We start from the raw sequence: 67,520 nt of genomic DNA, 5'->3' as shown, positions 1-67,520 counted from the left end.
TAATGAGGTAGTTGGGTAATTAATGTAGTAGTTGGGAATAATCCTATAAATACCTTTGAGGTATACCTTTGTAAAGCACCAAGTATTTTATCAATATATTTATTTTCTCTCTCTAAAAGTTCTTGTGTTTATTCAAGTGTTACTTTGAGAAAGACTGACTAGTTATTGATCTTACGAAGATAATAACTAGTGTAGCACGGTTCGTTGGTGAAAAGACCAAGCCCATGACAATTGGTATCATTGCTGAAATGACGAAGAGATCGGATGAAAGTTCAAATGTCGTGGATAAAGTAGAGAATCTTCCCCACGGGACCGGAGAAGATGGTAGGATCTCTCGCAAAGTTCAAACAGGAGGATCCAAAGCTACCAAAGAAAGAGAGAAATCAAGGGACGCTATCGTTGACATTATCGCTAGGCTGGAGAAGGTAGAACTCACAATGGCGTACGGACATGATAATGTTGGGGACCTAGAGGAACGTATTTTCGAGCTTAAGAAGGAGAGAAACGAGCTTCGGGAAGGAATGCAAGGTGCCTTAAACGAGGGCTTGTCAAAATGTCAAGAGCAAGCTCAGATCGTGGAGCAAACTCTCATTGGTGAAATCAATACCTTGACCGAGAAACTCGAGGTAATGTCATCTAAACTACAAGCCACCGAAGAGGATGTGGTGTTACTCAAGAAGGCGATTACGCAAGAGTGCGGACGTGCGCCTGTTGGAGTCCCCAATCCGACAAGGATAGATGTTCCAAGGCCTAAAGCGTATTTAGGCGAGAGGAATGCGAAGTAGATTGATAATTTCTTATAGGGTCTGGACCAGTACTTCAAAGCACTCGGCCTGATAGAAGAGGTGAGGAAGATAGATACTGTCACGACATACTTGGAAGACACCGCAATGTTGTGGTGGAGGCGAAGGAGTAGCGACATAGAAAGAGGTACATGTTCTATTAACACTTGGATCGAATTCAAGGAAGAACTCAAGAGGCAGTTTTATCCTGAAAATGCTATTCGAGAAGCAAGAGCCAAGTTGCGGCGGCTCTCACATAGGGGGAGTATCAAGGAGTACATTAAGGAATTCATTGCCGCTCTCCTTGAGATCCCCAACTACTCGGACGAAGAAGCTTTGTTTGCCTTCACCGATGGTCTACAAATGTGGTCTAAACTAGAGTTAGAACGACGTGGCGTCCAAGATCTAAACACCGCCATTGTCGTGGCTGAATCTCTAGTTGAAATGCGAAGACAGGACAATACAAAATCGACCCATGATAGGAGTGACAAGGGGAAGAACGGTAAAGACCGTTTTCACAACAAGGAAGCTCCATCTAAGTTCACCAAACCCAGTAGTGGAGATCATGATGAGAAAAGTGGGGAGAGACCCCGAATAAAATGCTTCTTTTGCGAGGGACCACATTAAGCAAGAGAATGCCCCACGGAAAACAAACTATCTGCATTATTGGAGGAGCAGGAACGCCTTCATGAAGAGGCGCGATTGGGGTCGCTACATCTCCTCAGTTCTATTAAAGCCAAGTTCGAAGAACCAAAGTCCGCGAAGAAAGGACGATTGTTCTTAGAAACGAAAGTGGGAAACCACACGGTTAAAGCTTTATTGGACACGGGAGCCAACAATAACTTCCTAGAGGCAAAAGAGGCGGGAAGATTGAGGATCGATTACACTAAAGAGAAGGGGTGGCTGAAAGCGGTCAATTCGGCACCAAGTGCGACATATGGTATTGCTTGTGATGTAAGGGTCAACTTGGGAGAATGGACTGGAGTCTTAGATTTTTCCATTGTTGACATGGACAATCACAAAATGGTCCTCGACATAGAGTTTCTAGACAAGGTAAATGCTTTCCCACTCCCTTTTGCAAATACTATGTGTATTCTAGAGCAAGGCAATACTTGCATGATTCCTTTAACAAGGGAAGGCAAGATAGAAGCTAGACAACTTTCTGTCATGCAACTCTCAAAAGGCATGAAGAAAGCTTGTTCAACATTCCTTGTTAGCCTGAAGGAAGATGAGAAAAGCGTGTCCTAAGAGAAGACACCTCTAGAAGTCACAAAGGTTCTAAAGAGGTTTCAAGATGTAATGCCCGCTGAGTTGCCAAAGAAACTCCCTCCGAAGAGAGGTGGATCACAAAATAGAGTTAGCTGAAGGTACTAAACCACCAGCAGCGGTCCCATATCGCATGGCACCTCCCGAATTGGAGGAGCTGAGGAAGCAATTAAAGGAGTTGTTGAACGCGGGCTATATCAAGCCGTCCAAAGCACCTTACGGAGCACCAGTACTTTTCCAAAAGAAGCAGGATGGGTCGCTTCGAATGTGTATTGATTACCGAGCTCTCAACAAGTTGACGATAAAGAACAAGTACCCTATCCCGTTGATTGCTGACTTGTTCGACCAACTTGGTGATGCGAAGTGGTTCACAAAGTTGGATCTACGGTCGGGAAACTACCAAGTAAGAATAGCGGAGGGAGATGAGCCCAAAACCGCATGTGTTACGAGGTATGGTTCTTTCGAGTTCTTAGTTATGACTTTTGGTTTGACGAATGCTCCTGCTACATTCTGTACCTTGATGAATCGAGTCTTCCAACCCTTCCTGGACAAGTTCGTTGTGGTGTACTTAGATGATATTGTTATATATAGCAGAACATTGGAGGATCATCTACAACACCTACAACAAGTCTTCCAGGTACTAAGGGAAAATGAGTTGTTCGTCAAGAAAGAGAAGTGTGAATTCGCAAGGCCAGAAGTGATGTTCTTGGGGCATATCGTGGGAAGGGCCAACTCTGGATGGACAAGGCCAAGGTGCAAGCCATTGAAGAGTGGAAACCACCGAGGAAGGTTACTGAGCTGCGATCTTTCCTCAGCCTTATCAATTACTATCGGAAGTTTATAAAGGGGTACTCAGCGATCACATCCCCATTAACGGACCTATTAAAAAAGAATAAGTCGTGGAATTGGGATACGAGATGCAACGAGGCATTTGAGAAGCTGAAACAGGCAGGAGGAACCCGTGTTGGTACTACCAAACCACACCATGGCTTACGAAATCCACACAGATGCCTCAGATTTCGCCCTTGGTGGAGTGTTGATGCAAGAGGGACACCCCGTCGCCTATGAGAGTCGCAAGCTCAATGATGCGGAACGTCGGTACACCGTCCAAGAAAAGGAGATGATTGCGGTTGTCCATTGCTTGCGAACATGGAGACACTACTTGTTGGGGGCTAAGTTCGTCGTGAAGACCGATAATGTGGCAACAAGCTATTTCCTCACTCAAAAGAAGTTGACTCCAAAACAAGCAAGGTGACAAGCTTTCCTCGCAGAGTTTGACTTCATTATGGAGTATAAACCGGGAAAAGCCAACTTGGTAGCAGACGCCCTGAGTAGGAAGGCAGATTTATCCGCCATCACAAGTGCTAATTTTCTTTTGGTAGATCAAATCAAGGAAGGAATTGAGCACGACCCACAAGCCAAAAGTTTGAAAGAATTGGCAGAGAAAGGGAAGACTCGCCAATTTTGGATAAGAGATGGAATACTCATTACAAAAGGAGATAGAATCTATGTACCAAGGTGGGAAGGATTAAGGAAAGCCATTCTAAAGGAGTGTCACGACTCAAGATGGGATGGACATCCAGGAACACATCGTACATTGACGCTAGTAGAACGTGGGTATTATTGGCCTCAGATGAGAGACGACATTGAAGTCTATGTTAAAACGTGTTTTGTGTGTCAACAAGATAAGGTGGATCAACACAAGACTGCGGGATTGCTAGAGCCATTGCCAACCCCGGAGAGACCTTGGGAAAGCATTTCCATGGACTTCATCACTTGCCTACCCAAGTCTGATGGGTGTAGCAACATAATGGTTGTGGTGGATCGATTTAGCAAATACGGAGTGTTCATCCCCATGATGACAAAGTTCACAACTGAAGATGCAGCTCGATCATTTTTCAAGTATGTGATGAAATATTGGGGCATTCCAAAATCCATTGTGAGCGACCGAGATACTCGCTTCACTGGAAGGTTTTGGATGGAGTTGTTCAAGCTTATGGGATCCGAACTCAACTTATCAACTAGCTTTCACCCGCAAACCGATGGACAAACAGAAAGGGTGAACGCCTTACTTGAGTTTTTCTTAAGCCACTACGTGAGCGCCAACCAAAAAGACTGGACAAAGTTGCTTGCCATAGCCCAATTTTCATACAATCTGTAAAAAAGTGAATCAACAGGGGGAAATCCCTTTAAGATAGCTACAGGTCAACAACCCTTAACTCCACACACTTTGGCGATGGGATACAAAGGCCCAAGTCCTACGGCCTTTAAGTTCGCCAAAGGATGGCATGAGGAAGCTGACATGGTACGAGCCCACCTCGCCAAGGCCGCCAAAAGAATGAAGAAATTGGCGGACAAGAAGAGAAGGCACTTGGAGTTCGAAGAAGGAGACCAAGTGATGGTAAAACTCCTCCTCCATCAAGGGAGACGCTTTTCCCAAGTTCACAAGGGACTGGTGAGGCGGTATGAAGGCCCTTTCATCGTGGAGAAACGGATTGGAAAGTTGGCATATCGCTTAAAATTGCCGATACATTTAAAGATGCACCCCGTATTCCACGTAAGTTTACTAAAACCTCATCATGAAGATAAAGAAGATCCAAGTAGAGGTGAGTCAAAACGAGCTCCCACGGCAATCACTACCGTACCCAAGAAACAAGTCGAAGAGATATTGGCACATCGGGTAATACCGAGGAGGGGTACCCACCCAAGTTATGTCGAATACTTTGTGAAGTGGAAGGGACTACCGGAAAGTGAAGCCAGTTGGGAACACGAATTAGTACTATGGAACTTCAAAGACGTCATTCGTAGCTATAAGGAGGACGCGACAAGGACGTCGCCAGATTGAGTGGGGGAGAATGTCATGGCTCCCTTGACCAGCTAACCCAAAAGACTTAATCATCCATGAAGGCCCAACCCAAAGAACATTCTAGAAAGACTTGTGAGTCATTTAATGTAGTGGTTGGTTAGTAAGCTATTAAGGTGGTAGTTGGATAGTAACTCATTATTGTGGTGGTTGGCTAGCACACCATTAATGAGGTAGTTAGGTAATTAATATAGTAGTTAGGAATAACCCTATAAATACCTTTGAGGTATACCTTTGTAAATCTCCAAGTATTTTATCAATATATTACTTTCTCTCTCTAAAAGTTCTTGTGTTTATTCAAATGTTATTTTGAGAAAGGCTGACTAGTTATTGATCTTACGAAGATAATAACTAGTGCCGCACGGTTCGTTGGTGAAAAGACCAAGCCCGTGACAAATATGATTGAAACACTCTATAATTTCATAAAATTTTACAAAAAGTGAGGGATGAGATTCAAATGAATATAATTTTTCATACAAAGTAGACAATGGTGGACTTATATTTTACTAAGGCACTCCGAATTATTAAAAAAATAGTATATTATTACTTTATATATCGGTTGAGACTTATATGCGCCAAAAATATATATTACTTAATAAACTTATCGAAATTATTACTTTAGCTATTCAGCCCGAGACGGTAAAAATTTATTACTTTGTGAATGATATAATTTTATCGAATGTAATTCTATTAAGAGTTTATTGTATTTGATGCCATAAAATGAACTATATATAAATAATTAGAAGATAAGTTATATATTTATGTGTTTAACTATGATCAGTTAATAAATAGATTTATAAATAATACAAAAATTATAATACAAAATAACAATAATAAAGAGAATAGGTATATATAATTTATGATGTTATTTTATATAAAAATAAAAAACTAGAAAAAAGAATATTATATATATATATATATATTAAATTAGAGAAAAAAAATTTATTTTTTCTATTTTTTTTAATTATAAAAAATATGAAAAAAATATAAAATAATTTATAAAAGTCTATATATATAAAGAAACAAAAACAATATGGAAAAAATATATTTATATATAAATATATTTTTATTATACATATATTGTGATATATATTTAACTATGAGAAAATAAAATATTTGTATAAATATTATATATTAAGAGATAAATAAAGAGAGGATAGATATTTTTTTAATATATTAAATGTTATAAATATTTATTTATATATATATATATATATTTATATTATATTTGTATAATATTATACCTGATGGATTGGGAATTTCGGGTAAGAGTTAGAGGTAAATTGATAAAATCTGTTAAATATATATATATATATATATATATATATATATATATATATATATTATTTTCATAGTTAATTAATATTCATTATTTAATTATCTCTCATATTTATATATTATTATGAATGTAAATAAGAAAACAAATTTAATTTAATATATATGGTCTAATTTTTTATAAGTGTGTTTGAATATTTAGATTACACATACGCATATCTATAATATATTTGATATTTTAACATTATGATTTTATTTATTTTTTTTGAATTTTTTAAATAAATATTTAATGATAATATATAATATATATAATGATTAAAAATAAGTTATAATTTAGAATAAAATATTTTCGAATGATTTTATTTTTATTTTAATATTTAAGGATATATATATATATATATATATATATATATATATATATATATATATATATATATATATATATAATTCTATTTATAATATATTCTTAAAATATATAATATTTTTTAATATTATGAATTTATTGTAATAAATAAGAAAACAATGATTATATATTTTAAATATATGATTCTTGTAGTTTATAAATAGCTGTTAAGTTACCTCTATATTTATTCAATATGAAGTAATATTTTACAAGAAATTTAGAAGAGGATCTAATTAGTCATTCTGTTCTTCTGCTTTAAATTTATTTTCACGGAATGTATGCATGGAGATTAATGTGTAGAGAAAAAATTAGCAACTTATTCTTTCATTTGAGGTCAAGTGGCAGCAACGGTTGGACACATAGTAGTTTGATTAGTTTCTTACGGCTATTCAGCAATGAATGTGGCGGTGGGATGAATACGAGTCAGTTGGATGAGCGTGTTCGACTAGGGAAGCAAGATCAGAATGATTGGTTGTTGGCTATTAAAAGTCAAAGAGATCAAGAATCTCCAAATTTAACAAATCGTCAAATATTCGCAAAGGAGTTTAGAAGAAGGATTATTCCATGGGACAAATTAACAGTTTCATGGGCAAATTTTCCTTACTATATTTGGTAAATGTTTGTTTTTTTGATTATTCCTTATGTTTCTGATAAGTTAATGTTGTTCATATTTTTGTTTCAGCAAGTACTCAAAAGAAGTTCTAGTAGAATGTGTTATTTCTTATATGAAGCATGATAAATTTGCTACAGCTTCAAAGAGGAGAATACTTCTGCAGAGTGTTTCAGGTTTAACCATGTTTTGAGAATGATAATCTCTCAATACAAGTTGCAAGTTATTGGCTGACATTGTGGCTTATTAATTAAATGTATCAGGTACGGATCTTTACAAAGAAAGATTAGTTAAAGCATTGGCACATGATCTAAAAGTTCCATTATTGGTTCTTGATAGCAATGTTTTGGCTCCTTATGTGAGTTTCTCATATTCATTTCTTAAACTATATTTTAGTTATTCTGTATATATTTTCTTCTTCTCATAAAAAACTCAATGATGTTGGCTATTGTCATTTACAAGACTTTGGTGGGGATGGATGAATCAAGTGATCTTGATGATGACAGTGAAAAAGAATCTTTTTCAGAATCTGACACTGATGATGAAAATGATAAAATTGATGTGCATATATCTTTTTCTAAATTTTAACTGCTTAATTTGAATTCCAGATTTGTTGCTGACATCCTGACAGTAAATATCATAGTTCATGTTGTTGTTTTTCCTTCCAACAACGCTGATTCTTGTTCATATTTGTATTGCAAACAGAGAATCTCTTCCTGTAAACCATCGAAATCAAAGGTTGTTGAGTCATCTGAATCCAAGAGACCTATGAAGAAAGGTATGTGTGAACACCAAAAGTTCTTGCTAGTTGTTGAGGTCAACTTTTATGCATGTGACATCTCATCTTTAATATTGTTAAGAAGATAAAATCACTTGTCCTTTATGAAAGTGTGCCTTGTTTTACAAATTCTCTCAGCCTTCCATTCTTTAAAAAAAAGGTCTAGTTAAGGAAAACTGCTGAATAAAGAGGTTTTGAAGGGTAACAGTTATTTTTTTTTTATTGTGATAGTTTACCAGATAATGTAGGCAATACATAGCTTTGGTTTTTTACAAGAGTGCTTTATTCTTGTTTTGTTAATTAACTTTGGATCTTTATCGAGTCTTTACTTTCATGTTAAATGACTTCTATTATTAGGTGACCGAGTAAAATACATCATTGATCCATCCTCCGTTGGTACTAAAAAAAGGTGATTACATCTGCTTCCTTTTAAATTTTTATCCAACAGTATTTCATGCCTAACTAATTGATTCTATGGCATTGAATTTTGATGACAACATTTATGTGGTTGCTATTAATGAAACAACGTGTATACTAGTTTTCATACATAAAGAAAAAAGAAAAGGAATTCTCAAAGATCTCGTCTTGATTGCAGTGATTTGGCTAGTGGTCAACGTGGGGAGGTCTTTGAGGTGAATCAGGATAATGTTGCAGTTGTTTTTGATAGTGATGATGCAACCAAGAAAATTTTTTTACTGCATTGGCTAGATGGTATAAAAATTGATTTCATTGATATTCTTCATTTCACCTTTGAGAGCTCAATATTGCAGTCACTAATTTCATCTACATACATAACATGACTCTGTTTCCAAACTCTATTATGACCCCAGAATCCAAAAATGAATAATTTATTCAATTCCTGACAAAAAGAATAAAGTCTATCAATAATGATATCCTAGTCTGTAGACCAGGAAGTGAAATTTGATGTTCTCCTTTCTAATTAATATTCTCAGTTAAGGTAATTGAGCATGATGAAGAAAGTCAGGCTCAAGACGCCATTGAAGCTTTGAATGAGGTATATATCTTTGAAAGTTCAATACATTTATTTGGCAAACCATGGAAATGTGCACAAATGACATCATCAAAATCTTTTCATTTCATTAATCTGCAGGTCCTGCATTCTATACAGCCTCTTATTGTTTATTTCCCAGATCCATCTGTGTGGTTTTCAAGGACTGTTACCGAGGCAAGACGTGAAGTGTTCCTTAACAAGCTGCAGAAGATGCTCGATGATCTATCGGGTCCTGTTGTCTTGATATGTGGTGAAAACGAAGAAGAAACAGATTCTTCTTCAGATGAGAAATCTGTGAGATTCCACATTCTTATTATATTTATTGGGTATTTTTTTTCAGGCATTTCTTCTATCTGTATATAGTATAACCTCTTTTCCATTGTGTCCAACAGACCAATGTACTTTCAAAATTGGGATGTCTTTCCAAATCGGCAATTCTCCTTGCTTCTAAATTGCACTCGCATATCATGAAATTCTCATTCTTTCTCTTTGTTTCTATTCATACTAGATAATTTCTTTAGTGGATAATTCATAAATTATTAGTCATCTGCATAATAATGGAAAAGTAAAAACAAAGTTTCTGTTTCTACATCCATAAGTATGAATAAATATTCAGACATGATTGTTTCATTACAAGAGGAAGGGGAAGAGGAATGGAAAGGACAAGAGGGAAAGAAAGACAACTTGTTGAAACATCAGGTTGGTATGAAAATAAAAATTCTGATTGGGATAATTAAGATCTGATACAATTTGTAATCTCTGTTTCTTGTAGGTTTGATTGCTACTAATCAGGTTCTTTAGGGTCGTTTGATTGTCATCTTTTAATCATAGCTAAAATTTGTCTAGATTTGATTATTGACCCTCCCACTTTTGAAATTTTAATAAAATGGTTTTAACCGTTTCCTCTCCAAAAAAATATTCAGACATGATATTTGACTTATTGAGCAAACGGTTGAATTTGATGTTATGGCTAAAATTAGCACCTGGAGGATATTCCATCAATTTTGTATTTTTCAATTTGTAATATGAACAACATATATATTGTCTATACAGAATTCCACAAATAACTTAGACATGACAAATGCTTAGCTTTGATGAAAAAGATTGTCAAGTATCTGATTATCCCTTATTTTGAGGATTATAAGTAGGTATAGATACAAATTCCAGTTGCCGAAATATACATAGGCTTGCATTTGATTTTCAACAGCTTTTTGGTAATAAAGAAGCATTTCTGTTTCAGGATCTTTCCCTTCTCGAACTACTTATTAAGGGACTGAAATCCACGAAGAGTTTAGAAGGTTATGAAATTCTTCAGCTATTTGCTAATGTGATGAGCATACATCCTCCAACAGTATGTATCCAATTATTTCATCTTCCATAATTATAGACTTATAGTTGTAAAGTCTAGTGACATACTCTGCGATCTTAACTGTTTTGTGCCTTGTAGGAGAAAGATGTCTTGAGAACATTTAATGAACAACTCTTAGAGGACATGACAATTGTTTTAAATGGAAGTAACATAACTGAACTACAAAAGGTACAAACAAAAATATGCATTTTCTTGCTAAGATTGAAGATTAACTAAAGGAGGATTGTTTTTTTCAGGTCCTTGAAGAACATGATTTGACATGTATGGATCTATTGGATGTGATTGATAATGATGAGGTGATACTTAACAAGCGAAGTAAGAATACATTTCTTTTTTGATGCGGTGCGAGTCGAAGAGGCGTTTATGCGAAAGTTGCAGCATCCGAAAATATCTCGCAAGTGTCAGATTTCGACGATTGCCTAGTGTTTTTCGGGCGGAAACGTTTAGGGGCTCAAAATCGCATTTTTATTAGTTTCGGGTGTTTTTTTGCAATTTATTAAAAGTTGTTTACTTCTTTTGCAAGCTAGGGTTTGAGTATTTAAAAGAATCTTAAAACACTTTGTGAGGGGAAGATTATTAATTAGAAAACGAGGTTTCCTCAATATCTATCAACTTTCGGTATTCGTAAGAATCAACGAATCTTGATAAAGGTTCATCCTAGCCACGCACGCTGCATCAGTTGGTATCAGTTTCCAGTCGACCCTGAGGTATGCCGCCCCGAAGACAGCCGCGCAACCCTACCCCTGGTGCTGATGATGGTGACCTTGCTGAGTTGCGACGTGAAAACGCTGAGTTTCGCCGTGATAACGACGATTTGAGGCGGCAAGTTGAATGGTTGACGCAACGGATGGATGCATCTATGCACATGCACCACCCTGAAGATGATGTTACGATGACATATGAAAACCCTCTCGGTGGTCTTCGGAATCGATCCCCTGAACGCCCCAATCATCGCTGGGAGCAGGCTTTCAGGGTGGACATCCCTAAGTTCGATGGTAGTCTACCACCGGAAGAGTTTATTGATTGGCTTTCTCAGGTTGAAGAGATTCTGGATTTCAAGGAAGTTCCTGCAGATCGTCGTGTACCCCTTGTTACGATCCGCTTACATGGTCGTGCACAAGCATGGTGGCAGCAGTTGAAACAGACACGTGTTCGTCATGGTAAGGCAAAGCTCACGAATTGGGACAAATTCAGGAAGCATATTAGGGCTGCGTTTCTACCATATAATTACGAACGTAACCTGTACCAGCGGTTCCAGAATCTTCGTCAGGGTTCTCGTTCCGTGGATGACTATTCCACTGAGTTTTACACCTTTGTGGCTCGTGTTGACCTGTCTGAGTCCCCTCTCCAGTTGGTTTCTCGCTATATTGGTGGCCTTCGCCTCCAGTTGCAGGATATTTTGAATATGTTTGATCCCTTGACTGTTTCTGAGGCACATCAGCGTGCTTCACAGGCTGAGAAACAGCTAGCCAGGCGCGGTTCGGGTAGCTTTGGAAAACAGGTTGTCCCCACTAGTGGCATTGGTTCTTCTTCCCAGCCGGCCCATCCCACCCCAGCCCCCCCTCGCAGCACTACAGCCCCCCCGCAGGGACGTCCCGGTGGCTTGCGTTGTTTCAATTGTGGTGAAGTTGGCCATCGCCAAGCAGAGTGTCGCAACCCAAAGTCCACCAATCGTGGTCTTTTTACTGAGGTGGATGATCCTGACTCTGCTCTTCCTTCAGATTCAGCCCCAGTGTATGATGTTTATGATGATGAGGCAGCGGAGGAGTATGTTTCTGGTGATGTTGGCCCCCCTTTTGGTGATTCGTCGATCATGTTTAACCCCTCGTGCTCCTGACAACGAGTGGTTACGCAATAATCTGTTCCATTCCACTTGTACCATCGGTGGCAAAGTTTGCACCTTCATCATTGATGCTGGGAGTTGTGAGAATGTGATTTCTGAGGTTGCAGTTTCGAAGCTGGGTCTGTCCACTGAACCTCACCCCAAGCCTTATCGCCTGTCCTGGCTGAGTCAAGGTACGGATGTTACAGTTTCCAAGCGCGTACTTGTTAATTTTTCCATTGGTTCCCATTATCGTGATGCTGTATATTGTGATGTGGTTCCTATGGATGCTTGTCACCTTTTACTTGGTCGCTCTTGGCAGTTTGATCATTCTGTTATACATGATGGGCGTGCTAATACCTACACGTTCTTATTTCATGGTACCAAGATTGTGTTGATGCCAAATCAGCCCAAGAAGGGTGCTGCCCCCACTCATCATGCGTCCCCCCCTACCACCTTGTTGTCTCGGGGTCCTTTTTAGACCGCCATGGTCGAATCAGGCATGGTGTTTGCTCTATTTTGTTCGCTGATTACCTGTGGTGCTAGTTCTGAGGTGCCTATTCCAGTGCAAGCCGCTGTTACAGGAGTTTGCAGATGTTTTTCCTGAGAATCTGCCTTGTGCCTTGCATCCTTTGCGTGATATCCAGCATCACATTGACTTGGTTCCAGGTGCTGCCCTACCCAACCGTCCTCATTACCGCATGAGTCCCAAAGAACATGAAGAGTTGCGTAGACAGGTGGAGGACTTGCTGGCTAAGGGACACATTCGAGAGAGCCTTAGTCCCTGTGCTGTCCCGGCCCTTCTTACCCCAAAAAAGGATGGGTCTTGGCGTATGTGCATTGATAGTCGTGCTATCAACAAGATTACAGTGCGTTATCGGTTTCCTATTCCCCGGTTGGATGACTTGTTGGATCAGTTGGGTGGTGCTTCTGTGTTTAGCAAACTGGATCTCAAGAGTGGATACCATCAGATTCGTATTCGCATGGGTGATGAGTGGAAGACTGCCTTTAAGACTCGTGAGGGCTTATATGAGTGGCTGGTTATGCCGTTTGGTCTGTCGAATGCTCCTAGCACCTTTATGCGTGTGATGAACCAGGCTCTTCGCCCTTTCATTGGGAAGTTTGCTCACAATCATGCTGTTAATCGCTCCACTGGTTTCAGTCCTTTCCATGTGATTTACGGGCTGTCTCCGCGTGCTCCTCTTGATTTGTTAGCGCTGCCCAGCAAGGTGCGTCCTCATTCCACTGCTGCGGATTTTGTTGGTCAGTTGGCTCAGGTTCATCAGACCACTCATGACCGTTTGGTTGCTGCTACTGCCAAGTACAAGGAGAAGGCTGATTCGAGAAGGCGTGCTGTTGATTTTGAAGTTGGTGACTTTGTGTGGGCTATTCTGACTAAGGATCGTTTTCCAGCTCATGAATATAGCAAGCTTGCTGCTAAGTAGATTGGTCCTGTTGAGATTGTGGAGAAGATCAACCCCAATGCTTATCGTTTACGCCTTCCCAGCCATGTGCGTACCTCTGATGTGTTCAATGTGAAGCATCTTGTTCCTTTTGTGGGTGAGTCTTCTTCTGATGAGAATGATGCGGTTCCAGATTCGAGGACGAATCTTTTCTACCCTGGGGGGAATGATGCGGTGCGAGTCGAAGAGGCGTTTATGCGAAAGTTACAGCATCCGAAAATATCTCGCAAGTGTCAGATTTCGACGATTGCCTAGTGTTTTTCGGGCGGAAACGTTTAGGGGCTCAAAATCGCATTTTTATTAGTTTCGGGTGTTTTTTTGCAATTTATTAAAAGTTGTTTACTTCTTTTGCAAGCTAGGGTTTGAGTATTTAAAAGAATCTTAAAACACTTTGTGAGGGGAAGATTATTAATTAGAAAACGAGGTTTCCTCAATATCTATCAACTTTCGGTATTCGTAAGAATCAACGAATCTTGATAAAGGTTCATCCTAGCCACGCACGCGTGCTCCTCTTGATTTGTTAGCGCTGCCCAGCAAGGTGCGTCCTCATTCCACTGCTGCGGATTTTGTTGGTCAGTTGGCTCAGGTTCATCAGACCTCAGGAAAGTTGATTCTTACGAATACCGAAAGTTGATAGATATTGAGGAAACCTCGTTTTCTAATTAATAATCTTCCCCTCACAAAGTGTTTTAAGATTCTTTTAAATACTCAAACCCTATCTTGCAAAAGAAGTAAACAACTTTTAATAAATTGCAAAAAAACACCCGAAACTAATAAAAATGCGATTTTGAGCCCCTAAACGTTTCCGCCCGAAAAACACTAGGCAATCGTCGAAATCTGACACTTGCGAGATATTTTCGGATGCTGCAACTTTCGCATAAACGCCTCTTCGACTCGCACCGCATCATTCCCCCCAGGGTAGAAAAGATTCGTCCTCGAATCTAGAACCGCATCATCCTCATCAGAAGAAGACTCACCCACAAAAGGAACAAGATGCTTCACATTGAACACATCAGAGGTACGCACATGGCTGGGAAGGCGTAAACGATAAGCATTGGGGTTGATCTTCTCCACAATCTCAACAGGACCAATCTTCTTAGCAGCAAGCTTGCTATATTCATGAGCTGGAAAACGATCCTTAGTCAGAATAGCCCACACAAAGTCACCAACTTCAAAATCAACAGCACGCCTTCTCGAATCAGCCTTCTCCTTGTACTTGGCAGTAGCAGCAACCAAGCGGTCATGAGTGGTCTGATGAACCTGAGCCAACTGACCAACAAAATCCGCAGCAGTGGAATGAGGACGCACCTTGCTGGGCAGCGCTAACAAATCAAGAGGAGCACGTGGAGACAGCCCGTAAATCACATGGAAAGGACTGAAACCAGTGGAGCGATTAACAGCATGATTGTGAGCAAACTCGGCCTGAGGCAGCTTCAGATCCCAAGCCTTAGGATGATCCCCAATTAAACTGCGCAGAAGGTTCCCTAAAGACCTATTAACAACTTCAGTTTGGCCATCAGTTTGCGGGTGATAGGCACTGCTAAAATTCAGCTGAGTATTAACCAAACGCCAAAGACTCCTCCAAAAGTGACTCACAAAGCGAGTGTCCCGATCAGAAACTATGGAGGCAGGAAGTCCATGAAGGCGATACACATCCCTGAAATAAAGCTGTGCAACAGCCACAGCATCAGAGGTTTTCTTGCAGGGAATGAAATGAACCATCTTCGAGAATCGGTCAACCACCACAAAAATCGAATCAGAACCACGCTGGGTACGTGGCAGCCCAAGGACAAAATCCATACTGACATCAGACCATGGTTGAGTGGGAATAGGCAGAGGCAAGTATAACCCGGCATTAGTCGAAGCGCCCTTAGCCAACTGACAAACACGACAACGAGCAACAAAACGCCCCACCTCTTTGCGCATCGAAGGCCAGAAATAAGAAGCTGCAAGAAGCTGGAAGGTACGATCACGCCCAACATGGCCTTCTTTGTGGAGTTCCTGAATCATCCTCAAACGCAGGCTGCAATCTGGAATGCACAACTGCACACCGCGGAAAAGGAACCCATCCTCCAAGACAAAGTCCCTCGAATCCCCCTGTTGGATGCGAATGAGGACCTGAGAAAAGAAAGGATTATCACGATAGAGGTCCACAAACGAATCAAAGCCGGGTACATGGACACGCATCTCCGCCAACAGCCCATGACGACGACTCAAAGCATCAGCCACGCGATTAGACACACCAGCCTTGTGTTTAATCACAAAAGTAAACTGCTGTAAATAAGAGACCCACGAAGCATGACGATGAGAAATCTTGTCCTGACCACCAAGATGCTTGAGGGAATCATGATCCGTATATAAGACAAACTCCCGCTGAAATAAATAATGACGCCAGTGTTTGACTGCCTGGACAATAGCATAGAACTCAATATCATAGGTACTGAAACGAAGTTTAGCGCTAGACAGTTTCTCACTAAAATAAGCAACAGGACGCCCAGATTGGCTAAGTACAGCCCCAATACCCAATTTCGAAGCATCACAATGTAGTTCAAATGGCTGGGAAAAATCAGGAAGAACCAAAATAGGGGCTGAAGTGAGTCGGTGCTTGATCTCAACAAAGGCAGCCTCGGCATCATCCGTCCAGAAGAACTTAACCCCCTTCATACAATCAGTGATAGGAGCCGTAACACTGCTGAAGTGAGGAATAAAACGCCGATAGAAGGAAGCCAAACCATGAAAACTGCGAACTTCAGTGATCGAAGAGGGGCGGGGCCACTGATTGACAGCCAGTACCTTACTTGGGTCCACTTTCAGGCCCTCCCGAGACACCACATAACCGAGGAACTGGGTAGAATCAGTAAGAAATGTGCACTTCGAGGAAGCAGCATAGAACTTGTCACGCCGGAGAACAGATAACACCTCACGAAGATGGGAGAGGTGTGCTACCTCGCTGTCACTGTAAATCAAGATGTCGTCGAAGTAAACGACTACAAACTTCCCAATGAAAGGGCGAAGAGCCTGGTTCATCACACGCATAAAGGTGCTAGGAGCATTCGACAGACCAAACGGCATAACCAGCCACTCATATAAGCCCTCACGAGTCTTAAAGGCAGTCTTCCACTCATCACCCATGCGAATACGAATCTGATGGTATCCACTCTTGAGATCCAGTTTGCTAAACACAGAAGCACCACCCAACTGATCCAACAAGTCATCCAACCGGGGAATAGGAAACCGATAACGCACTGTAATCTTGTTGATAGCACGACTATCAATGCACATACGCCAAGACCCATCCTTTTTTGGGGTAAGAAGGGCCGGGACAGCACAGGGACTAAGGCTCTCTCGAATGTGTCCCTTAGCCAGCAAGTCCTCCACCTGTCTACGCAACTCTTCATGTTCTTTGGGACTCATGCGGTAATGAGGACGGTTGGGTAGGGCAGCACCTGGAACCAAGTCAATGTGATGCTGGATATCACGCAAAGGAGGCAAGGCACAAGGCAGATTCTCAGGAAAAACATCTGCAAACTCCTGTAACAGCGGCTGCACTGGAATAGGCACCTCAGAACTAGCACCACAGGTAATCAGCGAACAAAATAGAGCAAACACCATGCCTGATTCGACCATGGCGGTCTGAAAAGGACCCCGAGACAACAAGGTGGTAGGGGGGGACGCATGATGAGTGGGGGCAGCACCCTTCTTGGGCTGATTTGGCATCAACACAATCTTGGTACCATGAAATAAGAACGTGTAGGTATTAGCACGCCCATCATGTATAACAGAATGATCAAACTGCCAAGAGCGACCAAGTAAAAGGTGACAAGCATCCATAGGAACCACATCACAATATACAGCATCACGATAATGGGAACCAATGGAAAAATTAACAAGTACGCGCTTGGAAACTGTAACATCCGTACCTTGACTCAGCCAGGACAGGCGATAAGGCTTGGGGTGAGGTTTAGTGGACAGACCCAGCTTCGAAACTGCAACCTCAGAAATCACATTCTCACAACTCCCAGCATCAATGATGAAGGTGCAAACTTTGCCACCGATGGTACAAGTGGAATGGAACAGATTATTGCGTAACCACTCGTTGTCAGGAGCACGAGGGGTTAAACATGATCGACGAATCACCAAAAGGGGGCCAACATCACCAGAAACATACTCCTCCGCTGCCTCATCATCATAAACATCATACACTGGGGCTGAATCTGAAGGAAGAGCAGAGTCAGGATCATCCACCTCAGTAAAAAGACCACGATTGGTGGACTTTGGGTTGCGACACTCTGCTTGGCGATGGCCAACTTCACCACAATTGAAACAACGCAAGCCACCGGGACGTCCCTGCGGGGGGGCTGTAGTGCTGCGAGGGGGGGCTGGGGTGGGATGGGCCGGCTGGGAAGAAGAACCAATGTCACTAGTGGGGACAACCTGTTTTCCAAAGCTACCCGAACCGCGCCTGGCTAGCTGTTTCTCAGCCTGTGAAGCACGCTGATGTGCCTCAGAAACAGTCAAGGGATCAAACATATTCAAAATATCCTGCAACTGGAGGCGAAGGCCACCAATATAGCGAGAAACCAACTGGAGAGGGGACTCAGACAGGTCAACACGAGCCACAAAGGTGTAAAACTCAGTGGAATAGTCATCCACGGAACGAGAACCCTGACGAAGATTCTGGAACCGCTGGTACAGGTTACGTTCGTAATTATATGGTAGAAACGCAGCCCTAATATGCTTCCTGAATTTGTCCCAATTCGTGAGCTTTGCCTTACCATGACGAACACGTGTTTGTTTCAACTGCTGCCACCATGCTTGTGCACGACCATGTAAGCGGATCGTAACAAGGGGTACACGACGATCTGCAGAAACTTCCTTGAAATCCAGAATCTCTTCAACCTGAGAAAGCCAATCAATAAACTCTTCCGGTGGTAGACTACCATCGAACTTAGGGATGTCCACCCTGAAAGCCTGCTCCCAGCGATGATTGGGGCGTTCAGGGGATCGATTCCGAAGACCACCGAGAGGGTTTTCATATGTCATCGTAACATCATCTTCAGGGTGGTGCATGTGCATAGATGCATCCATCCGTTGCGTCAACCATTCAACCTGCCGCCTCAAATCGTCGTTATCACGGCGAAACTCAGCGTTTTCACGTCGCAACTCAGCAAGGTCACCATCATCAGCACCAGGGGTAGGGTTGCGCGGCTGTCTTCGGGGCGGCATACCTCAGGGTCGACTGGAAACTGATACCAACTGATGCAGCGTGCGTGGCTAGGATGAACCTTTATTAAGATTCGTTGATTCTTACGAATACCGAAAGTTGATAGATATTGAGGAAACCTCGTTTTCTAATTAATAATCTTCCCCTCACAAAGTGTTTTAAGATTCTTTTAAATACTCAAACCCTAGCTTGCAAAAGAAGTAAACAACTTTTAATAAATTGCAAAAAAACACCCGAAACTAATAAAAATGCGATTTTGAGCCCCTAAACGTTTCCGCCCGAAAAACACTAGGCAATCGTCGAAATCTGACACTTGCGAGATATTTTCGGAAGCTGCAACTTTCGCATAAACGCCTCTTCGACTCGCACCGCATCACACCTGTAATTGTTTTTGTTGACGAGGTGGGTTGTGGGTCTGTCTGACCAAATTCATTTACCATGATCACACTTTATAGACAATTTGAATGAATAATAATACAACTCATATGGTTTTATATTTCATAAGTCTTGTTTACATAGTTTATATTTAATACAGATTGACAGTTTACTTGGGTCCCGTAATTCCGGGGAACCTGAAACAACTAGAAAGGTAAAGAACGAGTTTATGGCAGCTTGGGATGGATTGAGTTCAAAAGAAAACCAAAGAATCCTAATTATTGGTGCCACCAACCGCCCTTTTGATCTTGATGATGCAGTAGTTCGTCGTCTTCCTAGAAGGTACTTTCTTTCTTTACATTTTGTAGTAGTACTGACAATGTGAATTGATCTCTTATTTCCTTCTTTCTAATGAACTGGACTGTTTTTACAGGATATATGTAGACCTCCCAGATGCTGGCAATCGTGTCAAGATACTCAAAATTCTCCTAGCTAAAGAAAATATAGAATCAGGATTTCAGTTTGAAAAACTTGCTACGGCCACCCACGGGTATTCAGGGAGTGACTTAAAGGTAAATAAATTATTATTTGCTTATATCAACTAAACTAGAGTAGTATCATGTAATTAATTACCTGTTTGTTCTTTCTCTTATTATTTGTTAAATCTGCAGAACCTTTGTGTTGCTGCTGCATATAGACCTGTGCAAGAAATAATAGATGACGAGAAGCTTAAGGTAAAAAATTATATAGACCTCTCCTCTATTCTAATTTGGACTTTACTTGTCTGATTGATTAGTAGGATTAGTGCAGAAATGAATGATCTTCATTCAGGGGTGTTTGTTATCTCTTATTTTCAGGGCCTAAGAAGTGATTCTAAGTCTGTTGTAATAATGAGGCCACTCAATTTGGCTGACTTCATTCAGTCCATGACTAAAGTATTATATTCCTTTCATAATTTCATGAAACTGATCTCGTTTAAGCTATCTATGTTTGTTTGTGTTTTGATTCTTATTTATTATGTTTGACCCTGCAAAAATAAATAGGTGGCGCCTTCGGTTGCATATGATACATCCAGCATGAACAAGCTTAAGGAATGGAATGAAAAGTTTGGTCAAGGCGGAAGCAGGAAGACATCATGTTTTGGTTTTGCTAACGACACTTGCTAGCTTCTTCGGATAAGATAATACAAGTATACAACACTCAGTCTTTCTTTTAGGGTGATTATAAACATATAACTTATTTTACCATTTTTTGTAAACCATTTTGCTAATGACTACTTAAGTGAAGATTATCATTGTGAAAAACTCTACAGAGTTATCCTTATTAATAATTTTGTCTCATTATATTACAAGTGATCTTGTACTTACAATATATCCTTCATTTTTCATGCGTTTCACATATTCTTCATGTTCTTTTTCTTAGTGGTCCAAATTAAATCTGTTTTGATGGGACCTCCTCACAAATGGTCATTTCAATTTTTTTCCAGAATAACCAAATTCAATCTCAGTGGTATGAAATAGCTAACTTGGGAGCACCTCACTTGGGATTACACGAGAGAGTGTTTAATTAGGTTAAGATTTTGGGTTGATATGATTATTGAGTAATTTGTTAATATATATAAAATTAATATGAAATAACCCATATCAAATCAGAGATGCCAAGTAGTAAAATTGTCACCAAGGTTAATTATTAACTTTATTTCACCAAAACTTTCATAAAAAGTGAAAGTTATACATGAACGAACAACTATTAATTATATTTTATGAACGAGTATAACTAATTCTTTACAAGTTCAATGTCATATTTGAGTTTATTATACAAGTTTAGTTACTTAATTCATTTAAGATTTCATAACTTACATTTAATTAAGCAGAATTCATACTTTTTCTTAACTCCAACAATTTTGCCCATCTTTTATCAACCATATTAAAACTTGGCTTCTTCTGTTCCTCCCAATCTATACACGACATACAAATTAATTAATTCAAAACCCGATAATTTTCTATTTGACTTTGTTTAATTTACTTACTTGGGATAATCATAGGTTCTATCTTATCGCACGAGTCTTTGCATGTCCCCTGCAAATTAAAGTGTGATCGAAGTCGTTAAATAATATGAAATAACTTAGAACAAGATAATATAGAAAGAAAAAAAAACTGGTATATAAACAATATTAAATAAGTTTAGTTTAAATAGGTAATGAACCAAGAAACTATATACTATTCTAACAAGAAACATCATCATGCTAGCTACCCAGAAATTGATAAATTAAGAAAGCCTGTGTTTGATTAACTAAAGTTAGATTTGTGCAATTTATAATTAATAATTAAAGGGGTTATGATTCTGTTAAAGCCTATGCAAATTATAAAGTTTGTTTTTTATAGTAATAAAATTGGTTGGTTTTGCCATCCTTGGCCCCAACAAATGATGTCATACCTAAAGCCAAGAGAGAAAAGATTGAGAACACACAATGAGAATCTCTAAATTTAAGGAGACAGAGATAAATGACCGTAAAGTGAACAATTATTTGTATCAAGTGTTGAACCAAGCGATGTTTGAACAAATATTTGACACAAGTACTTCAAAAATCAACACTTTCAAGAGTAAATATGGATGTAATGAAAATGTAAAAAGACCATTTCTGAATACTTTACGAAAAGAACTTATGTATTTGAGATGAAGAAGAATAAGATGATAACTAGTAAAAAATGGATTTGAAAACATTAGAAGCGAGGTTTATGTATGTGATGGTGGTGGGCATTTAAGAAGCCAAAATCACATTCTTCCAAATGATCTTGGATGAAATTTGTAAATAAAATTTGTTTTTTCATTCTTTGATTCCAAAACACATGAATGATCATATATGCATATAGATTTAATGATGAATACTCCTTAATTACTTTGATTGAGGCAGACAGCCGAATAGTGTCTAGTACTAGTGCATCAAGATCAACCTCACACCCAGGCTTCACATAGATGACCTGCACGAAAAAAACCCATTAATTTGTTCATTATAATTCTATGATCCGATCTAGTAAGAAATCAAAAAGAGAAATTAGAGAGTTCTTCATAGACTTAATGAAGGATCTCCTGATCCAATATCAGGTAGGCTGTGATTGCGTTTGCTTGATGGCAGAACCCACACATTCAACTCTGTATCAATCTAACATAAGCATATATTGAAACACATTAATATATTGATCGATCCAGACCCCCAATATGCCAGAAATAAAAATGAAAGAAAAAAGTTACATCTGTGATATATGAAGAACCGCAGCATATGCACTTTCTAGGTAATGAAGATGTGATCTTCCCATCCACTGAAAACCCAAACCCAGCATGCTGTCATTTCACAAGTTTTATTAATTAATGAATTAATTCGATTTCATGTTACAGAAAACCTTGGTAATTAAATTACCTTTTGAATGGAGAGATCGATGAATACTAAGGTATTTTCTTGACCCTGTTCAGCCAAATCATGTAAATGAAGCTCCTCAAGAGAGAAGATGAAGTTGCTTGTCCAATTCCCCTTCCATCTACCGTCGGATGACGTTGAGATTCTGATCCGACGACGAGAACCACTCCTAATTCCATTCATTCTTCCTTTTTTGTCTGTATTCTCCTGAAAGAAGTTAGATTTAAACTTCAATCATTCAATCATAACAGATTAATCATCAAACATATATCAGTAAATCTGTTACCGGTGGAAATGCTGAGTTGGACCGGTACTGATCATCATCATAATCATCCTCATGATCACCAATTCTTCTTGAATAATCGGAGGAAGGAAAAAGTGACGATGATTGAGGAGAAAAGACCGATATCTTCCTGGAAACTCTAGTACTTCCCCTCCTCCTCCTCCTGATCGATTCATGACTACAGAAATGTAGTTGTTTAGCATCTGATGACTTTGCGTAAGGATTTATCAGCGATTGAGGAAGCCTTGTAGCCGAGATCGAACGAGCTGCTGCTGCTGCTTCCGCCATTGTCAAATTCAGGAAAGCTCGAAATGTCTGAAGAAAAGGAACCTTATCTTCTTGAGCGCCAAACCTCCTCCATATAAATTCATCAATACAAAATCAATTTACAAATAAATCCCTTACAAAAATTTGAATATTAAATTTAAGTATTTTATATTATTTGAAAATGCTATAAGTTTATAATTATTTTTCTTACATTTTACGCGGTTAAGTTTTAATGTTATCCTAAATGTAGTGGTTGATTCTTATGGATTTTATTATATATTTATTTGACCTGTTTCTTATTTTATATTTTCTCTTTTTTATTTGTTTGATCGTAGTTTATTAGTTGAATTGTTATGAATCTCATTTTTAAGGATTCTTAAGTTTGTATTTTCTTCTTTATCTTACTATCCTTTTATGTTTTTGTCTTTTTATTTATTTTAATTGATCTGAGTTTATCTTTTTAGTTAATACCTTATTGTTATGATCTCTTTATAATCATGTTCTTAGTAAAAAATAAACATGAGATATTTGATGAGTTAGCTAAAATATTTATAGATAATTAGATGAAAGAACCCTTTTTTTTATTTAGCTTAGTATTAGTATTGGCATCTATCTAACCACAATTATTTTTATACAAATTTGAAGATTAAATAAAATTATAAGAAGGCAAACTTTTAATTCCATAAGTATATATTAAGTACATATCACAATTTTTGTAAAAAATACAATAAAGTACTTAGAAATGAATGAGGTAACAAACTAATTAACAAGTTTCATATCTAAGTTTCATATAAAAATAATCATTTTACAAAAGAATCACATTCACCAAAGAATTTTGCTGGTATTGTTGAAGTATATAATATTTTTGCATTGAGAGCATTCAAATCCATAATTGTAGGCATCCATGGGCGCGCCGCGCATGCTTAACTATTATTGATTCCATCACCACAGCCAGGTTTTATCATGGACAAAAAGTTCATATCCATGGCGAAACATTCAACGCAACCAAACATGTCACAATCCTCGCAATGATATAACCACCCTTGATCATTTGCTTTTGCATAATTCACGTCCCTCTCGCAGATTTCACAGAATGGTTGCGAACTCGGATCGATATCTTCATCTTTTACAGACTTTAAAGTCGGGTAGAGCAATACGAATGGATGACGTTCATCATACCGGTGCTTGATTGTTCGTGGCAACAAAGCGCAAGTTCCATGTATCCCGAAACCGCATTCGTCACAAGTAAACGTCGCTAATTCGGAGCTATAAACGTCGCTACAACAAGCGGCGCACTTTACGTCCTTAGATCCACTATTTAGAACAAGAGGGTGTTTGTGCGCTTCGTGTAGGATAGAGCTTGGAAGGGATGCGCATCTAATGCAGAGGCTGTAATCAGAGGAGCATTCCGTGCATTTATACCCGTACCCGTTAATAGGAAAGTTGCAGCCGTTACAGACTAAGACACCAAACTCAGACAAGTCCTTTGGTGTCGTCGACATGAAGAGGTTTAGAAGGTGGTTCGGGTGGCTGGGATGCTCTTTCAGCTCCTCCGGTAAATCGGCACACCATTTGTGTAGGTAAAAGTCACACAACGTTGATTCGTCGCTGTAGTAATAGGGTGTGGCTAATATGGGCAGCGTACACGCCTGGCAAAATTTGTTAATATTTTTGTTGTCTTCTTTTTCATTCTCATTATAATCGATTTTCCAGGGATGGCGACGACCATCTCTTACATCCGAACCGTGCCGGCAGAACTGTTGGACGAGTCGAGTCAAAATCAGATTAATCGAGTCAAAGTCAGGAACCGGCAAGCGAATCAAGTCGTCTCTACTCTGGCTCGAATCATCGTCTTTGACCTCAATAAGTTTCTTTTCTAAGACAAATCTGTAAGAAAATACTAATTAGTTAAATTTGAAATATTAATTAAAGAGCAATACAAGCGTTACATATGTACTTAATTACTTGGATCTAGTTAGGCAGTTGAGATGATGATCATGAGCATAAGAAGAGGAAGAAGATGAGCAAATGAAACATCTATGAACGTCTTTCCACCCGTAGGAAAATCCAGACAAGACGCAATTATCGCATAAACCGCATTTGAAGGTATCGGAATTATCAGAAAAGGAATAAGGGGGGCCTCGAAGGAGGATCAACGGTTTCTTAGTTAACTTGCAGGAATATGTTGGGTCTTCAATCTTCATCAATGAATGCTTTTCCACCATCTCTAACACAATTAATTATGATACCTAGTTAGGAAAGTTGGATCTTTATATATACAACAAAACCTAAATATAATTTCAACCAAAATCCAAAAATTATATTCAATAAGGAAAGGGATCTGACGTGACAATAACGTTGATGTTAATCTAGCTAGCTTAGTCATCAATATGAACCATGTTCATAACATACCATTCAATATTCAACATCTTCTTTTTAAAACCTTGTTTGGAAGTTGGTAAGAATAGAAACTTGTAAAAGAGAGTTCTAGGAGGTATTTTACATAAATTAAAAAAAACAAAAATTGATCCCAAACAACACACAATCTCCCGCGTAATTTATTGGTGTACCTATACAAGTTAGAGACATATTATTATTATTTGCAACAACAAGTTATCTAATTAATAATAATTAATATTAGTGGAAAATAATTAGTCTAATTATTTGTAATATATATTTCATTTTCCTTACTACTAAAATGACATTTTAATTTTTTTTGTTGGGTATAATTAGTTGTGAGCATGTTTTACAAATCCAAGAAATTTTCTCATTTCCATAATTATAAAATGTATTTACACAAATATTGATAATACAAACTATAAGCTAGCTATAAGCTAGTCAATAGAATGAAAGTTTCAAGTAACTTCGATTTGAAATAAAAAGTATGAAATTTCTTATTTAGACAGGATCATAATAATAGATAACGTTCACACCAAAAAACATTATGCTTACAAAAAGAAATACACATCAATATCACAGAGAAAAGGGCAACACGTACAAATTCTACCAGATAAATTAAACAATAATATTAAACACAAAGGCAACGTCAATTGAGAGTTTTAAATTGGGGGGCTAATGTAGTTAATGTAATTGTGTATTTTCCGTGTCCTTAAAATAAAACATTACTAATTGTAATTTTTAAAACAGTTCAAGCAAATAATAAAAAACATTATAGGCAAATTCCATTACTAATTTCACCTTATAAAATAAATAATTCATTACTTTCTTTAAAGGTATATGTTAGTTAGTTTGATTCAATTTATTCAAGTTTAATGAAAAAAAATCCCATATTTGCTTATTATTATTTTTTCTTAGTCTTGTTAACAAATTGTGGTGGTGAGATCAAAATTTCATGGATATTGTAATCACATTGATTTGAAAAAAAAGTGAGAATATTGAGAATACTTCAATGAATAATAAATTGAGGTGATTCGCGGAAAAAAGTTAAGAATTAAATAAAGATAAAATAATTTTCAGTTTATAGACTTTTATTGCAGTTGAGATCTTATGTTACCAAGGGTTATTGAGGAAGAGTAAAAATGTAATATTTTTTTTAGCACCATTATCCCTTCCATTAGAGGACACATATTCCATTTGGTAACATGGTTCCATTTAGCCTTCTTAATTTTCTTTTCTTAGAGGTTATGATTTTGTATAACTTGTTTATGTTTATTTTTCTTCCCTGTTTGTCACTTATTTTAATAGATTATTTATAAATGTTAAGATTTTTATAATCCAATATTTAATAAATATGTCCCATTCAAAAATATATATAAGATGAATAACTTTTTTGTATTTTGTTTTTGAAAAAGGATGTGGGTGAGAATTAGGTATGGTATAATTGACTAAAATACATATTATGGGTCAAATTAAGATGAACATAAAAGTTTAGTACTGGAATATATAAATAAATAAAAAAAAGAACAATTGAAATAAGAGATGATTTTGTTTACTAAGGAGATCAAAACATATAATTAGCTAGGAAAGGAGATTGTCCAATTTTACCTTACACTTGGTGCATGGTGATTGCTCGAGATTTTATCCTCAAAGATTTATTTGATTTGGTGTTTTGAATCGGTCTTTTATGTGACAATTTCAATTATGAATTAAAATATTAAGTACTAATTTAAAAATATTAAATGCTAATAATATTTTAATCAATTTATCCAAATCATCTACTCTTCTCCCTCAACAATTATATTTTTCTAAATAATTATGAATCTTGAAGTATTCATAGCCTGAGATGTTAAAATAGGGATCCTAAAACATTTATAGAAAGTAAGAGTTTAATTTTTTTCACATATTTTATTTGTTACCATCATAACCTCCCCTACAATTTAAGTGTTTTAAACAAAATCAAATTTATAATTTTTTTAAAATTAGTTTAAAAATAATTTTTTAATTGGTTTCATTACCATCCCAACTTTACTACCCATTCAATTAGGAGAACCCATGGCTGCATTAGTACCATATAAACTAATAAATGGGTGAAAAATGCGTTTATCATCTCTCCCTTTTCTATTTTTATTTTGAAGATTTATTTTACTACTATTTTAATCTTATTTAGTTTTGGAGAATCTCCGCAAATACCGTAAAACCATATTCTTATTAAAGAAAAAGAACAAAATTATATAAATTATTTTTTTAATATTATATATATATTATTATTATAAATTAATTAATTTTTTTTTTATAAAATAGAAATAAATAGTTATATTTATGATATTATATACACTACAAAAAAAACTGTTAATTTGCAACAGGTGCTCCGCAACTATCTTTGCATTAAAAACGACCTTTAGTATTTGTCGTAGTATTATTTCGGAATTTCACAACCACATTTGCAATTACCCGAAAACATTACAAATCGCTGGTTGCAAATTTGCATTGGTGTTTACATTAACTGTTTCAACAATATTTTCACTAAATACAGAGATATTGCAGAAAATCCACTTTTTCTAAAACGGTAACTAACCATGGTTAAAGTATATTTGCCATAAGATTTACAATATATATTTTATTAATAAATTTAATGTTTTGCAATAGAAATTCCAATAAGATAAATCTATTTAACAATAAAAATATATTAACATAAACTGCACTAACGTATAAAATTATGAACTGCAATATGTTTCGCAATAGCCAATATAACAAATATATGAAAATGAAACAATAAATTTTGCATATTTATATAAAAGTATATTCAACAAATACTGCAATATCTACACATTTTATATGAAAACGTACCTTCAATGAAAACTGCATTAGTTTATAAAATTATGTTACGCAATACTCTTTGCAATAATATATTAAATTTCTTACTGCAATAATCTTCGCAATATATATTTATAATTTTCATAATCAATTACAAATATATGTGCAATTCAATTTGCATTATTTCGTTTGAAATTCTGTTTATATTACCCAAATTATATTTTCGTATACTATAGCATTATCATTTGTATTATACATATTTACAACTTTCTTCGCATTATGATAAAACTGCAACTATTCCTGCAATTACCTTATTCACAACTTTGCATTAATATTAACAATAATTGATGCAACTTTATTTACATTATTTGTAATGCACGATTTGCATAATTCAAAATAATATATTTTCAAAATTTGCAATAAATTTGCATAATTTTTGCAACCTTCAGCGCAATATTTAAAAAACAAATATTGCAATTCAATTGAATTCAAATTCCTATATATAAATAATAACCAAAACCATCTTATATTCATCAATGATTCCTGTATCAATTCTTAGTACACCAACATAAATTCATTACAAATTTGCAAAACACATTTGCAAATGAAATTCACCAACTACTTGTACTTGTTCCATAAATATGACCAAAAACATTAACAAAAACATGCCAAATTTTACACAAAATGGCATTTCCAAATAACTCCTAATTATGCTAGCTTCAATCCATCCATCTCTATTTGTCCAAACCTATATCAATTCAACAAAATGAGAAATTATATTGACTAATTAGTTTATGAGCGTTGATATAGGGGAGGTAAAATAGTAAGGGAAAAAATAAGGGAATGATCTGGCAGTCTAGGTGGCCATACACCTCAGCAGATGACTCATCTGCTTCAGTTTAATTAAAATAATAATAAAAAATGAAAAAGGAAAGAAAGAACCGAACGAAGCAAATAAGAAACGAGCACCAATATCTTTCCTTCAAATTTCCTGTTTGTTTCTTCCTCAATGAAAACCTATATTTTAGGGAATAAAATACTGTCATTGTCGTTGTTCTTGCACCTCAGATCTAGCTCAGTATCCTGATTTATATTCTTCCGATCTAGGTCGCTTATCTTATTCTAAGGCCATCTTCCGCCCTTTCTTCGTCGCAGGTGCCGTCGTAGGTGCGTTCTATTATCATATTCCTTTCCTTTTATGTTTATGATAATACGCATTTTCGTAACAACATTCGGTCGTTTTCGATGATTAGGATATGATCCCACATCCAAACGCTAATATAGAGAACTTTATCTTCGAGGTTACAATACTCGTTCAAAACTATTCATTCTTTGTCACTCTCGCAAGAAATAACTGAAACGTGTGTTTCTTTCGTCAAACTAATAATGAAATTTCTGCATTTACTATATATAAGTAAATAGATATGGGATGTGGATAAGAGGATTCAAATAAATGCACTGTTGTACAATGAAGAAAAGTTTAGAGTATTTTAGTGAGCAGAATGGACTTTTGATTGCCATTTATTTTAGAGTATTTTAGTGAGCAGAATGGACTTTTGATTGCCATTTATTTCTAAGAGGTGAGATGAGATCAACTGTAAGTTTTAACCCAACTAGTTGGAAGCTTATTGAACAATATAGGTGAACCTGATTCAGAAATCGATTTATGTTTGCATCTATCACTTATGAGGAGTTATGAAACTGTAGTGGATGAAGATGATAGTTTCTCTATTCTTAGAAACAACGATTCTGATCTGTTTCGATTATTACGTCCTTCTCAAAGTTATAAAATGCGAAAATGAAACTTAAAAAGTAACATTATGTAAAATTTCAAATATTTTAGTAGGTAGAAATAAATTATTATGGGTTGAGCTAATCTTTGACATATTGCGTGTATTTATTAACAGGCATTATCTGGTATTGATTAGTCAGTGGCAGAATGCTATAACTGGTAAAGATGGAGCATAAAAGTTTTGTTTCAAAGAATTTAAAGATGTTATACATGAAGTGACATTTATGCTTTGAAAGCACCTAAATATAGAGCTTAAAGCTCTCATGATGATGATGCTCGTGTAGCTAATAGAATAAAACACTTTGGATGGGAAGAAGAAGAATAAACAAGAAAATGCTATGAATAAAACACTTTGGATGTTGTTATCTAAAGAATACTTTCAACAAAGTCAGTCTTTTTATTGTAATATTTATCATTCATTATATGTCTAAAATAGCACAATTAATAGCTTACTGTTTTATTATTTATGTATAGTTATGACTTGTATCTTGGTAGAGTGCTATAATACAGGTCTTGAATTGGAATTCATATATTGAAGTCTTAGATTTGAGTATGAGACCAACTATCTTCTAATAGTTAGAAATACATGTAAGATTCAGTATAATCTTGGTGAATTATTTTCATAACAAATTGACTGTTAGATAATATTTAAGAGAATAAAGAATTGACACAAAATATTGAAAAAAAAGTTACACTCCAATTCATCATAGAAATTTGTATAAAAACAACCTTGATTTGAATTGAAGCCATTCTAAATTGCAGTTTTACAAGTTAAAATAAAAATACTTCAAATATTGTATTTTACATGCATCATACCATCAATATTAAATATGTTATAACAATGGAACAATAACAAACTATTATATTTCATGCATGTAAGGTCCATAAATTATGCTTTTGTCGTCATTTTTTTTGAGTTTTGGAGATGTCAAAATTATATTTTATACAATTACGAAGTTGCAAAACTTCCCAAAATACCTCTCACACATAGACAAACAAAAGTATAGTCTTATCATACAACTACTACCCTTACACTTTCTATCAAGCATTTCCTAACTTGAATTAACAAACATAACTAGGAAATTAGGATAGATGACAACCATGTTCTTCCTTCAAATCACTTAGACTTTCATTTCTTTGAATGAAGAATTCCACACATCTTGATCCAGCAGCAACCACTATTACTATTATATACTTCTTTTAACCACAACAAACATTTATTCAAGCACCATTCATAAATAACCCTACAAATATCAGATTAAATATCATAAAACGATAGAACATTCATTAAGTTATAATCTAGAGCTTTTAAAAGTTAATTGTTAGTTTTACCTCATGGACAAGCAAAAACTGTTTTAGAAGTAACGACTTCTGAGAAAACACCACAAACATATTTCAACTACAAAAAATACCAATACATCATATTAATACAACAAAATACTCCAAAAGTCATATGAGAATCACATACTTTTCTCCAAGCGTTCAAAAGACTTAAATTTCCAACATTTGGTCGGCCAACTATTGCTATCTACAACATGAAACAAGTTAACATATCAAAATTTAATGTTATCTAAAGAATATGATCAACAAAGTCAGTCTTAAAATTACAAACATTATTTTTATGAAGCAACTATAGGTTGCATTTATACTATAAACTTTCAAACATCCATATTTGGTGTCAATCTCATCAATGAAATAATACATTAAAGTTGAAGCTTAAAAACTATGAAATACATATATATTTAAGAAAAGGTTGAACGGTAACATGGTTCTGCAAATCTAGCCACAACTTCTAGACAAACCTTAAGTGCGTAGCGTAGTCACACATCACTACTGTGACATTGCAATTAACACATCAAAACTCAAAACTAGATTGCAGAATCAATTCTAACAATCAAGACTTTGGGAAGTTTGGATGCTTCCGGGTATTGCTGTACGTTCCTATACATGTTATTCCTGAGAATATTTCCCAATAAGTTCAAGGTTTTGTTACTTGTAACAAGATCTTGGCAAATGATATTATTATCTGTTCATATATTTCTTTATTAGTATAGATGAGTGATTTTTGAAATCAATTAATTAACTTTAAAATTATCTTGTTGATTGAGGGAATAAACCTTGTTGATCTATTGCAGCAATTTCAGTTGATTGTGAATATTGCAGATAAGAACTTCCAACTTGCATTGCTTGATGTGGTGAATGATGTAGATAAAAACCTCTAGCTTGTATCGCTTGATGTGGGGATGTCATATGTCACAAAAGTAGGTAAGTTAGATATTTAAAAACATTTTATGAAGCTTAAATAGAAAATATTTATGAATATGTGCTATAAACATTTCAACTTTTGGTTGACTGTTGGGAAGGCAGTGTTGTTGACTGTTGTGGTTGACCATATACTGGATACATTATACTTCTTACCCTTTTTCGAGATTGTGTCGCCGCTTTTTTTACAATTTGCTCAACTTTTGACTGTTTCTTTTTGTTGGTGGACATCCACGAGATCTTACTTTTAATGGACTATATAATTTCTTCTTCCCAGCCATTGACTCCATATGTGCTATGTTGTAACTTTGATCATCACCCAATGATACAATAAGATTATTATCCATTAGCTTCTGTTTTAATTCTTCCAATGTTTGTGTTACAACGAAGTAACTCTCGTCATCTTTTGACCCAAGATCTGATATTTCATGTAACAATAGTTGAAGATTGTTTTTTCTTTGTCTTTCTTCCTTATTACAACACGAGTCATCATAAATATTAGTCATTCCTTGATACCTACGCTTGATGTTTTTCCTCCATCGATCTAAAATATACTTTTCAGGAACTATATGGACATCCAATTGGAACAAAACGAAAATCAAATGCCTGTACAAGATTCCTCGAAACTCAAAGAGACGACACAAGCACTTCATCTCACATTGTGACTCACTATAGTGTACCTGAAAGGTAATGTCTATTTTACTAGTTTCATCTTTCCTAAATACGTTTTCTACCACATTAAATACATAAGTGGAGCCCTTCACTAATGAAGTGTTACAATACATCAAGCCTCTCATTTCATTCTGGAACATCTTAAAGATCTTATTTGTGTACGCAACTTAAAACTGCTTCTCAATTAGATGAACACTAATGGTTGAAAAACAAGAATTAAAAGACACAAAATCTGAATTAGTTTCCTTTTCAATCTTGCTTTTCATGGCACTATCATATTGTTCAACAAATTGGTTCAATGTTATCTTCGAATGCACATAATCATCAAAAATGAATTCATACTTTCACTTCTTTGACTAGTTGACATCCCAGCCTAAAATTTATCTTTCACAAACGCAGGCAACCACTTATGACGAATCTTATACAAAGAATTCAACCAACCATTTTCCTCCAAATTAAATTCATCAATAAATCTCTTCCACTTACTATCACATTCTTCGGCTGTCAATGAATTGTACACAATATTTTTCAAGTTCTTTATGAGCTTATAATTAGCATAACTACTAAATTTGACTGGAATTTTTTTTGTGATATGCCAAAGACATAAGCGATGTTGAGAATCTGGAAATACTTCACCAATTGCAATTTCCATGGCTTTGCATTGATTAGTAATAATACCTTGTGGAGCTCGGCCTCCCATGCATGTCAACCATGTTTTAAATAACCAAATAAAAGTTTCAGAATCTTCTTTAGAAATTAAACCACAACCAAGCAGCACAGACTCACCATGATGATTTACTCCAACAAACGGAGCAAATGGCATATCATAAGAATTAGTCAAATAAGTAGTATCAAATGTAACAACATCATAAAAATACTCATACGTAGCTCTACATCTTCCATTAGCTCAAAATATATTTTTTATACGACCAATGTCATCTACATCAATCATATAAAAGAAATTTTCATTTTTACTTTGCATATGACAAAAGTAATTATTCAGAGCTTCTGCATCACCATTCCCAAGTCTTAATCGTCGTGCCTCAACCACATATTTCCGGCATTTTCTCTCATCAAATGACAAATTTTCAAAACCACTAGTTTCAACAACAAATGATTTAAAACTTTTACTCAAAGTAATTCTAGCTTGATCATTCAACTCTAATTTTCTCTTTGTTTGAGAATCTAACACTTTATAACATCTGAAATGTCGTGACTTTGTTGGACTTAATGTATGATTATGTTCAAGTCGCATACTTGTAATTTGAAAGAATCCATCGTTCTAACTATAATATTAATCTTTGCTTTGCAATTCGTTCTACTAGAAAGTCTATGATTAATAATATTATTTCATCTAGAAACAAGCTTACCTTCTTTGGCGCATCCAAAACATAAATACTTCGGCTGTCCGTCATCTCCTTTTTTGGAACTCTTCTTTTTAATACCAAAACAAAGATTTTGGACATATGATTGATAAAAAGCATGAACTTCTTCGGATGAAAAAAGCATTCCCAGTTGTGGTATATTAACGCTTTTGGAGGTTGACGAATCACACAACAATTATAACCCACTTGAATTCTCATTTGTTTCCTGTGTCATAGTTTTCAGATCTTTAATTAATCAATGTATTGTTGCTGCATAAATATGATATAATAGATATATACATATTTTACATGATTATTATACTAATATAAACTAACTCAATTTACACCCATACAAACAAATTTTCCAAAAAAATTGACCTTACATATCAATAAACATAAATAATATATAACATTATCACATAAATGCTGACATATTAGCATAAACATAAGACTAGGTATTGAAAGGAACTCACCTGTGACGGAGAAAGGGCGGGAGGTGGCTCTAGAATAAGCTTATAGGCATTAGGTTCTGGAGGTTCTAGAGCTTCTGCCTTATTCGCCTCCATTGACATCTACAATCTATATTCAGATAAAAGAATAACATCCAAAACTACCATAGACATTTGAGATAAGGACTAAATATTAAATTAAAACGCACCTACTACGGAAAAATGTGGAAGATAACCTTAGAATAAACTTATAGAAGGCAGAAGCCTATCTTCATTCAAGATTCAGAGTGAATATCAAATCGAGATACTGAGTGAACTCGACCTAGATCTGAGGTGAAAGAACAACGACAATGACGAGAATCTCATTCACTAAGATTTAGGGTTTTCATTGAATAAGAAACAAACAGTAAAATTCAGGATTTATGATTAGAAGAAAGTTTCTGGGTTTCTAGTTTCTTATTTGCTTCTATTCATTCGGTTCTTTCTTTCTTCATTTTTTTAATTAAACTAGAGAGAAAGCAGATGAGTCATTGATGTGGTGTATGCCACCTAGACAACCATATCATTCCCTCTTTTTTTCCCTCACTATTTTCCCTCCCCTAATATATATTTATAATTTTCATAATCAATTACAAATATGTGTGCAATTCAATTTGCATTATTTCGTTTAAAATTCTATTTATATTACCAAAATTATATTTTCGTATATTATAGCATTATCATTTGCATTATACATATATGCAACTTTCTTCGCATTATGATAAAACTACAACTATTCCTGCAATTACCTTATTCACAACTTTGTATTAATATTAACAATAATCGATGCAACTTTATTTGTATTATTTGTAATGCACGATTTGCATAATTCAAAATAATATATTTTCAAAATTTGCAATAAATTTACATAATTTTTGCAACCTTCAGCGCAATATTTAAAAAACAAATATTGTAATTCAATTGAATTCAAATTTCTATATATAAATAATAACCAAAACCAGCTTATATTCATTAATGATTCCTGTATCAATTCTTAGTACACCAACATAAATTCATTACAAATTTGCAAAACACATTTGCAAATGAAATTCACCAACTACTTGTACTTGTTCCATAAATATGACCAAAAATATTAACAAAAACATGCCAAATTTTTCACAAAATGGCATTTCCAAATAACTCCTAATTATGCTAGTTTCAATCCATCCATATCTATTTGTCCAAACCTGTATCAATTCAACAAAATGAGAAATTATATTGACTAATTAGTTTATATATTGAACAACATACAATTCTAATTTTCTTACAGCTTCTGAAGCCCAAGACCCATCACACCCATCATGGTACATTCTCCAATAGCATTTGACGACATTATACAACTCATATATTGGTCATAAAACTAAACCACTTGGAAACATAAGCATGAATTGAAATCACTTGACAACATTAAAAGAACTCATATATTGCACATAAAACTTAATTGCTTGAAACTTACTAAATGAATTTCATAAAACACTAACCTATTAATTAGACAACAATAAAAAACTCATATATATTGAACATAAAACTAAATCATTCGAAATCTTACTAAATAAATTAAAAAAAACACTAACCTATTAATTAGAAATATTAAACATGAAACTAAATCACTTGAAAACATTAAAAAACTCATATATTGAACATAAAACAAAATCACTTAAAAACTTACTAAATAAATTTCATAAAACACTAACCTACAATTCAACAATCTTAAATCTACCTATTAATTGTTCAAACCTATAATTCAATATACTTATATCTTTATTATTATAACTAACATTAATAGCATTATGATAATAGCATATGAATTTCATTTGAATATAAAGCATATTAATTGAATTTCATTTGAATATAAAGCATATTACCAAATTAAAAGTTGAATGACTAACCTTCTTCATCATCTGTCCTGATAGGAATGTTTGGGATCTTTTTTCTTGTCATGACTTATTCCATACTTCTAGGAAAGTGTCAAACTTTTCATTTAAAAAACTGTACTTAAGTTTGAAGAACAACTTTGTTCTGAATTAGTTCAACTTGATTGGACTCTAACAGTTTAATTCTCTCTTGTTGTTCTACATACTCTACCTTACATCTCTCAACTTCTTCTTTTTGTAGTGCAATCTCTTTCTCTTTCTCAGAATTTATAGTTTGTAAAGTAATAACGATTTCTTTAAGTGTATTTAACTCCAAAGAAAATTGTGTGTTGGATTGTCCATTTTCGAATACTTGTTTTCGGCCCATATAGCCTATTCCAAACACACGCTCGTTCTTGGAACGCCCTGCTGCCTCCATCCACAATTCCGTTTTAGATTTCTGTTCATTTAGATCCAAAGTTTCTTGAGTTTGATGGAGTTGAGTAAAAGATTGTTGCATAACAAATAAAATATAGTTAGTTGTGTATAAAAAATAAAGCTCAACCTTTTAATGAACATAAAACATTAATATTATCACAACTTCTGCTGCCATGTTTCCACTCCATGTACCATCCCTCTTTTTATGTGTCTTCTCAAATGTTTCAAGAAGGGAAGGGGGTCTACCAAGTTCCTTTGTCTATTATAAATTATAAATTTAGGTGTTAGTAATATAAAATTTAATCAATTAAATACAACTCAAATAAATAAATTACTTAATTACCAATCTTCTTTGATGTTCTATAGTCGAGATTGAACCCCCACAATATGTAGCACCACCGTTTTCTTTATATTTATTTCAATTTCCTTTAGCCTTTGTGTACTTCTGATTATACTTTGGCTCATTAAATCTGGTTTTCATTTTGTTCCAGTCTTCAAGGGTAACGTGTGAGGGTTTTTTCATACCGGATTTTGCCATAATAACAAAATTTCTTATCTTGGCACTACCCTTCCTCTTGAAAAGTTTATTCACATCCGCCTCCTTAATGGGATCCCACTCAAATGTCTCCTACAATCAGTTATATAAATTTGTTAAAGACTTAGAACAATGAAAATCAATTATAGTAATACAACAAAACATACCGTGAATTGTTCCCACCAAATGTTCTTAATGTCTTCGGGAACTTGATTCCAGTTCAAGTATGGCCCCCTCCAATAACCCGTAATAATTCTATGTATGCCTTTCAAAATATCTAGATAGAAGCTGCAAAAACATACAAGGGTTAAAAATGAAGTCATTTTATATATCTAAAGTACAATATACACATAACTTAAATGAATAAACTTACTTCTCTCCAACAATTTCTATGTAGGTCTTTGATGATTTGGAAAGATCATCTAGGTCTACATCCTCCCTTGAATCTTCTTCATCCTCATCTTCTGTTTCAATATTTGAGGATGGCTGTATTGGGTATGTATTGTCGAGGATGAGGGCACGATTGACCACAACATCTGTTGTGTCAGGTTGAGTTTCTAATCCTTCAGAAGGGATTAGTTGAAGATTTTGTTGAACTGAAGTTGAAGGCAGTTTCTTTGGAGTAGACTTCTTATTTTGGTTGGATTTTTGGTTTTGGGGTTTTTGAGTTGAAGTGAGTTGTACTTTTTTTCGGATTACTTTTCGTTTGGGGATGTAAGGGTTCTTGGGGGGGGGGGGGGTACGAGTTGTTTAGGGGGTAAGGATTGTTTGGGGGTAAGGCCTTCTTTTTAGAAGACATTTTTTTGGCTGCAGTTGGGGGTGGTTGTTTTAGGGATGTTCGTCTTGAAGAGGGTTGTTTTTGTTTGGGGGATATTACCATTTTGGCACGTTTAGAAATTGAAGCTTTCGTCTTTGGAGCCTCTTTGTCCTTTATTGTTCTTCTATCACCAATTTCATATTCACGTACATCCTACAACAAGTAATAAGCTTCGTAAACACATAAATAATATTATTAACCAAACTATAACTTTATCAACCAAATCATACCTCGTCAGATTCTGTATATTCAGATTCAGTTAGATCCCATTTTCTTTAAGATTTTTGTCTACTCATATTGTAAGATACTATGTTCAACCAATATGAAATACAAAAGCAATTAGAACTCAAAGTTGAAGAAACTGTAGTTTTAAAAGTTAAATAAGATATTCAAACAACCCTAAACTATAACTTAATTTTATACTAACTAACATGTCAACACAAATAAATAATCTAAGAGCATCATATTAGACTTGAACTATAAACAATATCTATTATAAGCTATTTGAATTGCAGCATATTTCAAATAAGCTATAATCATCATATTTCAAATTACATTTATAAGCTATTTGCATTGCAGAATCATATTAGACTTGAACAGAACTTGGTTCATACATAAATGTAACAGAACTTGAACAGAACTTGGTTCATAGCAGCTTACATTTATAACATAATATAAATTCATCAATAATGTCTAATTCAGTAATATAAACAGAATATAAACAGTTCATACTGTAATATAAGAATTGGTTTCGATATAGTAATATCAACATAACAATCTAGACTAAATATTTAACAATCTAGGAATATTAGCAATATTTAGTAATATAAACATAGTTCATACATAGCATAACCATAATATTTAACAATATTTAGTAATATAAACATAGTTCATACAGTAATATAGGAATTGGTTCATAATAATACTTAATTAGGGAAAACTATAATATCCTCTAAACCATTAGGAAAAATTATAATAGACAAGAATATCAACAATAAACAAAATCAATAGATAAGAACGAGAAGAACATTACCGTTAAGAAGGATAGAAGTGGAACTAGATAAGGGCGACGAGGTATTAGAGAATCGGCTAGAGAGGCAGCGGGTTTAGCTAAAGAAGCGTCTAGGGGAGGTAGAGGGTTTGGCTAGAGAATCGGGTATTAGAGAATGAGATTTGGGGAGGGTAGGGCTTAGGATGTGGGCGACGATGGGGGAACGGGTTTGAACGGACGACGATGGGGGAACGAGTTTGAAGAGGCGGAGGAGTTTGGCTACGATTTGGGGATCTAGGGTTTGGGCGGAGAGAATGGAGAAAGAGGTTTGGAGAGAGAGAATGAAATGTAGAAATGATAGAATGGAGGGAGAGTTTGGCGTTTAGGGGGAGTGTTTGGCACAAAAAGAATATTTACGTGGTGGATTAAAAAATTTAGATTGTAGGTAACCGCAATAATTTTTGCATTAAATAATACATATCGCGAATTAATTTTGGACTAAAGAGTTCTGCAACTACCTATGCATTAAAGTGGAATATAGCGCTAAACTGCAATAGTTTTGGCAATAATATATATTGAAGGCCAATGCCGTTTTTAATGCAGATATAATGACATATTTGGTAATTATTTTTCAACTCTTGGGTAAGAAATGTATAATTAGATAGCCATTATCTACGCATTAATTTCCATTTAGCGCTGGACTGCAATAGTTTTGGCAATAATATATATTTAAGGTCAATGCCATTTTTAATGCAGATCCAATGACATATTTGGTAATTATTTTCCAACTCTCGGGTAAAAAATGCATAATTAGATAGCAACTATCTACGCATTAATTTCTATTTAGCGCTGAACTGCATATTGATGGACAATGCCGTTTTTAATGCAAATTCAATGTAATTTTTAGTAATTATTCATCTTATTCGCGAGCAATAAAACCTGCGATGTTCAAAGACTAGTTTTCATTTCATATAATTAGAATATTACAGAATTTAACAAAACATATTAAGCAAAATCATCTACAATTAAGTCAACAGTAACATTTCAAACTACAAAATCAAAATATGTCATCTCCTGATTGTTCTTCTCCTTCTAAATCTTCATCATCTCCATATGTACTATTATTCGAATCGGTTTGTAGATGATCACTTTCTTCCGAAGCACTTTCAATCAATTCAGTTTCATCAAATCTATCTAACTCACCATGAATAACATTGGGATCACTCAAATCGTTCACATCATATAAGGGAATATGAAGAGGAATATACAATTCTAAGGTATGATACTCTTGTTGTTACACCACTTCATTCGTCCATATTTCCTCTATCTTTCCTCTTGCTTTTGTTTTGTAAATGACCATCCATCCAGAATCACGATCATTCGTTGTGGTTGGATAGTTCAAATAGTAAACTTGTATAGCTTGTTGAGCAAGAATAAATAGGTCGTACTTAGTATATCTATGTCTCATGTTCACGTCAATCCATCTATATGTTTCATTAACTCTAGTACCTCTAATAGGATCAAACCACAAACATTTAAATAGAACCACATGTAAACATGAACGAGGGTATTCTAATTCAATAATCTCCTCCAAAAGTCCATAGTAATCAGAATCATTTGCATGAACGCAAATACCACTATTCATGGTTGATTTATTAGATCCAAAATCACCAGCTCTCCACACATATCCATTAATAAAATACGTTGAATATCTAGTTGCTGGAGTCTTTGGAACAAATGATATGAAATACGTTAAATCTTTGTCAAGCTGATCCCTTCTTTGTTCTTGTAAAACCTTCAAAGTGAATTATTATTATGTTTAGATCGGAACCATAATTAGACTTGACATCTTTTCATAATGAAAATTGAAATCACCTTTGACCGGAACCATGATAAGAATTGACAATCCGTTTCATTAGGATTTACTTCAGCATTCATACCACAAAATGTCCTTAAATAATGAAATAAAATAAGTTATCAAATTCAAAATAAAGAATTATGATACCACAAAATATCCTATAATATGGATCCACCTCCGGACAATTTAGTAGGACATATGTGTGAGCAACTAACGTTTCTTTATTGGTCATGAATCTCTTTGAACCACCACTTCCACGTCCTAGGTAATTGAAATCTAATTTGGTTGTTGATTTTTGTTCAATGACCCTTCCGTGTTCCTTTGAGGTTGTCTTTGTTTGCAATTTACATTCGATTCAAAATAACACGAAGCAAATGTTGACATTATCAAACTCTCAGAATATTGGGAAAAATTGGACTCATGCCCATTACTATCCTAATTGATACAGGTAGTACCCACAATTTCATTAACAACCGAATTTTGAAGAACATCAATCACCCAATTTTACCTACCACTGACTTACCGATGAAAGTAGATGATGGTTCTGAGCTGATTAGTGGAAGTTGCTGTAAAGGTTTAAAATGGAGAATGAAAGAAGAAGAGTTTCAAGACGACATGAGGGTATTGACCATGTCCGGTTATGACGTGGTTCTGGGTATAGAATGGTTGATTACGTTGGGCCTGTCTTCTTGGGATTTTGAGTGCCTTACACTCACATACAAGAAGGAAGTGAAGAATAAATCTCTGCAAGGTATAAATCAGACAAATATAAATATACTAGAAGGGAAGAAATTGTCTAATGTGCTAGCAAAAGGCAATAAGGCAGCCATGGTGTAGTTAAAAAATGCAGAAGAAGATAGTTGTCAATTTTTTGCAATTACAGCTGTAAATGTTCAGGAAATATCTAAGGAGCTGACAACCATCTTAGCCTCATTTGAAAACTTGTTTCAAAAACCAACTGAATTGCCCCCTATTTGAGATCAGGATCATAAAATTCTGTTGAAAGCCGGAACAGAGCCAGTTTGCCTAAGATCGTATAGATATCCAGCACTACAGAAAACTCAAATTGAGACAATGGTAGATGAGATATTAGACAAGGGAATCATTCGACCTAGTCATAGTGTTTTTGCAGCACTTGTGGTCTTAATGAGGAAAAAAGACTTAACATGGAGCTTGTGTATTGATTACCGTCAATTGAATGCTGCAACGATCGAGGATAGGTTCTCGATTCCCATTATTGAGGAGCTGTTGGAGGAATTGCACGGGTCTGAGTTCTTTTCTAAATTAGACCTCCGCTCAGGTTACCATCAGATAAGAATGAAACCTACGGACTGTCATAAAACAACTTTTCAGACACATGAAGGATTGCATGAATTCTTAGTCATGCCATTCGGATTGACCAATGCTTCCTCCACGTTTCAAAGTCGGATGAATTTGGTACTTAAGCCTTTTTTACGACAATTTGTGCTAGTCTTCATTAACGATATCCTGATTTATAGTTCAACATGGGCAGAACATCTGAAACATTTGACATTGGTATTGGAAACTCTAAGACAACATACTCTCTTCCTCAACAGGGGCAAATGTGAATTTGGGTGCACTCAGATTACATATCTGGGACACATAATTAATAAAGCATGAGTTTTTGCAGACCTGGAGAAGCTGAAGGCAATAGAGACATGGCCCATACCTGAGTCAATTAAACAACTTAGAGGATTTCTGGGTCTCACTGGATATTATCGGCGTTTTATTCGAAGGTATGGGGTGATGGCTAAACCATTGACGGACCTACTAAAAAAAGGAATTTTAAGTGGAATTTAGAAGTAGAGGTTGCTTTTAACCAATTGAAACAATGTATGAGCTCTAAACCAACCTTGGCCCTTACTCATTTTGCAATCCCCTTTGTTGTGGAAACAGATGTTAGTGGCAGCGGAAATGGTGTTGTTCTAATGCAAGAAAATCATCCCATTGCATTCATAAGCAGATCATTGTCTAGTGATAAAACTCCATCTTCAACTTACGAGAGGGAACTAATGGCCCTCACGTTTGCAATCGAGAAATGGAGACCTTATTTACGATATAAGCCTTTTGTTGTTAAAATAGATCATGAGTCGTTGAAGTATCTGCTGGAGCAAAGAGTTCAAACACCTATGCAGAAAAAATGGCTATATAAGTTGGTGGGATATGACTTCTCTGTTCAATACAAAAAAGGAAATGACAATGTGGTAGCGGATGCCCTATCTAGACGAGGTATAGATGTACAATGTGCAGGACTGTCGGTGTATCATTCTCCTATAATTAAACGCATACAGTTAACTTGGAGTTCAGACCCGAACCTGATCAAACTAATTGAGGAAATCAAAGAAGATAAAAGCTCACATCTAGATTTTACATTCATCAACAGTACCTTGAGAAAAGAAGGGAAGTTGGTAGTTGGCTTTGACACTGAACTGCGGTCGACCCTCATTGCCTCAATGCATTCAAGCCCCACTGGTGGACATTCAGGTAATCTAGTTACACTTAAAAAATTACAGATGACTTATTCATGAGTAGGAATGGTCAAAGATGTAAGAGAGTTTATACGAACCTGTAATGTATGCCAAAGAAACAAAGGAGAGACGATAGATCCAAAGGGACTCCTGCAACCGATAGCAATTCCTGAAGGAGTTTGGGAATCAATCTCTATGGACTTTATTGAGAACTTACCTAAAGCAGGGGGTAAAACTGTGATCCTTGTGGTGGTAGATAGACTGTCAAAAATGGCTCATTTCATGGGGTTGCAGCATCCGTTCACAGCAAAAACAGTAGCGGAAATCTTTCTTAACAACGTTTTCAAGCTTCACGAAATGCCGAAGTCAATCATAAGTGATCGAGATAAAATATTCCTCAGTGGTTTCTGGAGGGAGTTCCTTAAGCTACAAGGGGTGCATCAAGCATTATCGTCGGCTTATCACCCACAGACGGACGGGCAAACAGAAGTCGTCAATCGATGTTTGGGAATGTTCCTACGTTGTATGGCTGGCCAGCGACCGCATCAATGAGACAAATTTCTACCCCTAGCAGAATGGTGGTATAATACGAATTTCCATTCTACTACACAAATCTCACTATTTGAAGCCGTCTACGGTTACAAACCCCCCATACACACTCCTTAACTTGTAGGGGACTCAAAATTGAAGAGCTGAACCAAAATTAGCTAACAAGAGAAGCAACCCTGCAGTTGCTCAAGTTCTATCTGCAAAGAGCCCAAAATAGGATGAAACAGGTACAAGATAAAAACAGAACAAATGCTAGTTTGTAATTAGAGATTGCGCCCTCGTCAAACTCCAACCCTATCGACAAATTTCAGTTCGAAAAAAATATCATAAATTATCCCCAAAATATTTCGGACCTTTCCAAGTCACAAATCGAATAGGTGAAGTTGCTTACCGTTTGGCGCTAAGGCACGAAGCGAAGATACATAATGTATTTCATATTTCGTAGTTGAAAAGGTATTACGGAACTCCTGGGATGATTGAAAAGGTATTATCATAAATTTTTGCATTAAATAATACATATCGCGAATTAATTTTGGACTAAAGAGTTCTGCAACTACCTATGCATTAAAGTGGAATATAGCGCTAAACTGCAATAGTTTTGGCAATAATATATATTGAAGGCCAATGCCGTTTTTAATGCAGATATAATGACATATTTGGTAATTATTTTTCAGCTCTTGGGTAAGAAATGCATAATTAGATAGCCACTATCTACGCATTAATTTCCATTTAGCGCTGAACTACAATAGTTTTGGCAATAATATATATTGAAAGTCAATGCCATTTTTAATGCAGATTTAATGACATATTTGGTAATTATTTTTCAGCTCTCGGGTAAGAAATGCTAATTAGATAGCAACTATCAATGCATTAATTTCCATTTAGCGCTGGACTGCAATAGTTTTGGCAATAATATATATTTAAGGTCAATGCCATTTTTAATGCAGATCCAATGACATATTTGGTAATTATTTTCCAACTCTCGGGTAAAAAATGCATAATTAGATAGCAACTATATACGCATTAATTTCTATTTAGCGCTGAACTGCATATTGATGGACAATGCCGTTTTAATGCAAATTCAATGTAATTTTTAGTAATTATTCATCTTATTCGCGAGCAATAAAACCTGCGATGTTCAAAGACTAGTTTTCATTTCATATAATTAGAATATTACAGAATTTAACAAAACATATTAAGCAAAATCATCTGCAATTAAGTCAACAGTAACATTTCAAACTACAAAATCAAAATATGTCATCTCCTGATTGTTCTTCTCCTTCTAAATCTTCATCATCTCCATTTGTACTATTATTCGAATCGGTTTGTAGATGATCACTTTCTTCCGAAGCACTTTCAATCAATTCAGTTTCATCAAATCTATCTAACTCACCATGAATAACATTGGGATCACTCAAATCGTTCACATCATATAAGGGAATATGAAGAGGAATATACAATTCTAAGGTAGGATACTCTTGTTGTTACACCACTTCATTCGTCCATATTTCCTCTATCTTTCCTCTTGCTTTTGTTTTGTAAATGATCATCCATCCAGAATCACGATCATTCGTTGTGGTTGGATAGTTCGAATAGTAAACTTGTATAGCTTGTTGAGCAAGAATAAATAGGTCGTACTTAGTATATCTATGTCTCATGTTCACGTCAATCAATCTATATGTTTCATTAACTCTAGTACCTCTAATAGGATCAAACCACAAACATTTAAATAGAACCACTTGTAAACATGAACCAGGGTATTCTAATTCAATAATCTCCTCCAAAAGTCCATAGTAATCAGAATCATTTGCATGAACGCAAATACCACTATTCATGGTTGATTTATTAGATCCAAAATCACCAGCTCTCCACACATATCCATTAATAAAATACGTTGAATATCTAGTTGCTGGAGTCTTTGGAACAAATGATATGAAATACGTTAAATCTTTGTCAAGCTGATCCCTTCTTTGTTCTTATAAAACCTTCAAAGTGAATTATTATTATGTTTAGATCGGAACCATAATTAGACTTGACATCTTTACATAATGAAAATTGAAATCACCTTTGACCAGAACCATGATAAGAATTGACAATCCGTTTCATTAGGATTTACTTCAGCATTCATACCACAAAATGTCCTTAAATAATGAAATAAAATAAGTTATCAAATTCAAAATAAAGAATTATGATACCACAAAATATCCTATAATATGGATCCACCTCCGGACAATTTAGTAGGACATATGTGTGAGCAACTAACGTTTCTTTATTGGTCATGAATCTCTTTGAACCACCACTTCCACGTCCTAGGTAATTGAAATCTAAATTGGTTGTTGATTTTTGTTCAATGACCCTTCCGTGTTCCTTTGAGGTTGTCTTTGTTTGCAATTTACATTCGATTCAAAATAACACGAAGCAAATGTTGACATTTCTTCAAGAATATAGGCTTTGCATATGGATGCTTCAATTCTAGCCTTATTTTTCACCTTATTCTTCACACTCTTTAGAAACCTAAATAAAAAAGGGTACAAGTTATGAAGTATCTTTAATTATTTTATACAGAGATAATACAAAATATGTATGTACATACCTCTCGAAGGGATACATCTATCTGTATTGTACTGGACCTCCTATTTTTGCTTCATATGGTAAATGTATCAAAAGATGTTCCATTGAATCAAAAAAAGATGGTGGAAAAATCTTCTCTAGGTTGCATACAATTACATGAATTTGAGTTTGTAAGTTATCCACTTTGTCTTGGCTCAAAGTTGAACAATTAAGGTCAGGCATGAAATTACTTAAATTAGTCAAGGTACCCTAAACGAATTTAGGTAATATTTTCCTGAATGTAATTGGCAAAAACTTTTCTAAAAAACATGATAACCATGACTTTTGAATCCGATCAACCTAGATTCGATTGTGTCAACGCATCTTGACAAATTGGAAACATAACCATCTGGGAATTTCAACGTCTTCAACCATTTACAAATTATGATATTTTCTTCCCTCTTCAAGGTATAAGAAGCCTTCTTAAGCTTACAAGACAATGTATTAGGATCAACATGTAGCTCTGGACGATTGCAAACAAGAAACATATATCCTTTTGACCACCTCACCATAGGGTTGTGATAGAATCACGTGCTGGATTCTCTAAAGGTTTATATCCTCAGCTGATTCATCATTTGGGAATTATAAAATGACAATGAGCTCAACTCTTTTCTTCTTATCTCTCATCTAATTTCTAATACTCCCTTAATCATATCTTACCCTTTCCGGCCAGTAGCTTGGATTTTCTTCTCACCTCCCCTCTTAATCATATCATTTGGTATCAGAGTAGTCGATCTTCACGATGGTCGAAACAAGGCATCAATCGGATAACGATTCCCTGTGTGTATCGGTAGAGGCAATGAATCGGATGATAATGGAAGTACGTACATGGATGGAGAGTAAAGTCGGATCCATTGAAGAACAATTACATACCTTGGCGACTAAAGATAATTATGATCGTTCGGAAGATGGTGCAGGGTCTTCACGAACAGGGGCACCAAGGGAGAGACAGTATGTTCCGCCCACAAGACTCATGAAGGTTGATTTTCCCAAATTTGATGGAATGAATGTCGAGGGCTGGTTGATTGTAGCAGAACAATTTTTTAGAGTCGATCGTACCGCAGATGCAACTAAGGTAGAGATCGCTCTTATTCATTTCTCAGGAGATGCTCGAAACTGGTACGGATCGTTTCTGTAGACCAGAAACCAAGCTATAGAATTAACTTGGATAGATCTCAAGAAGTCGTTACTTCAGCAGTTTAGCCCATCAATCTGTGATACCCCAATCAGGAAGCTGATGAACCTGAAACAAAACAAAACTGTTCAAGATTACAATCTAAGGTACATGACTATTTATCAAAAACTTATACACATGCCTGATGAATATGTACTTGAGTGCTATCTAAGTGGTCTTAGAGAAGAGATTGCTAACTCGGTCAGGTTGTTGCAACCTCATTCACTAAACGATGATATGGCGGTAGCTAAGGTGCAAGAAGCTACTTACAAGTCACTATTAAGCAGTGGACATTTATACAACACTAGCCCACCCCTTCTCCCCATGCCTAATCAACATAAACTTACCTGGCCAAATCACCCTAAACCTCATCAGCCCAATTACTCATATTCCACTCCTTTTAATCCTAACCCAAGACAGAGGTACATGCAGCAAATGGACCCTAAAATCCTAGATGAACGGAGAAAGAAAGGCTTATGTTACACCTACGACGAAAAGTATGATGGAAATCATAGGTGTAAGGCCAAGCTATTCATGATTATGATGAATGAGGTAGGAGAATATGAGAATATACTGCCAGAAATTGCTGAAACCTCTAACCAAACTTGTCCCTTAACCCAACCCGATAATAATGATCCCTCAATTTCTATCCATGCCCTATCAGGTTCTAAACATTATCAAACTCTCAGAATATTGGGAAAAATTGGACTCATGCCCATTACTATCCTAATTGATACAGGTAGTACCCACAATTTCATTAACAACCGAATTTTGAAGAACATCAATCACCCAATTTTACCTACCACTAACTTACCGATGAAAGTAGATGATGGTTCTGAGCTGATTAGTGGAAGTTGCTGTAAAGGTTTAAAATGGAGAATGAAAGAAGAAGAGTTTCAAGACGACATGAGGGTATTGACCATGTCCGGTTATGACGTGGTTCTGGGTATAGAATGGTTGATTACGTTAGGCCCGTCTTCTTGGGATTTTGAGTGCCTTACACTCACATACAAGAAGGAAGTGAAGAATAAATCTCTGCAAGGTATAAATCAGACAAATATAAATATACTAGAAGGGAAGAAATTGTCTAATGTGCTAGCAAAAGGCAATAAGGCAGCCATGGTGTAGTTAAAAAATGCAGAAGAAGATAGTTGTCAATTTTTTTGCAATTACAGCTGTAAATGTTCAGGAAATATCTAAGGAATTGACAACCATCTTAGCCTCGTTTGAAAACTTGTTTCAAAAACCAACTGAATTGCCCCCTATTTGAGATCAGGATCATCAAATTCTGTTGAAAGCCGGAACAAAGCCAGTTTGCCTAAGATCGTATAGATATCCAGCACTACAGAAAACTCAAATTGAGACAATGGTAGATGAGATGTTAGACAAGGGAATCATTCGACCTAGTCATAGTGCTTTTGCAGCACTTGTGGTCTTAATGAGGAAAAAAGACTTAACATGGAGGTTGTGTATTGATTACCATCAATTGAATGCTGCAACGATCGAGGATAGGTTCCCGATTCCCATTATTGAGGAGCTGTTGGAGGAATTGCACGGGTTTGAGTTCTTTTCTAAATTAGACCTCCGCTCAGGTTACCATCAGATAAGAATGAAACCTACAGACTGTCATAAAACAACTTTTCAGACACATGAAGGATTGTATGAATTCTTAGTCATGCCATTCAGATTGACCAATGCTTCCTCCACGTTTCAAAGCCGGATGAATTTGGTACTTAAGCCTTTTTTACGACAATTTGTGCTAGTCTTCATTGACGATATCCTCATTTATAGTTCAACATGGGCAGAACATTTGAAACATTTGACATTGGTATTGGAAACTCTAAGACAACATACTCTCTTCCTCAACAGGGGCAAATGTGAATTTGGGTGCACTCAGATTACATATCTGGGACACATAATTAATAAAGCATGAGTTTCTGCAGACCTGGAGAAGCTGAAGGCAATAGAGACATGGCCCATACCTGAGTCAATTAAACAACTTAGAGGATTTCTGGGTCTCACTGGATATTATCGGCGTTTTATTCGAAGGTATGGGGTGATAGCTAAACCATTGACGGACCTACTAAAAAAGGGGAATTTTAAGTGGAATTTAGAAGTAGAGGTTGCTTTTAACCAATTGAAACAATGTATGAGCTCTACACCAACCTTGGCCCTTACTGATTTTGCAATCCCCTTTGTTGTGGAAACAGATGCTAGTGGCAGCGGAAATGGTGTTGTTCTAATGCAAGAAAATCATCCCATTGTATTCATAAGCAGATCATTGTCTAGTGATAAAACTCCATCTTCAACTTACGAGAGGGAACTAATGGCCCTCACGTTTGCAATCGAGAAATGGAGACCTTATTTACGATATAAGCCTTTTGTTGTTAAAATAGATCATGAGTCGTTGAAGTATCTGCTGGAGCAAAGAGTTCAAACACCTGTGCAGAAAAAATGGCTATATAAGTTGGTGGGATATGACTTCTCTGTTCAATACAAAAAAGGAAAAGACAATGTGGTAGCGGATGCCCTATCTAGACGAGGTATAGATGTACAATGTGCAGGACTGTCGGTGTATCATTCTCCTATAATTAAACGCATACAGTTAACTTGGAGTTCAGACCCGAACCTGATCAAACTAATTGAGGAAATCAAAGAAGATAAAAGCTCACATCTAGATTTTACATTTATCAACAGTACCTTGAGAAAAGAAGGGAAGTTGGTAGTTGGCTTTGACACTGAACTGCGGTCGACCCTCATTGCCACAATGCATTCAATCCCCACTGGTGGACATTCAGGTAATCTAGTTACACTTAAAAAATTACAGATGACTTATTCATGAGTAGGAATGGTCAAAGATGCAAGAGAGTTTATACGAACCTGTAATGTATGCCAAAGAAACAAAGGAGAGACGACAGATCCAAAGGGACTCCTGCAACCGATAGCAATTCCTGAAGGAGTTTGGGAATCAATCTCTATGGACTTTATTGAGAACTTACCTAAAGCAGGGGTAAAACTGTGATCCTTGTGGTGGTAGATAGACTGTCAAAAATGGCTCATTTCATGGGGTTGCAGCATCCGTTCACAGCAAAAATAGTAGCGGAAATCTTTCTTAACAACGTCTTCAAGCTTCACGGAATGCCGAAGTCAATCATAAGTGATCGAGATAAAATATTCCTCAGTGGTTTCTGGAGGGAGTTCCTTAAGCTACAAGGGGTGCATCAAGCATTATCGTCGGCTTATCACCCACAGACGGACGGGTAAACAGAAGTCGTCAATCGATGTTTGGGAATGTTCCTACGTTGTATGGCTGGCCAGCGACCGCATCAATGAGACAAATTTCTACCCCTAGCAGAATGGTGGTATAATACGAATTTCCATTCTACTACACAAATCTCACTATTTGAAGCCGTCTACGGTTACAAACCCCCCATACACACTCCTTAACTTGTAGGGGACTCAAAATTGAAGAGCTGGACCAAAATTTGCTAACAAGAGAAGCAACCCTGCAGTTGCTCAAGTTCTATTTGCAAAGAGCCCAAAATAGGATGAAACAGGTACAAGATAAAAACAGAACAGATGCTAGTTTTGTAATTAGAAATTGCGCCCTCGTCAAACTTCAACCCTATCGACAAATTTCAGTTCGAAAAAAATATCATAAATTATCCCCAAAATATTTCCGACCTTTCCAAGTCACAAATCGAATAGGTGAAGTTGCTTACCGTTTGGCGCTAAGGCAGGAAGCGAAGATACATAATGTATTTCATATTTCGTAGTTGAAAAGGTATTACGGAACTCCTAGGATGATTGAAGAGATTCCCAAGTTGACCACTTCAGACTGGATCCTAGAAAACTTTTAGGACGAACGGGAACAAAAGATCGATGGCAAAAATCGAAGACAACTGCTGGTCAAATGGAAGGATCGGGAGAATGAAGAGAATTCATTGGAAGATTTGGAAACATTGAACATTAAACACCCAGAACAGGTCTTGGAATGGGGACAAAAGGGGAATAGATCAGACTTTGGTCGGCGAGGACGCCGATTTGCTAAAGGGGGAAGTAATGTTACAACTTGTACCTGATCAAACAGAGGAGGACGTGACACGTGGAGCAATTGGGACCACCTGATCTAGAATCTATTTCTATTTTATTATTACAGTTTATTTGTTTTTCTGTTATACTTTGTTTATGTTAATCCCTGAACTTATCTTTTATTTGCATTTTGGCCCTGTCCTTTTGGCCACCTCACCATAGGGTTGTAATAGAATCACGTGCTGGATTCTCTAAAGGTTTATATCCTCAGATGATTCATTATTTGGGAATTATGAAATGAGAATGACCCCATCTCTTTTCTTCTTATCTTTCATCTAATTTCTAATACTCCCTTAATCATATCTTACCCTTTCCGGCCAGTAGCTTGGATTTTCTTCTCACCTCCTCTCTTAATCATATCACAATGGTTGAAGAAAAATGTCAATATTTCTTTGTGGACTTTTTGGTCCTGGAATAATTAGTGAAATAAACATATAAGGTGACTTCATGCATATATCCGGTGGTAGATTGTAGGGTGTTAGAATTACTGGACAACATGAATATGATTTTCCAAACTGTTCGAAATGAGCAAATCCATCTGAACAAATGCCAAGTCGAACATTTCTATGCTCGAGTGCAAATATTGGATAATGATGATCAAACCTCTTCCAAGCCTCCGTCAAAGGATGACACATGATCCCAGGTTTGTTAACATGACCACAATGCCATGTCATGTGAGCGGCGGTCACATTCGATGCGTACAATCTTTGCAACCTAGGAGCAAGTGGTAAATAAAATTGTTGTTTATGGGGCTTCGACTTACGAGAATTGTCTTTGAATCTAGAAAGATTACAAAACCTGCATGATTGTTTATCAATATCTACTCTCCAATAAAGCATGCAACCATCTCTACATACATCAATTCTAGTCACGGGCAAACCCAAATCTTCATGCTATAAAAACTATATGGCATACAATTCTTTTCTAGTAATATTGATCTAATGTAGTCCAGATTTTGATTTATAGCGCGCTCGAACCAATTCTTCTCGGATTTCATGTTAAGTTGTTTTACCGCAGCTGATAGTTTAGTCTCACTTTGATGACCAGGCCAGATTGGTTGATGTGCCGCGTTCAATGCAGTCCAAAACTTTTGAGATAAAATATGTGTGTTTAAATTGGTAGAAGCTTCATTCCCCATATTTGGTTGGTGACTTGATGCCATGTCATATATCATTGACTCATACGCATTTGATCTTTCATTGTCACCTAACAAAAGTCGTTTACGTTGATAGTTGTATACTTTTGAGTTTTCAATTGGTTCCCCATGAGCAACCCACGTATAATAGTTTTTCATGAATCCATTTCCTAGAAAATGATTATGGTATAATTCATATGGAATGAACTTTTGAATACGACATTTTTTGCAAGGGCACCTAATTTTTTCACCATCCATATAAGCAGGTTGAGTTGTGGCAAATGAAATGAACTTTTCTAAACCTCTTAAAAATATTTCAATGCATTCAGGTTTATTATTGTAAGTCCAAACCCAATCCTCCCTCATTTTGCAATCTGTAATATATATATATATATATATATATATATAATCAATTATAAGATTAAAATATATTTATCTAAATATATAAATAATGTTGTATATAAAATCATGTATAAGAATAATATGTGATATATATAATCAGAGACAAGATAAGAATAATATGTTAAATATATAAAATGGTGAAGATTTTCTAAAAATGTGAAGATATACATTAAAATGAGAATATTATTTAATTATATATATAAATTATGAAGATAAAAGATAGAGACATATATTTACCTTGATGTTAAATGAAATTATATATATTGAAGAACTTGATGATCTTGATCAAATGATGAAGATAAAAGATAGAGAGATAGAGAGATGGAGATATTGAAGTATGTAATTGTAGAAGATGAAGTGAAGGAAGTAAGTAAACAAGTACATTGGTAGTTGGTGGTAGTTAGAAATATTAAATACTTTGTTAATGCTAAAATGGTTACTAGTGTAATTAATTTTAACGTGAAATTAATATCCGCAATAGGTTTTGCAATATTATATAATATCAATACTACAAACGTTAAAGAAATTCGGTGTTGAACATTGTTTAGTGCAAAATTTACTGCACTGTCAAACAGGGGGATTATAATAATGAGTTGAAAAATATTTATTAAAAATACAATTTATTTTGCACTAGTTTTCGCAATAATACGTATTATCAATATTGCAAAGATTAGCCCAATTCGGCATTGAACCCGATTAATTGCAAATTTTACTTCACTGTCAAATAGGAGAATTAGAACAATGAATTGAAAAATATTTACTATAAATGTCATTCATTTTGCACTAGTTTTCACAATAAGGCGTATTATACATATTGCAAAGATTAAAATAATTCGGCGTTGAGCATAGTTTAGTGCAAAATGTATTGCACTCTCAAACAGGAGAATTATAACAGGGAGTAGAAAAATATTTACCATAAATGTCATTCGTTCTGCACTAGTTTTCGCAATATGGCATATTATCAATATTGCAAATTTTAAAGCAATTCGACGTTGAAAACAGTTTAGTGCAAAGTTTAATGCATTGTCAAATAGGGGAATTAGAACAATTAGTTGAAAAATATTTACTAAAAATGTCAGTTGTTCTGCACTAGTTTTCGCAATAAAGTGTATTATAAATATTGCAAGGTTTAAAGCAATTCGACGGTGAACACATTTTAGTGCAAAGTTTACTACACTATCAAACAGGGCAAAAGTTCTTAAATAATTTCAACATATTGTTATTGAACTAGACATTGAACAACAATATTATTCGCAATACTTTCCCAGGAAAATATACCTAAAAAAGTGCAAAGTTTATAAAAACTAAATATCATATAACCAAAAATCATTCATAATCATAACTAAACGATTCATAACATTCATAAAACAAAATAACCAAACTATTGTTCAAAAATATTCATAAAACAAAACAACTAAAAAACATTGTTCAAAATGTTAATACAAACCATTGACAAAAAGTAAAAGTTTATAAATTAAATACTTCTCCTTTTGTCTTTCGATTTTTGCCTTCCATCACAATGTTGATTAAGTCACTTTGTATCTGTAGTAATTCATTAACCTAGCATTATAATAAACAAATTAAAACCAAAAGGGGTAAAACATATCAATATATAAATAGTATATTGTTACATTACCTTTTTGTTCATCCCTTCGAAGCTTCGACCATTGCTTTGATAAGACTGTCAATATTAGCCAACATTAAACTCATCTCCCTTTGCAATGTCTCTTTCTCGTTCGATCCGGTGGTGGTGAGTCTTTCAATTTCAGAGTGAAGTATATAGATTATTTCGAATGTTTCACCAAGTAGCAATTAAGTAGCCTCCAACTCGGTTGGAGATTCGGTATTTATGGTTGGCACCGGTACTGTTTCCTTCTCATCTGAGCAAGGAGTGGATAGCTTGGCTTGTTTGAAACCATGATGAAATGAAGAAATAAATGGTTTAGAGAGAGAGAGATGGGTTTAAGAAAATATTTGGTTGGCCGAATTTATGGTAAAACGGGAACCGATGAGACATATTTTAATGCACACTTTAATGCTAAGAGATTATTTATAATGTTTAATGCAAAACATACTGGTAATAAATTACTAATAAATTTTTTCAAAATTATTAAATATTATATATTGCAGAACTTCTTGCGAAAATATTATATATAATTTTTATTGCGAAACGTATTACTAGTATATTAAAAATATGTCAAACGAAATTTTCATAACTAATAAATATATATGCAATGTAGTTTGCAATAAAAATATTTTATACCATTGCAGAACTGGTTGCGAATATATTATATATAAATATTAATGCATAATTTAATGCTATATTATTACGAATATTTCGAAAAATATTTACAAAACCATTATATAAAGTTGTAATATATTATAATAGAATTGCAGTATCAGTTGCGAATATGTTATTTATGTGTGTTAATGCAATGTTTAATACAGATTTGTTTATTAATATTATCTTAGTTACTTGCGACTTTAGTTTGCAATAATCACAGCATTATTTATATAGTATTTGTTACAATAGTTAATGGAAATAAATTTTATTGCAAATTTTTTTATAAATACTAACGTGAATATATATTACTATTATTATCAGCATTATTATGTGGCTTATTTATTACTAGTTTAGTTGCAAAGATATATTAATATAATTTTAGAAAAAATATTAGATTTTTCCATTTCTAGTAATATATTTTCATTAGTAAAAAAAGACTATTAAAGACGGAGAAAACCGTCGTTAAAAGCTTCATTGCCGACGTTAATGATTATTAACGTCGGCGAACAAAGTCGTCGCTCGTGGACACTATAAATCTCGACGTTAAAAGTTTTTTATTATTAACCACGACTTTATGTGGAGGAAGATGTGGTTAATAATACAATATTATTAATCACGGCGTTACCAAAAGCCATGGTTAATAATACAGTATTATTAATCACGGCTTTTGGTAACGCCGTGGTTAATAATACTGTATTATTAACCACAGTTTCTAGTAACGCCGTGGTCAATAATACAGTATTATTAACCACGTCTTTTGTAACGCCGTGGTTAATAATACTGTATTTTTAACCACGGCTTTGGTAACGCCGTGGTTAATAATATGTATTATTAACCACGGCTTTCGTAACGCCGTGATTAATAATTTTAAAAAAAATTAAAGAACCACGATTATTTTTTTTATTTTCACAAAACCTGTTTTAAATATTTTTACGAAAAAGAAGACAATAAAAACAAAACCATTCTTAAATAAAATTAAATCCAAATTCAACAAAATACTAAATAGTAATACAAAAAATTTGAAATTAAATTGTAATGGGAATCACTAATTTGGGTTTAGGGGGAGGATGGGAAATCATAGACATGAACGCCTCAAAAGCTTCTTTTTGTGCGCGTACCTCCGCCTGGATATCGTTAATCCTTTTCTCTTGTGCCTCGTCTATATAAATGAAAGAAAAACAAACATTAACATTAATAAAGGTAGTTAATCTTCTTCATTTTAAAAAATAAATATATTACAATCTAACACTAATGTATTGGATTCACAATTGAAATAAACAATTCCATTTAATGAGATAAGCATAAAATAATCAGATAAGCATTTTAATAATGATTTGCAACTGTAATAGCCAATTAAGAGTAACAATGCCCAAAATTTTCATGGTTATTCTTGAACTATCATACACGTGTAAAACAGCCAAACATATTTATTTTTTTTTTCTTTTTCATGATAATTATTGCTACAAATTCTATTTATTTAAAAATGTTTCATAGAATTTAGACTCTAATTCAACCAGAATGTAGACATACCATTACACATTCATTCATCTCCATTATCATTGTATAAATTGTATTCGATCAAATACCAATTATCATGGAATTATTATCTCGACAAAGATTCAAAATGAATTTAAAAAATCAACTGTAGTATTTCCTTTAAAATTAGACCTTGGGCAGGCACAAATGTTTCAGTTAGAAAACAAACAAGCTAAGATCTGTCACTTATTTTACCAAGTAATCTCCGAAATAGAAAATCCATAAGTGTAGAAGCTTATGTTATGAAATCTGTTATTTCTATGCCAAACCCAATCACTAATTTACCAAGATAGTGATAAAAATGTTTGTTAACAGTAATGAAATATCATAATCAACTATAATATTTTATCATGTACATCTCTTAACTATTGCAAAAAATCTAATCCCATGAATTTTTTTGGATTTATAGAATACTATGAACAGATTGAGAAGATCCAGCATTCAATGCATACATCTACAATAGTAAGTTCACAGTAGACTGCTTCCATTCATAAAGAATACTAGATGCAGAAAACAACCTAAAAGCCAATTTTAAGAACCAAGGGATTTAGGCACTATAATAGACCAGGAACAACAATAACTTATACAGCTATATATATATATGAATGATGTTCTTTGTAACAATTGTTTGTTTATTCAGAGCAGCTAAAGATGATAACCGGTGGATGAACATCACTTTTATCCAACTCAAGACCCAACCACAATCATCAACAAACACTACTACTACTACTTGGAGATGATTCAAAATAAGAAAATTAATTGAGACAACATAACTAACATTACAAGTAAAGATACGTGTTTGAAAAGGATATTCATAGTGCGTATGAAAGATAATATTATGTCCATCAAAGAGAAGAGTGGCATTTTGGCTTCTTGTATGCATTGATTACTTTCTCTAATTGTTCCTTCCCAGGATCATTGATATTAAATACAGAGGAGAAAATTAACAGAAAGAATGTAAGAAACGTTTGATTATACAAACATATTTGCACAACTCCAAATTAGCGAAATCATTTAGGATTCCAGTCCAGCATTTAGATCAAGAATGAATGAAAACAGTGACAAAAGAAGGAGAAGAAGAGACGAACCAGTTTATTTGGCGAAAGCGTCTGTCATGGATGAAAGATTTTGGCACAGTACTAAGAAATAGAATATGTCATCCTCAGCGAAGCATACATTTACTGATTCTATATGGATTTACCCTTCCCGTTCTTATGGAACTGAAATTCGACAGTAGACTTTCAATCGCCTTATGTATTCTATCTTTCTAGAGAAGAAAAAAACTCAAAAGTGAAAAGATATCTCAGGGAATGTACAATCACAATTAGGTCATAAACTTTCAACATCCTTCTCAACTATAGATTTGTGCGCCTCAATTTCTTCTATAGTAGCACGTCTCAGGATTCAACAAACTGAAGTTAGATTTTCACTTACCTCATTCCACGCAATTGTTCAACACTTGAAAAATTACTCGTAATGCTTTGTACGCCAACTTGAACAGCAACATAATTTTCAGATGATTTCCATGACCTAGCATTGCTCAAAACTAAACCTCCGTTGTTGGATATTCTGTCAATGACATCTATAAGAATAAAGAGTAAGAAATAAAGGAAAGAAACAAAGATGGATGAGATTTAGTATTGTGAAGAGAGAAACAACATACGCCATTGTCCTTGATCCAAGCTAGGAAAGGAGTCGACAGTGAGGGGAAAACTGAATTGGGGAAAGAGAGAAAGAAGAAAGAAAAAGAATAAGTAATATTTAACCTTGTAATGATTATTAATCACGGCGAATTAGGTAAGGCTGTGGTTAATAATGTATAATTATTAATCAAGGTTTTATATAACGTCGTGTCGTGGTTAATACATACTCACATTTAAATTATATATATTTAATAATTTTATATATAAATCTAAAATTAATGTTAATACATTATCAACCACGGAGTTATCTAGTGCTGTGGTTAATAATAATTTTTAATCACGGTGGTATATAAGGCCGTGGTGAATAATATATTATTTATATATTTATATTAATATTTAGAAAATAAAGGTTAAAAATATTTTTTATATATTATCTTTAATCATTAATTTTTAATATATATATATATATATTAATTATTAAATTTATTTATATATATATAATATTTATATAAAATATATTTAAAAAATAGAGTTAAAAGTAAGTAAATAGTTCAAAGGTAAACAAATAATTTGTCTTTGTGTATATAAATATAAATATATAGATAAAATAAACAATATATATTATATAAATATTTGATATGTATAGGAAAGATATTTAATAATTTTATATATAAATATAAAATTAATGTTGATACATTATTAACCACGGTTTTACTTAATGCCGTGGTTAATAATAATTATTAACCACGGTTTTACTTAAAGCCGTGGTTAATAATTATTCTTAACCACGGTTTTACTTAACGCCGTGGTTAATAGTAATACATTATTAATCACGGTTTTATATAACGCCGTAGTGAATAATATATTATCTATATATTTATATCAATATTAAAAAATAAAGGTTAAAAATAATTTTTATATATTATCTTTAATCATTAATTTTTAATATATATATATATATAATTATTAAATTTATTTATATATATATAATATTTATATAAAATATATTTAAAAAATAGAGTTAAAAGTAAATAAATAGTTTAAAAGTAAACAAATAATTTGTCTTTGTGTATATAAATATAAATATATAGATGAAATAAAGAATATATATTATTTAAATATTTGATATGTATAGGAAAGATATTTAATAATTTTATATATAAATCTAAAATTAATGTTGATGCATTATTAACCACGGCTTTACCTAATGTTGTGGTTAATAATAATTATTAACCACGGTTTTACTTAAAGCCGTGGTTAATAATAGTTTTATATAACGCAAAAATATTTATTAACCACGACTCTACCCATTGCCGTGGTTAAAAATGTTTTATTGAGGAAATATTATCTTGTTAATTATGTGTTTAAAAAAATCAATCATCAAATATGTAAAACCACATTCTCTCAAATTGTCTAACTACGTACTTAGATGTGGTCTTCAACAAACTCTCCCAAGAATTGGTCAAGGAAGTTAGCATGAGTTTGGACTTAAGGTTTTTTACAAATCATACACCATATCATATCATTTTTTTATTATCTTATTAATTATGTGTTTTACAAAAAAAAAATAATCTCAAAATATGTAAGCATATGAGAAATTAGTTAAGGAACGTGTTATGTAACTGCAGGAATTGATTTTTCTTTGTGATCTTTAACAAAAATTCTAATTTGAATTGATTAAATAATTATTCTTAAGCACGGTTTGATTAATAAATTATTTATTAATCACGGTTTTATGATAACGCTGTCCTTAATAATCAATGATTGGGAAATTAATAATCAATAAGTTTGGAAATTTTTGTGAAGGGTTAATAACCACGACGTTATCAGAAAACCGTGATTAAATAGTATAGTATTATTAATCACGGCTTTATACTATTGCCGTGGTTATTAATTTTCTCTAAAAAAGCGGGGAGAAATGACTTTTAGTCACGGCGTTCATCATAAAACTGTGACTAATAATAATAGCGAGAGTGTGGCGGGAAATAAAAATATTAGTCACCGCGAATACAATGAAAGCCGTGGGTAATAAAAATTATTAGTGTGAGCGTTACATAGCCGACACTAATAATAATTATTAACCACGACGTATATATCGCCGACACTAATAATTTTTATTAGCCACGGTGAATGATCGCAGTGGTGAATGTTGGTCGTTAAAAATACTTTTTCAACTAGTGTTTGCATTAAATTCTTTCTAGATTTTATTTTCCTTAAAACTACGTTTTTGTTGAAAATATAGTTGGAAGATTTGCAATATTTCAATTTTTTTATTGGAATGTGTAATGCAATTCTTCAAAATTTGCATTAAAAAACAAATTATTGCAGTTATATGTTGTGATTTGACAATTGTTTTTAGTGATATTTAATTGTGTTTATTAGTATTTGTGACGAAAATGGGTGGATGACACAAATATCATCTCCGCTCTATTTTCGGTCAACTAGCGGTTTAAAGAAAACCAACTATAATTGAATAAATTCATATCAAAAAACCGTATAACAAAATATAATTGTCATCCTAACTAAATAATAATAATAATAATAATAATAATAATAATAATAATAATAATAATAATAATAATAATAATAATAATAATAATGCATTTCACCATTATCATTATGAATAAGATTTTTTTTCTTTAACTGAAATCCAAGTACCCATTTAACAACATTTATCTTTATACAAAATTCAAATATTTACTATAAAGATATGATGTCAAAAAAACTATAGTAAATTGAGGGGGAGTTTTATTCAGTTTTACACACTTTTTTTCGTTTCATTTTACACACTTTATTTAGTTATATCATTTTCTTTTAAAATATATATCATTCATGCCTCAAAACCCTTAAACCCAATTCCATATATATATATATATATGGAATTGGGTCCAAGGGTTTTAAGACATGAAGGATATATTTTAAAAGAAAAAGATATAATATAATATAATATAATATAATATAATATAATATAATATAATATAATATAATATAATATAATATAATATAATATAATATAATATAATATATAGAGAAAGATTATTTTCTAATTATGAATTCTAAAAATTTATATATATTTATATTGTAAACGAGTTGTAACGGTGGTGAGACTAAAACCTAGAACATACATAGAGTTAGAATTTGTAATTATAACTCTATTGAATCGATTCTCTGAAAGCAAGACGTAGGATATTATTGGTCCGAACTTGGGTAAAACTCTTGTGTCGTTATTCTGTTTATTATTTGATTTTACGTTATTGTTCTATATCCATTACGATTGATATATTTTTTCTTTTCATTATTCAGGTGATATTTTTCACAACAAACTGGTATCAGAGTAAAGTTGGTCTAAGACGGCTGCAGTTCGATTTCTTTGACTTGAGATGGGGTCGACTTTTAGGGTAGATATCGAGAAGTTCGATGGGACGAAGGATTTTAGGTTATTGAAGATGAAGATGAGGTGTACCTAGGTAACATGGGAGTCACTAAAGCACTTGAGGGAGAATCGAAATTACCAGCATCGATGGACGCGGAGAAAAAGATGGAGGTGTGGGAAATGGCCTATAACACCTTGATTCTTAGTCTCAATGACAAAGTAAAACGAGATGTTGCTAGTGCCACGACGACAACAGATGTGTGACTTCAGTTGGAATCTTTGTATATGACTAAGACATTGTCGTCTCGGATCTACATCAAGTATAGAATCTTCAAGTTTAGAATGACTGAGGGGAAGAATTTGCAGACGCATCTCGACGATTATGTCAAGATTCTCCTTTATTTAGAAAACATTAAGGAGATTTTAAAACATCAACGCTTTATTCTCATCCTTGTAAATAACTCTCCGATGTTTTCCAAATTAGGGAGAATATTGACATAATCATCGAGATGTGTCTACAAGTCCTTTACCTCAATCATTCTAAACTTGAAAATTTTCTACTTGATGTAGATTTGAGACGATAGTGTCTTAGTCATATACAAATATTTCAACTAAAGTCACACATATGTTGCCTTCGTGACACTAACAACCTCTCGCAACACCTTATCATTAAGACTAAGAATCAAGGTGTTATAGGCTCTTTCCAACACCTTCATTTTTTTCTCCACGTCCATCGAGGCTGGTAATTGTGATTCCCCCTCGAGTGCTTTAACAACTCTCATGTTGTCTAAGTGTGCCCTCATCTTCATCCACAACCCAAAGTCATTCGTCCCATCGAACTTCTTGTTATCAACCCTATAAGTCGACCCAATCTCAAATAAAAAAATCGAACCACGACCACCTTAGCCCAACTTGGCTCTGATACCAGTTTGTGGTGAAAACTATCACCCTAAGAATGAAAACGGAATAATATCAATTGTAGTGGAATGCTGAACAATAGCGTAAAAGTAAGAATGAACGAAATAACGACACAAAAATCTTACTCAGGTTCAGACCAACAATGTCTTACGTCCTAATTTTGAATAATCGATTCAATAAAGTTATAATAGAGATTACAAATTCTATCTGATCTCTCTGTTTGTTCTAGGTTTTAGTCTCACACACTTATTTCGTTTACAATGTATATATATATAGGCTTTTAGAATTTATAATTAGGGTAAAGATCTATGTGATATCTTTGACATCTCTACCATAATATGATCTCGTGGCGATTTAGTTGACATTTCCATAATAATACGATTTTATTAATACGATTATGTGACTTCATGCAGTTTTTAATCCAACAAATAATTGCACATATTTTCTTTTTTTTTTCCTAATATTGAGGCACGCCAAATTGGGCTCCTGCCAAATTAGGCCTCAAAACCCTAGGCCCAACAATATTAAATAAATACTATAACAATTAAGCCGATCAAACTTACCCTAATTAATAAATTAATGTATCATATTTAATTCCACATGGTTATTAACAAGTGATTTAGGAAATAATGGGAAGAGTGTAGTATTTATTTACTAACTTAGTTAATTGTTTATAAATGAATTAAAAATATTATGTTTGTGTATAAAATTTGACGAAAGGAGGTATCATATTTATTGAAAATTCCAAACAGTATTAAAATCTTGGTCAAGCCGGCGATTCCAATATATGTTTTTTTAACACATCTTTATTAATATCAAACATAACTTTAAAAAAATTATAAGCTTCTCATTATCTTTTAACTTCTACATACATTTCACTTATAATATCTTTCACAGGCGATTCCTTCATCTGTGGGCACGACAAAGTTTGTCATCCGACATTGAAAACTAAAATGATCATAGAAAGAGACTGTAATACTAGGAAATTGAAGGAGCGTTCACTAACTAATCAATTTGCAACACCAATTTTCATAATCCATCTAAACTTAGCCCATTGTCCATCTTCTTCTAAGTATAATAAACATGTCTTAATTGGTCAAAGTTCATATAAACAAATATAATATTTTTATTCATAATTAAATTTGACACTACAATGAATTTAATTTGTAAGGAAATAATGTATTCTTCCAAATAAATAATCACAGGTTGATTTTCGATGTGCTCTCAATAATTCTTTTTCTTTCTTTCTTTTTGCTTTGGTTACATTATACTTAATAAAAAAATAAATTAATCACACATTTGCTTAGTTCAGAATTCAAATCCTTCAAGTTTTATCATCTTCAGAGTTCAGATCCGTCAGTCTTTATCATCGACAATAAATTCAGATCCCTGGAAAAACATTCAACACAACCAAACATATCACAATCCTCGCAATGATATAACCACCCTTGATCATTTCCTTTTGCATAATTCACATCCCTCTCGCAGATTTCACAAAACGGTCGCGAACTCAAATCGCCATCTTCACCGTTCACTGACATTAACGTCGGGTAGAGCAATGCAAACGGATGAAGTTCATCATACCGGTGCTTGATTGTTCTCGGCAACAAAGCGCATGTCCCATGTATCCCGAAACCGCATTCGTCACAGGTAAACGTCGCCAATTGTGAACCGTAAACGTCGCTACAATAAGCGTCGCACTTTACGTCCTTAGATCCATTGTTTAGAATCAGAGGGTGTTTATGCGCTTCGTGTAGGATAGAGCTTGGAAGGGATGCACATCGAATGCAGAGGCTGTAATCGGAGGAGCATTCCGTGCATTTATACCCGTACCCGTTAACGGGGAAGTTGCAGCCATTACAGACGAAGACAGACGAGTCTTTTGGTGTCGACATAAAGAGGTTTAGAATGTGATCCGGGTGAATGGGGTGCTCTTTGAGCTCCTCGGGTAAATCGGCACACCATTTGTGTAGGTAAGAGTCAGATGAGGTTGATTCGTCGTCGCTGTAGACGGGCAGGGTGCAGGCCTGGCAGAATTTATTAGTATTTTTGTTGTTGTCTTCTTGGAGACGGCGAGGAGCATCTCTTACGTTGGAACTGTGCCGGCAGAGGTGTTGGACGAGTCGAGTCAAAAGCGGATTAATCGATTCAACGTCGGCAACTGGCAAGCGAATTAGATCCTTCTTCTTCACCTGATCAGTTTTCTTATGATCATCATGTTGAGGATTTAAATATCGGGTCCCGTAGAAGATCCCGGAGAACCGGCAATTATCGTAGACACCGGTTTTGTAGGTATCAGAATAAGAAAAGGAATATGAAGGGCCTCGAAGGCCAAACATAGGCTGGTTAATTAACTTGGACGAATATTTGATGGAGATCTTATTATCTGTCATCTTTCTCACAAATTAAACAAACAAGTATTAATGAATAATGTCCGATCTATCAATGGATATTTATATGGAAAGTTGGAAACTCAAATTGGTTGTAGTTTTAACATATATAATTGTGGAAGAACCTTCAACGAAATCTTAAAAAAAAAAAAATTATTATAAAAATGTTCTGACTCGATCGTACTTAACCTAGCGAAGCTTCTATGAAAATCTAAACAATAACAACCTAGTATTCTTATACGTAATTGTTTGACGTTTAATTATAATATTTATTTAATAATTCTTTTTTATATTAATCAAGACTTTCCAAATAATTATCTTGAACTAGGCTAGGTCAATATGTGAATGTAGTATCTATTGTGTAATATAATACAAAAGCCATATTATTAGTATATATATTACATCAATGATCAACAACTAATTTGGAGCCAGTAAGGATTGTAATTGTCTCTACACAGCTCCAAAAGTTGTAAAAAAAAATAAACTAGATTCCAAACAAAACCGTCGGACCAATTCTTTATAATGCACATACACAAGTTTGTTTTTATTTATTTAATTATCTTCTGTTAAAGGATGAAACCGGCCATTTCAAAAAGTATGAGACTTAAAGTAAAAGTAAAAGGGTTTAGGAGAAAAAATAAAAGAGAATAGAGGAGAAATCTTTATTAAAATATTCATAATTTAAACCAACTAAGCCAATAAGAGGGCAGGTTTGATTTAGTGTTTATAAACTGAATATAGGCGTTTGCAAGCTGCTACAATAATTTTGCTTAATAAACTTAAACAAAAAATTATATTCAAACACACTTTTGCGTTTAAACTCAATTTTCTCTTTACCTCCCTCCCTCTTCACCGTTTAAGATTATAATCTCAGCGTTTAATATTATAATCTAGTTTTTCTCTTTCATCAATTTAAAATATTTTTTATTCATTCTCTCTCATCTATTTCATTCATTTTTAATCATTTTATTCATTCTATCTCATCATTTTATTCATTCTATCTCATCATTTTATTCATTCTTTCTCATCTATTCTATATATTTATAATATTTTTTTATATATTTATATAAAATTATTATAATAAAAAACATACATTTAAATATAAAATAATTAAGAAAATTATAAAATATAAATACATTATGATTTTTTTATTTATAATTATAATTTTAGAAATTAAACTAGCCTTAATTATCTAAAAATTTCGAATTATAATTGAAATGAATGATAATACGAATAAAGTGAGAGAGCTCAAAAATAAATGGAAAAGATTATATCAGAGTTAGAATGTGGAAATGTGAAAATATATATAATAATAAATTATTTTTTTTATTCATATCATTTATTTTAGAATATATTTTTTTTTTAAATTTAAGTCATTTATTAATATTTAAAAGTATATATTAAAAAAAACTTATAAAAATTAATATATTAATA

At 34.5% G+C, this 67,520-nt stretch overlaps 4 protein-coding genes and 1 long non-coding RNA gene across 6 annotated transcripts; 1 reads left to right on the top strand and 4 right to left on the bottom strand.

Moving 5' to 3' along the window:
* Positions 1 to 6,863: 6,863 nt before the first annotated feature.
* On the top strand, positions 6,864 to 16,559 carry LOC124923662. Its single transcript, XM_047463629.1, has 15 exons — positions 6,864 to 7,201; positions 7,272 to 7,375; positions 7,463 to 7,557; positions 7,662 to 7,760; positions 7,905 to 7,977; positions 8,335 to 8,386; positions 8,573 to 8,688; positions 8,931 to 8,992; positions 9,089 to 9,283; positions 9,330 to 9,387; positions 9,606 to 9,688; positions 10,230 to 10,340; positions 10,437 to 10,526; positions 10,595 to 10,673; positions 16,264 to 16,559. Exons 1-15 carry the CDS (start codon positions 6,864 to 6,866, stop codon positions 16,557 to 16,559), a joined length of 1,851 nt encoding a protein of 616 aa, XP_047319585.1.
* A 2,773-nt stretch (positions 16,560 to 19,332) lies between these two features.
* LOC124922134 (large ribosomal RNA subunit accumulation protein YCED homolog 2, chloroplastic) lies at positions 19,333 to 23,281 on the bottom strand. Of its 2 annotated transcripts, XM_047462860.1 has the most exons (9): positions 22,944 to 23,280; positions 22,661 to 22,864; positions 22,495 to 22,584; positions 22,322 to 22,405; positions 22,143 to 22,223; positions 21,272 to 21,320; positions 21,125 to 21,199; positions 19,876 to 19,941; positions 19,333 to 19,734 (listed from the first exon to the last, which is right to left on the bottom strand). In XM_047462860.1, the coding sequence occupies exons 1-8, from the start codon at positions 23,226 to 23,228 to the stop codon at positions 19,895 to 19,897; spliced, it is 915 nt and encodes a 304-aa protein (XP_047318816.1). In that variant the 5' UTR covers positions 23,229 to 23,280; the 3' UTR covers positions 19,333 to 19,734; positions 19,876 to 19,894. The 2 variants fall into 2 exon arrangements, with proteins under 2 accessions (XP_047318816.1, XP_047318817.1); XM_047462861.1 differs by lacking the exon at positions 22,322 to 22,405 and having other exon boundaries at positions 22,944 to 23,281.
* An 849-nt stretch (positions 23,282 to 24,130) lies between these two features.
* Positions 24,131 to 25,432, bottom strand: LOC124923652. Its single transcript, XM_047463619.1, has 2 exons — positions 25,173 to 25,432; positions 24,131 to 25,094 (listed from the first exon to the last, which is right to left on the bottom strand). The coding sequence occupies exons 1-2, from the start codon at positions 25,430 to 25,432 to the stop codon at positions 24,131 to 24,133; spliced, it is 1,224 nt and encodes a 407-aa protein (XP_047319575.1).
* Positions 25,433 to 35,945: 10,513 nt separating this feature from the next.
* LOC124915146 lies at positions 35,946 to 36,775 on the bottom strand. The gene is made up of 2 exons (XR_007096843.1): positions 36,268 to 36,775; positions 35,946 to 36,186 (listed from the first exon to the last, which is right to left on the bottom strand). It is a non-coding gene; the product is annotated as an uncharacterized LOC124915146 (long non-coding RNA).
* A 28,261-nt stretch (positions 36,776 to 65,036) lies between these two features.
* LOC124923633 lies at positions 65,037 to 66,089 on the bottom strand. Its single transcript, XM_047463598.1, has one exon. It carries the CDS (start codon positions 66,087 to 66,089, stop codon positions 65,037 to 65,039), a length of 1,053 nt encoding a protein of 350 aa, XP_047319554.1.
* Between the last annotated feature and the right edge of the window lie 1,431 nt (positions 66,090 to 67,520).

The sequence above is a fragment of the Impatiens glandulifera genome, chromosome 1, assembly GCF_907164915.1.
Source record: "Impatiens glandulifera chromosome 1, dImpGla2.1, whole genome shotgun sequence".
NCBI classification, from domain to species: domain Eukaryota; kingdom Viridiplantae; phylum Streptophyta; class Magnoliopsida; order Ericales; family Balsaminaceae; genus Impatiens; species Impatiens glandulifera.
The sequence above is the reverse complement of the archived record's forward strand: the minus strand, read 5'-3'. Positions and strand labels throughout refer to the sequence as shown.

What these genes read in the sequence shown, in the direction of transcription:
- LOC124923662 (XM_047463629.1), top strand. Translation starts at nt 6,864, where the DNA reads ATGTATGCATGGAGATTAATGTGTAGAGAAAAAATTAGCAACTTATTC. An exon ending in ATGAAAATGATAAAATTGAT is followed by an intron (nt 7,761 to 7,904) that starts GTGCATATATCT and finishes TATTGCAAACAG; the next exon opens with AGAATCTCTTCCTGTAAACC. An exon ending in CAAGAGACCTATGAAGAAAG is followed by an intron (nt 7,978 to 8,334) that starts GTATGTGTGAAC and finishes TTCTATTATTAG; the next exon opens with GTGACCGAGTAAAATACATC.
- LOC124922134 (XM_047462860.1), bottom strand. Translation starts at nt 23,228, where the DNA reads ATGGCGGAAGCAGCAGCAGCAGCTCGTTCGATCTCGGCTACAAGGCTT. An exon ending in GTTCTTCATATATCACAGAT is followed by an intron (nt 22,406 to 22,494) that starts GTAACTTTTTTC and finishes TGCTTATGTTAG; the next exon opens with ATTGATACAGAGTTGAATGT. An exon ending in ATTGTTGGAGTTAAGAAAAA is followed by an intron (nt 19,942 to 21,124) that starts GTATGAATTCTG and finishes TTTCTTGCACAG; the next exon opens with GTCTATATGCAGCAGCAACA.
- LOC124923652 (XM_047463619.1), bottom strand. Translation starts at nt 25,432, where the DNA reads ATGGTGGAAAAGCATTCATTGATGAAGATTGAAGACCCAACATATTCC. An exon ending in AACTGCCTAACTAGATCCAA is followed by an intron (nt 25,095 to 25,172) that starts GTAATTAAGTAC and finishes ATTTTCTTACAG; the next exon opens with ATTTGTCTTAGAAAAGAAAC.
- LOC124923633 (XM_047463598.1), bottom strand. Translation starts at nt 66,089, where the DNA reads ATGACAGATAATAAGATCTCCATCAAATATTCGTCCAAGTTAATTAAC.